At 34.7% G+C, this 72,089-nt stretch overlaps 5 protein-coding genes across 6 annotated transcripts; 2 read left to right on the top strand and 3 right to left on the bottom strand.

The window, feature by feature from the left end:
- Window positions 1–17,502: 17,502 nt before the first annotated feature.
- LOC145008553 (omega-3 fatty acid desaturase, endoplasmic reticulum-like) lies at window positions 17,503–21,406 on the top strand. Of its 2 annotated transcripts, XM_078967147.1 has the most exons (10): window positions 17,503–17,553; window positions 17,635–17,696; window positions 18,935–19,268; window positions 19,597–19,686; window positions 19,777–19,843; window positions 19,962–20,054; window positions 20,237–20,422; window positions 20,713–20,793; window positions 20,895–21,032; window positions 21,122–21,406. In XM_078967147.1, exons 3-10 carry the CDS (start codon window positions 18,952–18,954, stop codon window positions 21,299–21,301), a joined length of 1,152 nt encoding a protein of 383 aa, XP_078823273.1. In that variant the 5' UTR covers window positions 17,503–17,553; window positions 17,635–17,696; window positions 18,935–18,951; the 3' UTR covers window positions 21,302–21,406. The 2 variants fall into 2 exon arrangements, with proteins under 2 accessions (XP_078823273.1, XP_078823272.1); XM_078967146.1 differs by lacking the exons at window positions 17,503–17,553; window positions 17,635–17,696 and having other exon boundaries at window positions 18,925–19,268.
- Window positions 21,407–34,270: 12,864 nt separating this feature from the next.
- LOC145011789 (uncharacterized) lies at window positions 34,271–35,704 on the top strand. The gene is made up of 2 exons (XM_078970525.1): window positions 34,271–35,040; window positions 35,123–35,704. Exons 1-2 carry the CDS (start codon window positions 34,359–34,361, stop codon window positions 35,461–35,463), a joined length of 1,023 nt encoding a protein of 340 aa, XP_078826651.1. The 5' UTR covers window positions 34,271–34,358; the 3' UTR covers window positions 35,464–35,704.
- Window positions 35,705–35,975: 271 nt separating this feature from the next.
- Window positions 35,976–38,773, bottom strand: LOC145010752 (phosphoinositide phospholipase C 2-like). Its single transcript, XM_078969280.1, has 10 exons — window positions 38,723–38,773; window positions 38,274–38,546; window positions 37,990–38,189; window positions 37,776–37,911; window positions 37,511–37,675; window positions 37,193–37,440; window positions 36,939–37,056; window positions 36,719–36,853; window positions 36,563–36,649; window positions 35,976–36,494 (listed from the first exon to the last, which is right to left on the bottom strand). Exons 2-10 carry the CDS (start codon window positions 38,541–38,543, stop codon window positions 36,174–36,176), a joined length of 1,680 nt encoding a protein of 559 aa, XP_078825406.1. The 5' UTR covers window positions 38,544–38,546; window positions 38,723–38,773; the 3' UTR covers window positions 35,976–36,173.
- Window positions 38,774–39,588: 815 nt separating this feature from the next.
- LOC145008885 (phosphoinositide phospholipase C 4-like) lies at window positions 39,589–43,052 on the bottom strand. The gene is made up of 8 exons (XM_078967508.1): window positions 42,515–43,052; window positions 41,881–42,213; window positions 41,532–41,789; window positions 41,229–41,443; window positions 40,589–40,706; window positions 40,330–40,482; window positions 40,164–40,250; window positions 39,589–40,056 (listed from the first exon to the last, which is right to left on the bottom strand). The coding sequence occupies exons 1-8, from the start codon at window positions 42,836–42,838 to the stop codon at window positions 39,763–39,765; spliced, it is 1,782 nt and encodes a 593-aa protein (XP_078823634.1). The 5' UTR covers window positions 42,839–43,052; the 3' UTR covers window positions 39,589–39,762.
- Window positions 43,053–47,173: 4,121 nt separating this feature from the next.
- On the bottom strand, window positions 47,174–47,941 carry LOC145007974 (uncharacterized). The gene is made up of 2 exons (XM_078966585.1): window positions 47,626–47,941; window positions 47,174–47,525 (listed from the first exon to the last, which is right to left on the bottom strand). The coding sequence occupies exons 1-2, from the start codon at window positions 47,773–47,775 to the stop codon at window positions 47,235–47,237; spliced, it is 441 nt and encodes a 146-aa protein (XP_078822711.1). The 5' UTR covers window positions 47,776–47,941; the 3' UTR covers window positions 47,174–47,234.
- Window positions 47,942–72,089: the final 24,148 nt, after the last annotated feature.

The following is a 72,089-nucleotide window of genomic DNA, read 5'->3' as shown; positions in this document are numbered from 1 at the left end:
CTCTAACATGCATCCCTAACATCTCATAAATATCTCATAACACAAATAAGTAAGGGTATTTTGGGAAATCACCATTTAGGCTCTGGTTGATTGTGCACACTACTCCAACTCGTTTTTCTCTTTAAAACTCTTTCTTATTTTAGAAAAAAAAATTATTATTATTTTTGAAATATTTTTTTCTCAAATCCTCAGTTTGAGTCCAAACACACATAAGGTACATCTGAATCCCTCAAACCAAGGCTTTGATACCAACTTGTAACACCGTAAATTTTCAACCAAGTTGTTCATTTTAAAAATCACATAATTCTCATAAACAAAATCCACAATTCTCCAAAATGAAAATTTATCAAAACACATGTTCATAAATTGTTTAAAACACAATCAAGTATCCTCAAAACAACTCTCCATCTTGTGTGTACAATCAAGCTAACGCCTTCCCGCAATCCTAAGAAGTACATGAAACACATATCATATAACACGGTAAGCATGAATCTTAGTGAGCTCCCCAAAATACCACATGTACAAATAATAAGCCTCTCATGGCTATAACTAGGCATCGACCCTTCGGTCTCATGCGTCTCGGTGAGGACCCTTCAGTCTCAGGGCTCAGTATGACCCTCCGGTCATGTGTCTCAGTGAAGACCCTCCAGTCTCACAACTCGTGTGGGACCATCCAGTCCCGTATCTCAGTGAGGACCCTCTGGTCCGACGCACATAATAACAAAGCATATATCACAAAGACAAAATGCATATAACACATAACTCAAATAAGACCCTCCGGTCACTTAGTAGTACCACTTATTTATGTATAGTGAGAAGACTCACCTCGTAATCAAGCAAATAACCTCGTACATGAAATCACCAAACTAGCCACTACATAACACATATGATAATTATCTCTAATTAATACTTAAATCACGACTCTAAATAAACTAAGTTATTTTTCTCTCTAACTCTTGGGATGGGTAAAAGACCATTTTACCCTTATATGGTCCCCATAATCCCTATCTTGACCAAACCCTAAAGTCAATAGAAGTCAACACCCGAGTCAACAGTCCATGTTGATCCGACTCGTAGAGTGCATTTGTGTGACTCAGCGAGTCCCCTCGTTCCTTTAAAAATATCACGAAAACCCAACTTAACTCGTCGAGTTATCTCAATAACTCATCGGGTTACTCTTGTCCAGACTCATCGAGGGAAAACCATAGCCGACTCGTCGAGTCAGCTCACCGACTTAGTGAGTCCATTTAGTCTATTAGTCTATGTTCTCATTCAGACATTTTAAGGCATATCTATAACCCCAAACTCTAGATCTAGCCTCCCAAGGTTGAGATACCATGTAAAGCTATAATTTTTTTACGTTATGCATGGCACTTAGGGTTAGAAATTCCAAAACAAGTTCCATTTAGGGTTGAATGCACGAAATCTTGCCTCTAACTCAATAGAGCTCAGATTTTTAGGATCAAAAGTCCTCCTACAGTCCAGATCTGAGGTTTCAACCTCATGATATGCTCAAACAACTCATTGACAAAAGATGGATGGGAGAAAACCCTAAAAACTCTGGATCTACAGCCCCTCCTTGAAAAACCTCGCAAAGCTCTCCAAATCTCCTTCCAAAGGTGCAAAAAACCACTCAACTTAGTCTCTCTCTCTCTCTCAAATAAATCTTACCAATTAAGGCCTCACACAGGAGAGTTGGGTAGCTGGTGAGATGGAAAATGAGGAATTAAGGGGCTTTAAATAGGACCTAACCCTGGAGATTTAGGGTTTCCACTCACAGCGCCAACTCGCCGAGTTAGTCTCTCTGACTTGCCGAGTTGGTTGTAAAACCCATGCGACCAATTCGTCTCTACTCGACAAGTTAGGGCACCCACTCATCGAGTTGCTCAATCAAATCATAATTATATATATATATATATATATATATATATATAGTACCTGGGAGTCGGGATGTTATAAGAATGACGTAGGAACTGGAAGACGAGATGAGGGAGCATTACTCCGAATTGTTCGATGCGACAGACTTCAAGTATGAAATATGATTCAAGAGGGGGAGAATTGTAACATCCTAAAACCTAAGGTACTTAAATTCTTCATTTATTGCATTTTGAGGGTCCTCACGACGTGAGATCTTAAGGGTCACGTCTTGAGTGGCCATTGACCCATTGGATCGTATTATGGAGTCTCACGACGTGAGCACGAATTAATGACCCCAAACCCTAATTTTCGGGTATTTAAGGGAATGAGAGGCTATGGTTACCCATCCTCAGACTCTCTTACCCTCTAAGCCTCTGGAAACCCTAGATATCGTTTCCCTTTGAGAAACTTGGTGTTTTGCTTGTGGAAAGGAAGGGAAAGGAGAGAAAAAGAAGCATATTTGTGAAGGGATTGGAAAGGAATCATCATCTTCATTAGATCTCATCTTGTTGGACCCTTTGTAAGTGCCAAGACTCAAGCTTTATCTCATTTCATGGTTAGATCTAGGCTTTAGGTCCCATTTCTCTATGTTGTAGCTTGTTATAGTGAAGGAGATCCATAAAGTTATCAACTCTATGGATTCAAATGGTTTTTTGAGTCTTATATCATTCATACCTGGAAGTTGGTGTAGTATTAGAGGCTTGCATGTGAGTTTGAGACCATTCTTCTACTTTTATGTAACATCCTGACTCCTAGGTATTAATTCTAAGCTTATAAATTCACATTTTTAAGACCTACTCGAAGATTTGGTTGCCCCAACTCATCGTGTAGAAACTAATCAGGCTGCATGTTTTATGGAGCCAACTCGATGAGTTGGAGGACCCAACTCGACGAGTTGAGGCTGTGCATGAAAACCCTAATTTTTAGGGTTTGCACCCTATTTAAAGGACTTTAAGTCCTCCTTCCAGCCTCCCTTACCATCTTCACGTCCAGAGACAAACCTTAATCGAGCTAACCTCCCTTTGAGTGTGTGTGAGTCTAAAAGAGTGTGTGTTTGTTGCATTTCTTGAAGAGGCTTGAAGATTTAGAACCTTGGAACGAGAAGGAGCTTGTAGATCTAGCATCTACTTTGTTTTGGAATTCATTTGAAGGTAAAAATTCATTACCTTACTTATTTTATTATTGTATCCCTTCACTCAAGAGTTTATGGTCATTTCTAGCTTATTCTTGAGGCATTTTTGGTATTGAGCACGTCTTGAAGTGAGGAGTTCAGATCTGGACTCATCTAGGGCCGTATGGACATAAAGTTCTCAACTTTAGCAAACTTTGGACCTTATTTATGTCGTAAACCTCTTCCTAAGACTAGTTCTTGGTGTTTTATTCTCTTGAAGCCTTGCATGCATGTAAAGTTGCCAAATTTACATGATAACTAAACCATAGGATGATAGATCTATAGTTTGGAGCCTTGGTTTCGCTTAAAAGCGTCTGAATGAGAAATAGGCTGAAGAAACTCGATGAATTGCATAAGCCAACTCGACGAGTTGGTTAGGGTTTAGCCGCCTTCTGTATTCTAAGTAAACTCGGCGAGTGGGTGAGATGACTCGGCGAGTTGATGAGGGTTTTCCCGAGTTGTTCAGGTAACTGGGCGAGTCGACTCGAGTTTTTGGTTTTGTAGTTCTAAAGGAACTCGACGAGTTACTTAGGTAACTCAACGAGTTGGCCCTAGTTTTCGGTCTCCGAGTTCTGAAGGAACTCGATGAGTTGGGTCAACATGGACTGTTGACCTTGACTATTGACTTTGAATTTGACCAAGTTTGACTTCTGAGGGTATTTTGGTAATTTGAGATATTAATGGAATCAGTTAAATGATGGTTACAGGCAGTTGATTTTGGAGAAGAGAGTTGGAGTTTGATCTTCTTGATTTTAGCACCACTTATGAGGTGAGTTGTCCTCACTATACTAACAGGGTCGAAGGCACCAATGATGGCCCTTTTTTGATTGCTATCCTGGTTATTGCATGATGATATGCTTAGTGACATGTTAGGTCGGTATCATGGTATATAGGATGATGATATGTTAGTGACATGTTAGGTCAGTATCCTAGTATATAGGATGATGTTGGGTTTTGGTCATAAGACATCCTATGTGCTCATACAAACCCTAATGCTTGGATCTAGGTTTCTCTATTGTACATGCTTTGAATCCAAGACTATAAACCCTAATTCTATCATACATATAATCATATTAACATGAGAATAAGTTTATAGTGTTACCTTGATTGTTATGTAGCAATAACAATCCCAAATCTCCTTGTATTGACTTTGGAATGCTTAGAGTCACAAGTGTCACTCCTCTAATGGCTCACAAACACCATAAGCAAGAGGATGAAGAGGAGAGAGGATGGAGGCTGCCAAAAACGTGTAGAAACCCTTACAAGAAGCTTAGCCACGTTTTTGAGCCTTAAGGGGTCTTTATATAGTTGGGCTATTAGGGTTATCTAATAAGGAAACCCTAATTTGGATGCTTAAGCCCTAAGCAACCCATAGACTCCTTTTATTAAGCCCATGGACGATTTCCTTATGGGTTTCCCATTAGAATTCGTCCATCCCTTAATACAAGGCAATCCATGGCCCAAATTGCAATTATCTTATAATTACAATTCCAGTCCCTTAAGTTTAATTAATCTCTTTTAGTCATAAAACTAATTACCAATTAATTATTGACTAATATTAATTAAACAATATGATTTCTCCTTTAATATATTATTCCCATAATATATTAATAAATCATATTTAATCCTTACTCTCCATAATTCATCCTATCAAGTTGCTTTGGTGAAGGCAACCCAAAAGGACCATGCACCATCGGGTCAAGTACATACCAAAATAGTTATGGACTTAGACACTAATCCAATAGTCTCCCACTTGGATAAGTCTAACAACTATTCTGCGTATGACTTTAGATCCCGATCTGCAATCGTAGCTTTCCAAAGCCGCTGTCAACTCTGATCATATCAGATACGCGTGTCCTTAGATAAAGGATCATATATTCCTCCATTCTTGATATCGTCTGAGATATGATTTCTAATCATTCTCTTTGTACTACTTCTCGATTTCTGATTTATGACGACAGACTAATTGAACAAATCAAATTAGCCCTAGCCCGGCCAAGCATTTACGTATGTCATCACTAAACCATCGAGGGGCCCAAAGATATCGCTTTTATCCTACTTTGGATAAAAGGAACGGATAAACTTTGATACAATGCTTGCTTGCACTCATTAACCAAATCACACACAACAATATGTTTTATAACACCAAGTTACTGGTGCGTTTACATATTATCAATGTGCAACCGATTCGCAAGATACAACTCACACATCTCGGTTTCAAGAATATAAGATGTTATCGTCTCACTAATCACTCGAGATAGTGATCCAAGTGAGAATGGGTTTAATCCAATGCTCAAATCACATTCATAAGCACTCATGAACGTTGCAGCAAACATTTGCTTATGTCTAATACTTTTCTAGACAATCCACACACCAATTCATGACAGTCTTCATTCATATCTACTTCCAACATATGAACGATTGTGGCCCGTTTGAATAATTCGATTATTCTTAATAAACTCAATTATTCTGGAAGTCAAAACATGCAAGGTGAAACACAAGAATAATACTAATCCCATATGGCCTCAAACCTTTGAGTATAAACAAAACACGTTTTATTTATCACCATATCGATTACTCATTATTTGTCGTTTCGGGTAATCAACTTCTTACTTGAATTATTACACTTGTCCCATGCTCCTAGCATGCACACAATGTTTACCTATGGTTCTTACTTTTGTGAAATAGACAAATTGAACACATTTCCAATCATTCTCATTTTACAACTCCAAATCCATTTTCTTAAGTGCAAGAATATCAAATTCTCGCTACTTATAGAATATGCTAGATTCTAACACTTTATGCAACGATCCTTTCGTAATGTCACTGCACCAAAGTCACAAAGACTATTGCCAATGATATTACAAAGTCCTCTATCGGAGATTGTTACAAGACAATTCCTTAGATATGATGTCTCTCTCTCAAAGTACATTCCTTTGAACATCCTTTTGCATAAAAGTTTCTAATCTAGACATAGATTTTCAATATTTACTTCCCAATATGGACACGCTTCCATATTTTCCATATGACAACTAATTTCTTAATAGAATCTTATCTATTCGTAATGATGTCGATATTGTCCATCCAATATGGAAACATTTCCATAATTTCCAATGCTATACTTCCAACTACTCATAAGCAACCAATCCTCGTCGAACTTTGGATTGTCCTTTGATAGTTGTTTAATTATTTTAGTCAACACCAATTCTAGTCCCTTTTCCCTCTAAATGCACTAGACATTTGGAAAATCTTAGAATGGTCAACCATTAAATCATTTGCAATCGATCCTATACTCGAAGCGTATGGGACACGACGCATAATGTTTTATTTGCTATGTTCTCAAAATTCGAATTGTGAAGAGGAATGCCGTAATCATAATCGAAATTTTAAGAACACACTATGTACCTTTGACTAAATTTATTAACATTCCACAACCTAATCTTTTAGATTTGAAATGAAGCATAATAATCTCTCCCTTAATTATAGCAAAACAACTATACAACCCTTACGACTTTTCAAGGTATAACTCTTGTTTTTCTATAATTAATATTGCCAACTATGCAATACGTGCCTTAATAATCATAACATTTATGCTCCCACTATCATGATGATTATTATAAAACATAACACTTATGCTCCCACTAGCTTCGACATGTATTAATAAACATCTTAACTTTCAGAAAAACAATACTTATTGAATTTCTCAAGTTCATGTTTCTAATACTTAGTGCTTTGATAGTCTTTTATCAAGGCTTCTTGAACTTATACACTTTTGCCTTAGATAGTTCATATGTGTGTCTTAACAATTAAGACTAATTGCCAAACCTCACAATTCAAATTATGGAGAGGGATGCCGTAACCATGATTGAATTCGAGAATGCAATTTTACAAGCACTATCTTTTAAAATCTTTCTTGGTGAAAGCATTTCCTCACAGTCATTTTCATGAAGGAGGAAATCTTATGACACTTAGATTTAAACGGTGTATGTGTTCCTATCCATGTGAATTTGTTAAAACTAAAGTTTACGACAAATTCAAACTCATATGGATCGAACTTCCTTAATCTTGATTTCTTGCCTTATGGTAGCACAGCTGCCCACCACGTCTTCCAATTAGTTAAGTAGCTCACCTTTTCCTATCAATGTACTTTCCATTGATCAAGGTCCTTGCCTTTTATGCATTCAAATGAGAACTCATAGGACTCACATGCATAATTAACTCGATTGGATTGGCACAAAAACAAAATAATGTCTTCACGATAGGTTGTAAACCTCAACTCGTGTGCTAGTGATGATTGATAAGGTTTATTTGATTTGTTCTTGAAACCTTTCAAGACCATTAAGACTCCCACTGACTCCTTGACATATAAGATCCTCTTGTCAATAAACATTTGTTGACAACCAAATATTCAAGAGTTACTGTAGCTTTTATCAAAACATTTCATAAATTTGTCTTAGTTGGTCTCTGTCTTATCCACGACATCACAACTTTCCACAATTGATGAATGTTATAAACCTTCTTAATACTATTCACTCAATGTCACAATCTTGACTTTAAGACTTGTTTTGGAACGAAGTATGATTGACTTCTTGATTTGACCATTTCTTCAATCTTTGATTCCTCTTCTTGGACATACAATTGTACCAAGACTCACTTAGAGGATCAATTGAGATATGGTTCTTAATCATTAAGACCTATCATAAAGCATAAAAGTTACTCTCCCTTCTTCTTAGAATGGAGAAACTCTTATCTTTCTGCCTACTTGATTCTTCTTATTCGTTTTGCTATTGATCTAAACCCTTTAATCAATTCAAAATTACACTTAATCTTGTAAGTGTAATCATATTTACTAAGCCTTTAGTAAATCATGACGAATATCTTTGTTACTCTTATGGTGAACTTGATCAACACACAACTTTGTGTACTCGATCTCCTAGTCCTTCACTTGACACTTTGTCAATGAATTAGTCCAATTTCCAAATACAAAATTTCTCATTCATTGTGCATCCACGTTGCATGATTCCAGGTTTCTGTCCAATTGAAACTTGGGCGATGAGAAACTCTCCCTATTTGGTAAATTCTTGACATTTCCATAAATAACATAACTAAGAATCACATCCATTCGTTGTAGAAATATTCAAACATCAATTTTCATAACGATTTCATTGCAAGGAAATAAACAAATAAATAAGTCAAACAAAATTTATTTTATTTATAAAAGCAGCGGAAAAACATTTGTCCTTACAATGCAAAATCTATTGAAAACTATGTAAAAAGAAAATTTCTAACAACTCTATCATAACTATCTAAGCTCAAAATCCAATCTTCAAGTCCATGAGATCGAGATCCATCACTTGTGATTAGATTCATCTTGCTCTCTTATCAAGCTTCCTTTCTTTTCACCGATCCTTCAAAACATTCAAATGCAATCTTATCACATCATGTATTAAGAATCAATGAATAGGAACTTAATGGAGTTAGATAGTGGATTCTTACCTAAAGCGTAGTCATACTTTTGACTCTCCCATCTCTTAGATCTCTTAGGTAAATAGGGCAACTTCGTCTCCAATGCCCCTTCTCTTGGCAATAAAAGCAAATTGACTCCTTTGGAACAACACATGGAACTACTTCAGACATCGCCTTTCTCAAACTTTTCGATCATTGCATGTCTTTCATTGCCATTGTCTATATCCATAGAGGTCTTGAAGGCAGATTCACCAATCAACTTTGCTTTTCTATTGCGCCAAACCATTGCTGATTCAGCAGCAATAAGCATATAGGTGAGATCTATAAGGTCACGTCATAGCTCATCATATAGTACTCTCTTACGAACTCACTATACGAGTTAGGAAGTGACTGAAGAACCCAATCAACAGCCATCGCTTCACTGACAACGGATCCCATCATTCTTAATCTATTAATGTGTGACTTCATCCCTAAGACGTGTGCACACACCGACTTTCCTTCTTTATGTTCACTTGCCAAAAGGGCTTGAGTGATCTTGAACTTTTCAAGCCTTTGAACTTGTGGGTTAGGGAGAATAATTGGAGGAGGAGGAGGAAGTGAAGCATGATTTCTTGTTCCTCGATCGAATCGTGGAATATCATCTTCATGTGGAATGCTTGTTCCACGGGATTGAGAAGACCATAGTTGTCGAACTTTGACATCGGGAGAAAAACGAATTCAAGTTAGTTGATTGATTGAGTCCTTGGTAAATCACCCAAATGAAATTCCAAGGCTAGGACCCAACACAATATCCTACAACTCGGGAGAGGGATGCCGTAACCCAAATGCAGAACATTTGAAGGTAAGTGAATGACGATTCACTAATTTCCACCATGAAAAACGAAAAAGAATTTTAAGTTTTAAATCTATGAAAACTCCTAGATCCATTGAGATTCATTGAACATTTCAATGGCATGTTTAAATCTCGATATGCCCCTCTAGTTTGTGACTGGGATGCCGAGGATCACAAAGCGGGTGTGAATAACCATGCAAACTACATGGTGCCCTCACATGTTACAATCACCTATTCGATGTGCCGGTAAACCACACACGCTCCACCGAACTATGACAAACATTGAGTCACCCTTTGCTACCTTTGCTTAGAACCATTTAGTGTGCCGGTAAACCACACACGCTCCACTAACGTCTTCGCAAGGGCACAAAGTGTAATTTCATGGAATTGCATCAATTCACTTTTGCCTAAGTAACTAAGATTGGGAATTTGAAAAACATTTAGTTACTTTGTATTTCATTATACTTATAATGGAAGGTTTCGTCCTATCCTACCCGTTCGGCTAACGACTCTCCACTAGTCAAGAGTGCGGTGGGTAAGAGTGGATACCCATTCAATCGCCATTTTATAGGCAATTTCCTTAAACACCCCTTATAGACCAGCTTCGTGAATGAGGCCTACTAACGGTAAGACTGACTTTTAGTTATACATATATATAATGTTAGACTTTTAATGTTATATATAGTATAGGGTGTATTTTATAACTTTTAAAATACTGTGTGGTTAACTTTAACAATTACACCTTTAATTCTATTAAATAGTTAACCTAAACTTTTATGGATTTATTAAACCTCTTTTAATTATACTCCTTAATTAATTAATAAAACCATAAGGGTGTGATTTGAACTTTTCAAAACATTACTAGAGTTTTAGAATTTAACATTTTTAATTAAACCTTTTAATCAACTTTTAAATTCCAAAACTTGAGGGCAAGTTTTGAAACCATTTTCAAAACATTAGGGTTTTAACTATTTAAATTTCTAAACAACAAAACTTTTGGGGTTCAAATTTAAACTATAAAACCTAAAGGGATTAATTTGAAACTATTCCAAACTTTGTCAAGAATATTCTAGATCACATAATTCAGATAAGGCAATTAACTATAATTGGTGGTTATCTAATTTGATCTAGTTTAAATTCTTGCAAGATAATGATCAAATAATTTCCATAACTTCACATATATCAAATAAGGTAACAATTATCTAATTAGATGACCAAAATCTTTTATTTTGACAAGGATAATCATAAGGGATTAATAAAATTCGAATTTTATTAAGTTTAAACAATTATGGTAATTATCCTAAGTCATAATAGGTAAAAATCCCGAAAATCCGCCTGTCTGACGAGTTGACTCGTCGAGTCAGCCTTGGACTCGTCGAGTCTGCATGGACTCGGCAAGTTCAGCCATGGACTCGGCGAGTCCAGCCTCCAGAATCCAAAAAATCGAATTTTCCAGTTATATCAAGCATCAATACAATAGAAACCAATCTAGGCTTTGATACCACTGTTGGGTTTTGGTCATAAGACATCCTATGTGCTCATACAAACCCTAATGCTTGGATCTAGGTTTCTCTATTGTACATGCTTTGAATCCAAGACTATAAACCCTAATTCTATCATACATATAATCATATTAACATGAGAATAAGTTTATAGTGTTACCTTGATTGTTATGGTGCAATAACAATCCCAAATCTCCTTGTATTGACTTTGGAATGCTTAGAGTCACAAGTGTCACTCCTCTAATGGTTCACAAACACCATAAGCAAGAGGATGAAGAGGAGAGAGGATGGAGGCTGCCAAAAACGTGTAGAAACCCTTACAAGAAGCTTAGCCACGTTTTTGAGCCTTAAGGGGTCTTTATATAGTTGGGCTATTAGGGTTATCTAATAAGGAAACCCTAATTTGGATGCTTAAGCCCTAAGCAACCCATAGACTCCTTTTATTAAGCCCATGGACGATTTCCTTATGGGTTTCCCATTAGAATTCGTCCATCCCTTAATACAAGGCAATCCATGGTCCAAATTGCAATTATCTTATAATTACAATTCCAGTCCCTTAAGTTTAATTAATCTCTTTTAGTCATAAAACTAATTACCAATTAATTATTGACTAATATTAATTAAACAATATGATTTCTCCTTTAATATATTATTCCCATAATATATTAATAAATCATATTTAATCCTTACTCTCCATAATTCATCCTATCAAGTTGCTTTGGTGAACGCAACCCAAAAGGACCATGCACCATCGGGTCAAGTACATACCAAAATAGTTATGGACTTAGACACTAATCCAACAGATGATGCTATGTTAGTGACCTGTTAGGTCGGTATCCCGGTATATAGGATGATGCTATGATTAGTGATATGTTAGATAGGTTTGACTGTGTATGCATGCTAGCTATCATATGATATTTATGTGTTGATTATATATATGTGTGGTTGGGTTGGGGCGGACCTGCTTTGTGCTGAAGGCCAACAAACCCAGGGCGAACCGGATATATTGTAGACCCATTAAGGCATATCAGTCAGGACGAAGGCCTGAAGAACGGTCCAGACAGGCAGAAGGCCCGGGAGGGCGGATCAAACATGCTGAAGGTTTCGAGAGTGGGCCAGATAGACTGAAGGCTCGATGAGGGCGGTCTAGTCATACTGAAGGCTATATATGCATGCTGCTTACTTGTTATGGTTTGTATATCGTTGGTATTTTGGGGGAATTCACTAAGCTTCGGGCTTACAGTTTTGGATTTTGTTTCAAGTACTTCAAATGATCGTGGGAAGGCAAAGGCTTGATCTTGGACCTCCTCGTATTTTATGATTTTGATTTCTGGGACATTCTGATATGAAACTATTTTGAAAACATTTTGTAATTAAATGGTGTTTTTGAATGATTGAAAAAGTTTTAAATTTGCATGAATTTTATGGATGTTACATATTAACCCACAAGGATGGAGGGACATGTATGGTGCATGCATATTCATAAAGTAAGCATTTTTATGAACCATTAGGGTCCTCTTAAACTTCTAGAAGGGTTGGAATTAAGGGTTGAATGGATTAAGAATGTTAAAACATTGGTTTTGGCTTTAGACCGTTCTCACGACGTGAGACATAAGGTCTCACAACGTGAGCATGAGTCACCCGTAACCATTGAGTTGTCTGAGTCAGAAGCGAGTCCTGCAATCGAAATGGATGCCTCTCACGATGTGACCAAAGACTGGTCATGATGTGAGACGTTATTTTGGAATTTTTGGGCCTTAATAGGCCACTAGTTTTCTGACTTTGGGATTTCTAATGCTTGGGCCCATTTAGAGATTTAGGTGCCATTTAGGAATTTGGGCCTTCTTGGATTAGGCCCATGATTGGTTTTGGGCCCAATTAGGAAGTTGGCTTAGTGCTATTGGTTTTGGGCCTCAAATTTTGAGCCAAGGGAGGAAAGGGTAAAATGGACTTTTACCCTGGGGGATGGACATCAGACTAGGATTTCAGTTATGGGTTGTGGACCAATTATTAATTGGATATTATTTGATGGTTTTAGCGCGAGGATTTTCCCGGACCAACAGTCCAAGATTTTATTTGAGAGATTCAACAGCTTGAGGTGAGTTTCCTCACTGTTTTTGGCGGGTCGAAGGCACCAATGCCGACCCATGGTTTATTATGATTAGGATGCTAATTGTCTACGTGACTCTATATGTAGGATATATGATATGTATACCGAGCAGGGCCCGATTATAGGCGAGGGCTCATGACTATCTTGTATGTTATTTATCTTTGTGATTCTTGCATGTGTTTATGTGTTTGTATGTATACCGCTCGGGGCCCGATGCCAGGCGAGGCTTGATGAATGTGATGTGGTGGGGCCCATCTCATATTACTGAAAAATATGTTCCGAGCAAGGTTCGATGTCGGACGGGGCCCATTATGTGTTTGATATGTATGGTATGTGGTGTTTTGGGGAACTCACTAAACTTTATGCTTACGGTTTTTAGTTTATGTTTTAAGTACTTCCAGATCCAAATGGAAGAACTCGAGGTGATCGCATCGCACACATCACATTGTTTCGCGTTTTATTTGACTATGATGTATTTTGATGTTTTGGTTATACTTTGATTCTATTATGATTTTATAAAACACGTTTAGGCCGATAGTTTTATTATAATTAAAATGAAATTTTTGGTCTTAATTTTTGGGACGTTACACTGAATTTTAAGGTTTTTGGTATTCTTTAATTCTTATGGCTTCCTTTTACAATCATTTCACAATTTAAATCTATTGATAGTAATATTATATTCCCATGCAATTATCCTTTTATAATTATCTATTAATTATTTAAAATAATTATATAATTCTTTTAGGCATAACGAATTGCACCTAATTATTTATTAGCTCTTTATAAATGATTATTTAATTAATTTCTAACTAGTTGTGAGACTCATGTATTATATGAGTTAATTTAAACAAAAAAAATTAAATATAGATTCACTTTAGTAAATGAATGTTTTTTGTCACTTGTCACACTCTCATTTAATTTGCCAAATATCATTATGTGGTTATTTTGAAATAATTTTTTTTCACATGTCATTTTATAAGTTTTTATATTTTATTAAATTTCACCTAATATTTTAATATAGTAATTGTAATAAATATAGTAAATTTTTTTCTTAGAACAACAACATCATATAATAAACCAAACCTTTAGTAAGAAGCTAGAGAAAAATACACATTAAGGCCGGATTGGATTTTGTAGCTACATCAACCAATTAATCCGAGTCTTAGTGTTCCGAAAAGAAAACCAACGGAAATAAAGATCAATAACATAATCAAAAAGTCTATCTTTTCTAGATTTATTGTTACTAAAAACTAATGAATTACGAAAAGTCTAAAGCACCCATAAGACCACCATGAACACTGACTCAACAATGGAACGCTCCATCTGAGTCATTGGTCTAGAATCCACCCAATCCACCATGTCACAAACAGAAGAAAAACTAGGAAGGTCCAGGTGAAGCCAATGCCCAACCCGACTCCAAACCTGATCATCAACCGAACATTGCAACAACAAATGATTCACACTTTCTTGAGAATTATGACACACATGACACAATAAGGAATCTATCGCGACACCCCTTTCCACCAATTTAGATCTAAGTGGAATATAATCCAAAAGCACACGCCATAAAAATGTTAATCTTAATAGGGACAAAACGATTCCACCTAGTAGGCATACTACCCGTCGGAAGCGTCATATCATCAACCCAGTTCCTTGCTGATTTTACTGATAAATATACCCGACGGATCAAGCTCCTAAGACCACTTATCCGACACCTCCCATAGACGAATAGGATTTAAAATCTCCACAAGATCATCAAATTGGGTCAATTCGGCCCCTCCTCTAATCCCCCGAAGCCAATGGAAATTCCAACCCCCCGAACTCCAATAATCACTAACCCAGGCATCTTGATTAAGGGCCAAAGAAAAAAGTCTCCCGAACCGCTCCTTAGGAAGAATATCTGAGTACCAAACATCCTTCCAGAACCTCGTATGAGCCCCATCCCCTACTACTCTATGCATGAAATTGGAAGGAATACAACCATTCTCACGAAGATGATTAATGGATAACTATCTTTTGACATACACCCCCTCTGCTTCCTATTCTTGAGTCACCCAAGAACCCACCACCTTCCCCGTGACAAAATTTGACAAATTTAACCCAAGGAGCTCCCTTGTCATTAAAAAAAACTATCACTTCCATTTATAAAGATGGCCTAGGTTAAAAGCATCCAAACCACCCACCCTAAGACCTCCTTGAGAATAAGAATTTAAAATCAAATTCCAATTAACCCAATGAATATGATTTTGACCTTCATCAACATCCCAAAAAACCCGAGCCCTCAGGGCCTCTAGAGAGTGAGAATCTGTCGCAGGAAGACGAAACAGAGAGACAAAGTAAATACCTAAACTCCCTAGAATCGATTTAATAAGTATCAGACGACCTCCAATAGACAACAACTTGAACTTCCAAGAAGATAACCTCTTCTTAAAGCGGTCGATGATAGTCTGCCAACCTTTAATCCGAGCCATAGAATCTCCAACCGGAATCCCAAGATAAACAAAGGGAATAGTTCCAGCCGAGCACCCGGTAAACGAAGCTAAACTAGTAATCTCCATCGAGTTAACCCCTACCCCATAGAGATTTGATTTATTAAGATTGAGATTCAGACCTGACACCAAGTAAAAACACCTTAGAATACAAATTAAATTCTGAATATTAGAGGCATCCCACTCCCCTAGGAAAATCGCATCATTTGCATAAAACAAATGAGATATGAGGACCTCATCTGAACCTATCGGTGCCCCCTGAAACACCCCTTCAGCAACCGCATCCTCTAAAGCAATATGAAGCCCTTCCATAGCTATAATGAATAAAAAAAGGAGAGATGTGATCTCCTTGTCTAAGACCTCTAAAAAGTTGAAACTCATCAGTAGGGCTCCCATTAACTAACACCGAAGATCTAGCATTAGAGCACATGCCATGAATCCAGGCTCTCCATTTCTCACTAAAACCGAGTAACCCCATAACCGTATCCAAATACTCCCAGCTCACAGAATCATAAGCTTTTTCAAAATCAACTTTAAACCGCATAAGCTTTTTCTTCTTCTTTTTAAACCAACTCATTATTTATCTTATTTTCCATCATAACAAATGATTTAAATAAAGAAAAGAAACTTTAATTTTGAAAATTTTAAAATTAAAACGTAATTTTATTAGTGAAGGTAATATTCATTTATTATTATATTTATTGCAATTATTACATTAAAATATTATGTGTAATTTAATAAAATAGAAAAACTCATAAAATGATATGGTGAAAAAAATAATAATTTAAAATAACCACAAAATAACATTTGATAAATTGAATGAGAACATGACAAATGATAAATAAAAAAAACATTTATTTATTAAAAAGGATCAGGTCTTAATAAAGAATAAATTAACATAATTAATTTTTAATTATTTATTGATACTCAATAAATGTGAAACTAATTTCTTTTTTTATTCATTTGTTATTGCTTTGCTATTTAGGTCGTGAAATGTATAACTCATACAAGTAAACTGATTTGTGTTATTATGATCTTGTATAGTAGACATATCTCCAACACAATTCATGTTTATTAAAAAAAATTGGGCTGCACAATTTAATTAGACTATGCATGATTGAGTTTTACTCTAATTTACACATTCAACCACTCATTTATGCTCTATCTTTCACAATCCATCATATCATTCATTTTTCCAAAGTCACATATTTATGCTCTTAATGTTTATAAATTTGCATTTATCTTTTTTTAATTAATTTAATTTACTTTTAGTTTCCCTCTAGTTTCTCTCCAATTCACTCTTAATTTTATTTTGCTTATATATAGAAAATTGTATTTAAATGATCAATATTTACTTTTCCTATAAGGCCTTCAAAATCAACGGATTTTGATACTTTTGATACAAAGACAAATATGGATGAATAAGTTGACTAGTTGTAGCGTGTAAATAATCAACAACGTCGTTCTAAATGCTAGAACATGTTTTGTGCAGTGCTTATTCAATAACATAGCTATCAACATTTGATGCATGAGCCGATGAATCCAATCATCTAGTCATGGACAATATTCATTAAGAGAGGGCATTTCTTTTAAGGTGACACCCTTTGAATTTTAATATTATAAAAGATGTTATAGGACAAATCACAAATTAACATTCAAAATAAAAAAATCCCCGACATGAATTCAAGTGAAAGTATAAATTATTCTCACAAGAAGATCTTTTTTAATTTTAGCATCTATTACTCAACGACTCACTCACTTTTTGGTTAGGGTTTTTTTTTTTTTAAAGAATTTAGTTAATTATAAAATATAAATAATAAACCTTTAGAAAAGATCATCAATTTTCGCTTCTCACTAGTCATGTTTTACCTTTTCCAAAGTTTATAACCTCTCCTTGAAATTAGTTCGATCTCCGAAAAACAATTGTACCCCTTTAAATACATTTTTATCTCCTCTTTCCATCGTGAAGTTATAAATGTTGGCTTTCATCTGATTTCATTCGGTTTTGTTAATGTTTTTCTTATTTACATCTAATTTCAACATGCCTCTCTACGTCTTTCTCTAAGGTAAGGGTGTAAGTGATTGTTTTTCTTCATATTCTATTATAATCGCTCACTATTTTTTTTTTTTGGTTAAATTTTATTTAGGCATAACCATGTTGCTCTTTTAGCAACGTATTAGTTTCCACTTCAACAAGCTATAAAGCAAGGTAGTTTTCAACCTCTCTCTTTGTGTTTCTGATTACAGAAGAAAAAAAAAAAAAAGAACACTAATAACTTCTAAAGGTGATATTTTACAAAATAACTATTTTTTGTTTGTTTTTCTATATATAACCAACAATTTGATAAAGTCCATCGATGAATCACTATTTGCTACAAATCCTCTCCCTCCAGGCATTTATTGTTTTTATTTTTTACATTTTTTTTCCCGAAAATATTTTTCAACCTAAAACCTCATTTTGCAGTAACTTATTTTTGCTGTGAAATGATTTTTGAACATTTGCAAAACAAAAAACATAATTTCATTTTTTTTATATAAAAATTTATGATTTTAGCAATGTTATGAACAATTTTATTTGTAGTATATAAAGAACAATTTCATAGTACAACAAAAAATTTAGTTATTTAATAAATATTATTTTGGTGGGAGCAAACGAGAAGTAAAATTAGTAGCCAATAGTAATTTCACACAAGTATATTGCGAAATCGATGGTTATGTATTAAAAAAAACCTAAAAGTTGTGTATTTTGTAAAATATCACCTAAAAGTGACTAATTTGTATTTAATATTTTATTCCATTAGTCAAAATATATCCTAGTGTTATCTTGTATAATCAAACATTCATTGTAACTCTATAGTGAGAAGAAAACTGTGTTAGGGTTCACATCTTTCCTGAACATATTCAAACAATTTTATTTTAAAATGTTTTAATCCCTTCACAAAATATACCAAGAAATCAAAAACATTTTATAATTTTTTCTTTTCTTTTCGAGATATATGAATTATTTTGACGTTAATTATCACACAGAAAACTAATGTAGTGGTCATGTGATTAATGAGATTGACCAATACAATGATTTTGATAACATTTCGCCTTATTCTTTTCCATAAAAATCTGATCTTTTATGAAAAATTGCTTTCAATTGTAATAAAATTAGTATTCACTCTCATAAACATCAAGAAGATTAATCACGCTTTTGTAGGATCTCATTGCAATTACTACTTACCGTTTCCTTTATTAACGATATCAATATCACTAAATTTCTGATCAAGAAAGTTATGATGAATTTAATGATAGAATATATATATATATATATGTATATATATATATATATATATATATATATATATATATATATATATATATATATATATATATATATATATATACACCATCAACCCCCATTGAAATTTTTTTGTTTCCTAAAATACCCTCGAATGAACACAGAGCCCCAAAGCAAAGCAATGGCTGTAATATCTGGAAATGGGGGAAAGCTTCAAGAAGGGGCTGTTGTGAATGGAGGCGAGGGTGATGATGTTTGCTTTGACCCTTCTGCCCCTCCTCCTTTCAGGGTGGCTGAAATCAGAGCTTCCATTCCTAAGCATTGTTGGGTCAAGGATCCATGGAGATCAATGGCATATGTCATCAGGGATATTTTGGTCATTTCATCTTTGGTTGCCATGGCTGTCTACCTAAAGAACATTACTTTGGTTTTCTGGCCACTCTATTGGGTTTCTCAAGGCACAATGTTTTGGGCAATCTTTGTTCTTGGTCATGATTGGTACACCTTCTTTCCCTTTTTACCCCTTCTACTTTTTTAATATTTAAAACCGATTAATCCAACAATTTTGTTTTAATTATCAGTTAATATTATTATAATCACAAAAAAGTTCCTTAAAATGTGATGAGATGGGGAAGATGGAGAGAAGTTAAACATATATGTATATATATTTTTTTGTAAGTTGTAATCCAGATGACATAATTAATGTTTTAAATAGCATAACTATAATGTAATTGTTAAAAGACTTTCCTCAAGGTGCAAAAAGGGAAAATTATGAAAGTTAAGGGGCTAATTTTGTTAATTTTACTTTTTTTAACTTCTTCCACAGTGGGCATGGAAGCTTTTCGGACAGTGCTACCCTTAATAGCATTGTGGGCCATATTTTGCATTCTGCAATTCTTGTACCCTATCATGGCTGGTAAGTTCTAAAATTACATTGTTACCCTTCTCTTCGTATTGTTGTTGTACAATGTACAATCTTTAATGAATAATGTACAACTTTTTATAGGAGGATTAGTCATAGAACTCACCATCAGAATCACGGGCATGTTGAGAATGACGAGTCATGGGTTCCGGTAATTATTTTTCTTGTTTATAACAAGATATTATTATATATAATATATATTTATCATGAAAATATATATGTAGGATAAAACCGATTTAATATTTTACAAAAATATTATTAATTTTCAGATACCAGAGAAAACGTACAAGAGTTTAGATGCCAGTACAAAATTCTTCAGATTCAAAATCCCGTTTCCGATGTTCGCATATCCACTATACCTGGTGAGAACACGATGTTTTTCAAATTGAATATCTTTTCATCGTTGTCTTAGCAATAAAATGAACCTGAGTATCATTATGATTACCTCTTTTATGCTGAATGTAACAATATTGTTGACTTGTAGTATATAACTAAACTATTAAATGCATGTCATTTTTAAAAATTATTTTGGATATGTATGTAGTTGAAGAGGAGCCCAGGGAAGAGTGGGTCCCATTTCAACCCATATAGCGAAATATTTTCACCAAATGAGAGGCATTACATAGTGACATCTACGATATGTTGGGGAGTTATGGTTGGTTTGCTTTTCTACATCGCCAATCTCATTGGCCCAATGCTTTTGTTCAACCTCTATGGCATCCCTTATTTGGTAAGTTTTTTTTTTTTTTTGTTAAACAAATTCATCTTTCATTGCATTGGGATTGTTTTTCTTTAAGAGATTTTATGTAAATTTGAAGATGTTTATATATACGAAAGCATCTAGATACTTATTCAAAGTGCATGTAAGAATCTTACATCTTCTTTATACATAGTTATCCGGATTCTATTTAGACTCGTCATTGTATGTTGAACTTTTGAAGTACCATATAAAACTAAACTGTTTATAGTCAAATATTTTAGATAAATTGAAGTGTTCTTTTTCAATATTTTCGTTTACAGATCTTTGTGGCATGGTTGGATATAGTAACGTATTTGCATCACCATGGTTATGAGAAGAAACTTCCTTGGTATCGTGGCAAGGTATTGTTTTTGTAATTGTTAGTTATACTACATAAGTTGTATAGAATGAACAACTATGTATAACTTTGTTTTTTTTATGTGTTTAACGATATATATAATAGGAATGGAGTTATTTAAGAGGAGGGCTTACAACTGTAGATCGTGATTATGGATTATTTAACAACATTCATCATGATATTGGCACTCATGTCATCCATCACCTCTTCCCGCAAATCCCACATTATCATTTAATCGAAGCTGTAAGTATATATTTAATGTATATACATATATTATATAGGTTTCTTCCACAATTGACGTTATATATATATTAATTATATGTTTTATGCAGACAAAGGCAGCTAAGCCAGTGCTTGGGGAGTACTATCGAGAACCTAAAAAGTCTGGATTGATACCGATACATTTGATACAGAACTTGATGAGAAGCATTCAACAAGATCATTTTGTTAGTGACGTTGGTGATATAGTTTATTATCAAACGGATGATGAGTTGACTGGAAAAAGGAAATGATGAAAACCTTCATTTTTGTAAGTTTAAGTTTCTTCACGGCGTATTAGTGATTTATATAGTGTAGTCTTTTTTCTCTTTAGCAAACTTCTTAAAAATAAAATAAAATTTTGGAACAACATTTTGTTGTATGTTTTATATTAATCTTTAGTAGGTGATCACATTGCACAGTATAACAACATATTTCTTACCCATAATGAACTTGTAGTTTATATTCATTATAGTAATATATAGAACATGTTAATGGTTACAAGTTTCATGTTATATATTGATATTATCGATAAAAAATTGAAGTATATGATATTATGAATATACGAATTATTAGTATGTTACTACTATATGTAAAAAATATGTAAATTGTTATTATGGGTTTAATATTGCTATTATGATATTCTCTAGAAAAACGTAACTATATTGCTATTATAGATAAGAGAATATAAATATGTTGATGTAATAGATATAAGATAAAAATTAAAAGGATGTTTAGATTAACTTATTAGTTTATTTACAGTAGCAATAAACAATAAGCAATAAGTAAGAGGGAAGATGCTTATTAAAATTAATTTATTTAGCTATCATAATAAGTTGATTTTTAAGAATTTTATCTCAACACTTAAACTTAATTTATTATAGTGGGAATAAACAATAAACACCCATTTTTTTTCCTATTCAATCACCTCCTTAAAATGTCAAAAAAAAAAAAAAAAACACCATTAAATGAACATGTGTCCACATCTTCCACAAAATGACCACCAAATCTATGAAAAAAGCTTCACGAATTAGCAAGGTATATAGTTTTTTCACAGACAAAGCGATTTCGTTTGAATTGTGAAATTCATTAAATTGCAAAATACTTTTTAAGTCTAATCTTCTAAGCTCAAATATTATTGTCTTGTGAACTTTTTGTAATTTACAAAGTAATACAAAAAAAATATATCTGTTCTTTATATCATAACATTAAAACTTTTTTATCTTAAAATTCTCGAATCATTTATTTTCGAAATGTCGTATTTTGATGAAATTTTGATGAAGTGTTTGCTCTCTACATATAATTGACTTTAAAATTGCGGTTATGTTATTTTGTTTGAGTTTTAGTTAAAAGTTTTAGTTTTTCATTTTTAAAATATTAGATATAAAATTTTGAAGTTTATGTGATATTTCGGTATATTTACCATATAATTATTCATGCGCAACACATGAATATACTAGTAACTTTTATAATAGAAGTCATTCAAATAAATATTATTTAAAATATTTATTTTATCTTGAACTATATTCATTTGAAAGGAGCATATGTTGAAGTTTATTTATTACAATTGAAACTCACTTATGCTTTTCTTAATTAGTTGATTAAAAATTATTGTTAAATACCACAACTCAAAATGCCGATTCCCTTAATTGCATTAAAAAATATTTTAATATTAAAACCTTTCACCTTTTAACTAATTAAATCACTAAAACTCTAAAGTTTTTTTTTTTTTTTTTTTTAATTCATGATATTTAATTAGTACTTATAATGCATAATTGGCTGTTTATTATATATATATATATATATATATATATATATATATATATATATATATATATATGTGTGTGTGTGTGTGTGTGTGTGTGTTTTTGCGCATGCGCATGTAAATCATATTACTAGGGTGTAGAGAATAATATAGAGAGAAAAGATGATTTGAGAACGAGAAAGAGATAGACACGAAGATACCAATTTGAATAAGTAAGTCATTTATTAATAGTTTTTATTATGTTTATATATGCATTCTTAAAACGATAATGACTTTGAGTTCAATAAATGTATATTCTTTTTGGTGCATGAAAAAAAATGAAGATTTTGAATGTAAGTAAATATGAGCTTGATCATTTTGCATATGTATTTTTATTTCCTATATGTATTGTTTCTTGAGAAAAAATATATAAGCGTTGTTTTTATTATTATTTTTTAATTTTGTTTTATATATAAATAATTTATCTTAAACCGTATTTTGGATTTTTAATATATTAATTTTTTTATTATTATAGTTTGTTAATTTAAATATTTTCTTATATTTAAAATAATATGTTTTAATGTCATAATTTTAAAATACTGATATAATATATGTCACACCCCCAAACCAATGATGACTGACACGTCTGGGAGTGGAGGACTTCATATATTGTATCACAACAACGAGTATAATAGTGCTCAAAGTAAATATAACCATTATAAATATAATCGAGAAAGTTACACGGTTTTATAAGAGTACATGTTTCAAAATCGATTACAATATAATGACAAAATGTTTTGATTAACGCTGAAGCGTTCCATCCTCAAAGCTGGTAGTCACATGTTTTTATTGATTACCTGAGAATACAAGTAAATTTTGAAAGAGTGTCAACGATTACGTTGGTGAGTGCATAAGCTTTTGTATATAGAGTAGAAATCCTTTCTTTGTAAATGTAAGGTATACACAAGAAAAAATCAATATTTTCCTCATAAAATGTGTTGCAGTCTTAAGATCCAAAATATACAAGTATTTTACCATACTTATAATAGTGTATGCAGTTTTATAAAAATAAAACCCCTTTGAACATAAAGATCCCGGTAAACTATGTGTATTGTTATTTTCCAATGTGAGTTGTTATAACCATACTGTTTGACATAGTAGCCTGTGACGACATTCTTCAGGCATCAAAATGTTATGACATTTGTCGCCCCAAACCTACCGGTCTAGCTGTTGCATGCAGCTAAGGTGTGAGTTGTCAATCCCAATATAGATCTATATACAAGTATCACACTCTCCCTACAAGAGACTCTGGTTATAACTACATGATTTTAACCAATACTCTAAGAGTACAATGAAGTAGTTCCTCACAACTGGATTTAACAAGTTTACGTGTAGTGTAATTGAAAAACATTTTTGTAGTAGGAGTATAACTCATCCTTAGTAAGTTCGTAGAGTTGATGTAACATAAACTATACCTATTATAGCTTATCATGAATGTACGTAGTAATGAAAAAACCGTTTTTAGTGAAAATTGAACATTTTAATAGTGAATAGTAATATAGCAAAATCATAAACTATACTTATTATCAGTGTTGTAAAAATCCTGATTAATCTCCGATTAATCCCTAGGCGTTACTTGACTGATTAGAGAGCGCCTAGCGATTAATCCATTTATACAAAATGACTGAAACAATAGAACCCGATGAAATTTTAACACTTTGAAGAAGTTATATCTCAATAGAAACTATTTGAGGTATGATTAGTGTTGTATTTATCATATTAACCTATTTTGTTATGATATTAGTGGTATTTATGAACTTTTATATGATATTAAGCATATTTAATTTTTTAAAATCTAACAAATTAGCGATTAATGGTCCTTGATTAATCCACTGATTAATCTCCGTCTAGCCGATTAATCCCTTGACCCCAGTCCACCGACTAGCTAACGTCGAACGATTTTTACAACTTTGCTTATTATAGTTCATCATGTATGTTGTAATGACCAAAAATCCTTGTAATGAAAGAGTATTTTTGTTACTTAAGTGTAACTTAACAGAAAACGCAAGTAAATATGTAGTCATCCAATATAAACACTTTGTTCAACACATTACAAAGTGTTAATAATTTGTAAACTGTTTGTATCCAGTGTTACTTTTCTGTCACTGTTTTTTGTAAAAATCACAGAAAAATCATCGTGAGTCGAAATCTAGATCCATAAACTCTGGAAGTTCAAAAAATGTGCCTAGTATACTCAAATTTTTATTATGATTTTTAATGATTCCTAACTAGTGTCTAAATGACCATTTTCACTGACTGTTCCGAATTCTTTGCTATAGTGATAAACAATATTGTAAAAATCACCATAAATTGTAGAAAAATCGTATGAACATGTGCAAGTAGTCATTTTAAAGGTATAAAGATGAACTATATGCATATTGAACAATTTTGAAAGTTATAGAGTTTAAGATGGTTAAAACAGTTTGTGATTGAGTGATAACTTTTCTGTTGAAAGTTGTAATTTGAATTTAAGCATGTTTTGATATTGTAACTTGTGTTCTCCCCCACAAAACTAGATGAAAACGTGAAAAGAAGGGGATATGAACTCACCTTGAGTGATTTCCTGAGATGGATGGTTGAAGAAGAGGGGTTTCCAAGTCAAGAACACTTGGAGAATGCTTGAAGATTTGAAGATCCTGAGAACAAATATGACGATATTTGCATAAGAAATCCATGATTTTGAGTGAAGGTGTGTAGAATATTCAAAAGTGGAATGAAGAACTTACCAAATGTGGGGGAAGAGATCGTGACCTCCTGAAGTTCTTGGTTCTAGGGAGAAATAATCGAGAAAGAAAGAGAGAGAGAGAGAGAGAGAGAGAGAGTATTTGATTTTTGAATGTGATGAATGAAACTTTTGGGAAAAGGTGAAGAATATAAAGTCTTAAGTAGATTTTGTGGAAGTAAATCTGATGGAGTGTTGGAAAATGCATAAAAATGACAGTAATTTGATATGGTAAAGTGTGAATAGTGACATAAAGTGGGTATAGTGTTATATCTTCTTGGAAAAGTTAACCATCCCTTAGATAATTTATTGTACAAAAGATATTATCTATAGTAAATATTTACCCAAAATATGATTAAAATATGAATTTATGGGTTATTATATGCTAAAATATGAGTTTTGGTGAAAATCCCCCGTCAAAATCATCAAAAATGGGCTTAAAACGCGAAAGTGGTCATTAATCGGGACCAAGAGGCGAACATGCGAAGTTATGAGGGTCAGAACCGAAGGTTCGGTCCAAGAAGGCTCAGAACTGAAGATAGGTTCGGTCCGAGAAAGCTAGCAGGCGAAGTTCGTCGAGTGGGAACCGAGAGCGAGATGAACTGAAAGCAGGCGAAGCTTCGGTTCGAAGTGGTTGGGACCGAACCGAAATGATCCGGAAGCAGTTGGAACCGAGAGCGAAATGAACCGAAAGTGGGTTTCGAGCGAAGATGGATCCGAACCGAAGGTAGGTCTCGGACCGAAAGTTGATTTTTGGACCGAAAGTAGGTTTCAGTCTTTAAGTAGGTTCGGTTCTAAAGGGGCTTCGGTCCAACTTTGTTGATTTCAATATATATTCCTAATTCGAGTGGTTTTTTAAGTTAAGGGTCGGGACGCCCCGAGTGATTATAAAAAGTTAAGAGAGGTTTTTGAGAGAGATTTGGGCTAGAGAGAGATAGAGTGAGAGATATTGAGAGAGACTTTGCTTGTGACCTTTGTTAGTGTTTAGCCTCTTAATGCAAGGTTTGAAAACCCCGTTATGCCTTAAAATGAGTGTTTTACACCCCCGAGGGGTACTTAATACTTCTCTATAGTGTCATTACCTCACTCACCCTGGTTAGGGTTTAGATTTTCTGAACATTTGAAACTTCTGAGTGATCTTTGTATTATAATAGAGGGTTGCACATAAGAAGACTTAGAATATATCCTATCGTACACGCACTAAATGAGTTTATCGGTTTGACTTGACTAGAATTTGACGATTGTCACAATATAATTGATTTTCCGATCTAAACATTGTAAAATGAAAAACTTAAATCAAAATCTCAACTACACTAACAAGATAATACGAAGACTATTTTTTTAATAGTTTAACAGTTTAAATATAACGTTAAATGTCAAACGTAAATTATAATGTCAAATTAACTAAAAATATAATCCAAAACTATTTATTTTTATAGTTATGAACAATTTTCAAAGAAGTATCTTTTTTTTTTAAAGAGACAAAGTCTCACCAAACAAAGAATTAATGGTTTTAGTTTTTTTTTAACCGACAAATTTAATATAATCTTAATTTAACACCTAATTTCATCTATTTCCGCAACGAGACTTGAACATTTAATCTTAAAAGGAGAGAGCACCACCTGATATCGTTATCCTAAAAGTCATTTGGTTAATTTTCAAAAAAATATCTTAAAATAATAAAGAATAACAATAGTCAAAAGTAACTTTAAATTAAAAATAATATTATTATTTTAAAATAAAAATAATTTTTGATAGTTGAAATAATCATAATGATTGAAATTAAAAAGTTGGTAAATAATTTATTTTTAAATTAAATCAAATATGATATGTAATTTATTAATGTTCATTCTATAGATAAGTTTGTAGATAGAATCCACTCAGATGATTTTGTTAAATTATATGATTATCTGAAATTAATTAATCATACCAAGTGTTAAAAATATAAATCAATAGTTATATTCATTTTTTTCATCAAGATTATATAATTTTAATTAGTGACTATCTTATTATATAGCTCAAAATACTTATAATATATAATATCAACCTTACAATATTTAATATAATTTAATGTAAGTTTAATTTTTTCAAAATTACTAACAATCAATATAGTTATTTTTAATAATATATGAATCGATAGTTTCACTACATAACAATATCCTAGGAAACGCATATGCATTCAGTTGGTTTTACAATAAAAATTAAAACATAAAGCATTATTGTGAAACGCGCATTATTCAGTTAGTTTTACAAGTTTACAATAAAAATTAGAAAGAATTCTCCGATAACGTTTTAATATTTCACGTTAGTTTACGGTTTAATCTTAAATTAAGTTTTATTTACAAAAAAGACATATTACCGATTAAAACTTCATAATAACCCTTTTTAGGTGGTTTAGTAAATTTAGCCAGTATCCCGTCTTTTTTTTTCGTTAATTGGTCAAAATATTGAGATTTTTCTGAAAATTACGTTATTTTTTTTACCAATAACAAAAATATTGAGATTTTCTGAAGATTATTCTTTAACTAATGTATATTATTAACAAATCATATATAAACATAACATATCTTATTTTTTAACTAAGTACCCCTTATATATTGCTTGCTGACAACTTCAAATGTCTAAAATTCTCTTATTTATCGTTGTGGGGTATCATGGTGAGATGCATCATGTAGATGTTTCTCTAATGTTTTATGGATCGTTGTAGGGTGTCATGATGGTAATTGGAACTTTAGTCCATTCCTATAATTTCTCAGTCTCTCTCATATTTCCTTTCGAAAATCCCGTCTACCTCTTCATCTCTCTTTCTCTCCATACCTAGGGTTAAATCAATAATAAATCGCCTCCATCATCTACACACCACGATCTCTTCCATTGCACCTACATTTGTAACAGTCTTAGAGCCCTAATCGGACCATCGTATGTCTCTGATTCAAGGCATTTCCAAGGCCAGGTATCTCTTCTTCTTCTTCTTAAGCCGACAACGCTTCTTTCATTGACCTACACTCCACCACTCCAGATGAAAAGAACCCTAATCGTGCCTTCTTCTCTATCCATCATCTATGTTTTCGAAAAAATGACAGACCATCACTGCTATCATCATTATTCCAAAGCACAACCACTACCGCTGACCACTCTCGAACAATCAACGCAACCCAAGCACCGCCATTCCAGACCTACATCTAGATTCAAGAGGCGAAATTATTTTGCTTTTGTATGTTTCTCAGGTACGGTACTTTACTCGTTTAAATTGGCTAATATGGGATGAAGATAAGTTATGCACATAAAGTGCTCGATGAAATGCATGAATTCAGAAAACTGGATGTCAAATGCTTACTCGATTCTTTATCAATCTTTTCTGTGATTTACTTTTTCTGATATTCAATGAAAGAAAATCAAAGCTAATTTTTGATTTACTAATTATTATAAAAAATTTAAATTAAGTTTTTGAATTAATTTCAAGAAAATGGAAGGGACATTCTGGTCTTCAGTTTTCATGTATGTTTTTTGAATCACGGTATTAATATATGTTTTATTCATCTATGAATTTGACTATGTTAATTTATCAATAAAAATTTAGTTGTAATCTTATATGAATAAATATCAAATGTCTCATTTGTAGTTAATCATCAATGAATATAAGTATATTATAATTGCATTATAATATACCTTAATGATTTATGTTTTAAACATGTGTAATTTAGAGTTTGATGTTTCGAATAATGATAACCGTAAAGCATGGAAATTGATAGCATGATCAAGGGTGTCCATCTTCGTTTCTATATGTATGATAGCAACAAGAAAATTTGAAGAAAAAAAAAAACAATGTTGTTGGAATTCATTTATGATTCACATTATATTCATTTATGAATATAACTATTGAAAATATAGGAATTTAGATGTAATTTGTATTTTGGTAAATGTATGCATGCATGATTAGAGTTGTATTCATTTACGATTGTAATTAGAGGCGTATTTATTTGTAATGAAATGATGAATTCTTAAAAAAATGATATCAATTCATGAACAAAAACAAAAAACAAATCCAGTCATGATATTTTCAGTTATGAATATGACACTATTTGATAAATTAAATCATAAAATTAGTAAATTGTTATATATTTTCAGTCGATTGTATACTTAATAAATTAGTTTGAGATTTATTCATTTATTGACAAAAATCAGTAAAGCTAACACAAAATCATTTGAAATTGATTTTTTTTTTCATCTTTCATTAATGATATAAAGAAAATGGAAAAGAAAAATCTTTTTTTTTGGTAACAGTCAATTAGAATCCCAAAAATTTAGGAAAATATCATTTTATTTTATTTTTTATAATTTAATTAAAAGATAATTTTACATATATGCCCTTATATATTGATTGGTTCAGAACTGTTCTCGGATTCTCAACCTTTTAGATGATCTCATTTAATCATTTCCTTATATGTGACATCTCCAATTTCACGGCCAGAAAAGACCGGTTTTGTTTATGCTTTGTTTGAAAATCAGAGTAATATTTTTTTACATAAAAGTGTTGCGGAATTTGTTCCCAAAACAAGATATGATAAGAATTTATCAAACATTTCTTTAAAGAAATGTATCTTCATTAAATAACAAAATCTCGAGATGTCATGTTCCGTTACAAACAAAAAACATAAACAGTATAAAATAGACCTTACAACAGTTATTTATAACTACTGATCTGTAATCCAAAATCTCTCGTCAAGTTCACAAATTTATACTCTTGTGCCATTACCTGTAATACAAAGAAAACTGAGTGGATCAGGATTGAGAGCCTGGTGAACATATAGGGTTTTCGACCCACGATAATATAATTATTATATTTAATCATCAATCAATCAATCCAAATTACCCATCCTCATTATCTCCTTTATTTCTTAAGGATTTACTGTAAGAATCAACTATCCTTTATTCATTTATTCATAAGGATTGACCTAATGAATTGACACAAAGTCCACCACTGCCAAGGTCCTCAAATTAGAACCGGTAAACACTTAGTTCGACATAGTTAACGAACACCTGGTTCTAACACTCCTAGTGAGCACTTAATTCAAAACATCTGGTGAATACTTAGTTCTAAAACACTTAGTGAACACACCCAGTTCAACAACACCAAGTAAACACATCTAGTTCAAAAATACCCAACGAACACATAGAGTTCAAATACACCAAGTGAGCACATAGAGTTCAAAAATACCTAATGAACACAAAGTCCAAATTTTCTCTATGTATATGATCTTCTAATGAACACAGAGTCCAAAAGCACCTGGTGAACCCAATCACCTAATGAACACAGAGTACAAAAACACCTGGTGAACCCAATTACCTAATGAACATGGAGTACAAAAACAACTGCAGGCTACGAGCCTATTAACGTTCCAATGGACTATTTAGTATAGCATGTGGTCGTTGTCTCGGATGACTAGATCATCTTAAACATCGGTACCTACAATCATTACTTTTACAATTTCACCATATAAGAACAACCCTTATCCCACCCCGTCGATCTTCACAACGACGCGATCTAAAGTCTCGTATCTAAAATTTTCCTCTTTACCTGATCCCTACTCACGGATCGAAAACTAACCTCTTGATTTGATCCATACTCTCGGATCTAAAACTAACCTCCTGATCTGATCCATACACCCAGATCTAAAACAAGTTTATCTCTTTATCCTTTTATCTCATGGTCCAACCCATCTTTTATCACCTACCACAACCTCATCTACCCATGTTCTACCCAACATATTTGTAGATACAAAATACATACACAATTTAACTCATTAAAACTTATATAATTCATCCATTCCACAACCATCTCAAATAAACAACAATATATTATACACATAACACGTATTTCATAGCAAATACTTAATATTTATGTGTTAGAAGAAAGTGACTACACACTCACTTGTTAAGATGATGCTCGGACAGCACTACAACTCTTCAAGTAGAAATTCTCGGGTGAAACCGTAATGTTTTCTCAGAAACCGGACTTCTCGCGAGCATATTCTCGGCTCGAAAACTATATTTCTCAGGATCTTCGGGGCTTCGGGACTTGCTTCGGGTGTCGGGATTGATACCGGGGCTTCGGGGTATTTCTTGCATGCAAAACGATGCAAAAATGAGAGAGAAAGGAAGAAAAGTAGCAAAAAGATCGACAGCCCTCGACTTTTATTTATAGGGTGTTGAAACTGGGATTACGTTGGGCGTACTCGGTACGCTGGGCATACTAAGCTCTACGTTGGGCGTACGCTTCGGATCAGGTAGGAGACGTCATTGCTTACGAACCCATGCACTCGAGTATTGGGTCAGGTCGACGTGGCCCATTTCAGTTCATGCATATGGGTACGCTGGGCGTACTCTATTACACTTAGCGTACACCGACATACCAAACTTCAACATTGCGTAACTTTCGCATACGAGCTTCGTTTTCGACGTTCTTTATATCCACGCGTAGGTGATACTATGATCTCATTTAAGCTCCGTCGGCTAATTTTGAATTTATTTTTTATTATATTAATTTTAGTCGGCCGGGACAAGAAAACTCTGTTAGAAATTCATAACTTCTTCGTCTGACGTCCGTTTTCGTCTGTCTTTTTTCGTTGCACTACTATTAACGAGATCTTCGATTCTCGTTTAGATTGTTTCAGCTAAAAATCCCTCGATCTCAAATTCGAGTTTCGGGCTGCATACTGCTAAGCTGGAACTTAGAAAAATCATAACTTCCTCATACGAAGTCAGATTTGGGTGTTTTTTTTATGCACGCTCTTGGCTTATCGTATTCTACAACTTTCGTTTAGATCACTAGGGCTAAACATCGTTCTAACGTAAATTCACTATTTACGTCGCGCTGTGTCGTGCCGGTTCTGTCGCGAAACTTCGACAGGTCATAACTTTTTTGTTATAACTCGGTTTTCGGCGTTCTTTATATGTTCAGAAACCTCGTAACATATACTACAACTTAATTAAGATTACCCTTTCTAAATAATCTTCCATCAAAAAGTCATTTTTGACGCTTATCGTCTCTAAATTGATTAACCCTGATCTACGGGCGTTACACTATATATATATATATATATATATATATATATATATATATATATATATATATATATGGACAACTATTGTACGAACGTGTGGATAATGCTATTTTATGAGAATTACTAAGAGAATATGTTGTTTAGTAATGTGAATACGTTCAATCTCACAGAACTATTGTTATTTTAATGGATTCTCACTAATTCTAATTCATTTTTATTCTCAGGCATCATTTTTTATTTATTTTCATTCTTACAAAATACAACTCAATAAACATCCTGATAACATTCTGACAGAATGAGAATAATTAATAAAAATTTATAAACCTTATAGACGATTTAATTAGTGAAATGCGTAATAATTACAATAATTATATAAGATTAAACACATTCATATTATCAAACAACATATTTCTTTGTCATTGTCACAGAATAGCATTTTACACACGTCCGCACAATAGATATCAATTCACATTTGAACCTAGCTCTCTCTCTCTCTCTCTCTCTCTCTCTATATATATATATATATATATATATATATATATATATATACTAGCAGTGTACCCGCGCAAAGCGGCGGACGTGTAAATTCTTTCGGTGATATGTTTCCTCTACAAAAATGTTATTTTACAAAAGAAAGTACATGTCGAAGACAAAATAATCAAACTATGGTGTTATTTGGGAGATGAAGTCATTTTTTGTTCCTGGACGGTGGGCTTTATAGCAGAGGAGGGAACAAAGAGGTATATGCGATTGGAGGGATATTTGAATCAACATGCTAAATTTAAGGATATCTAAAAGGGTTCAAAATTTGAATGAATCCGGGATTTGAGGGAACCATATCAAATTGTTGAGAAATATAAGGAGATTTGATGATAAATATTTGAATTCAAAATGTGGTTAAAATTTAATATTATTTTATTAATGGTTACTTGTACTATCAGCTTCATTATTTGGACGTCTTAAAAAAATAATATTATTATAATCAATCTATTTTTAGAAATAGTTAGATTTCTTTTATAAGATAGTAAAGATATATATATATATATATATATATATATATATATATATATATATATATATATATATATATATATATATATAAAGAGAGAGAGAGGAGGGTACTTAGTCTACTTTTTTTATTTTTCTAAAAATTAACAACTATATATTTTTGTTTATAATAAAAGGATATGTTATGTGAATAGATGATTTTTTAATAATAATGTTCAAGAGTAATTTTCAAAAAAATCATAATATTTTGGTTATCGTTAAAAAAACATAATTATTTATTAAAAATCTTAATATTTTGACCAGTTAATAAAAAAAAATGATATTGGTTAAATCTGTGAAATCAATCTAGAAAGATTATTTCAAAATTTTAATGGGTAACCTATTTTTTTATAAACAAAATATAATTTAAGATTAAACCATAAACTAACTTAAAATATTAAAATTTTATTGAAAAATTTTCAAAATTAAAACATAAATTTTGCAAAGTGATAAGTGTTGATTAGATGGGGGACTGGAACTAAAACAGCAGAATATTGACACTTGGACGCGCGTGGGAAGCACCTCCAGTGTCTTTTTTTCTCAAATCCATGTCCCGCCACCACTTTACCCTGTTCCCTTTACTTTTACCCTTTCTGCTCACAAATTTCAAATCCTTAACGACAACCCACCTCAAAATTCCCATTGTTCCCACTCATCATCATCATCTAACCACCATGAAATTCCTTCATTCTCCTTCATCATCTTCTTCCACCTCCGAATTCCCCACCACCAGCTGTATCCCCGCCGCCCTCCGCCGCCTGCTCTGCTTCCACAGCCTTCCCGCACTCCCTTTTGATCATCACATCGAAGAATCCTTTGAAGATAATGAGCTCGATGAGCATTATTGTGCTAATAAGCTTGAAGGTAGTCCTGGGATTGTGGCAAAACTTATGGGGTTGGATTCGATCCCAATAGGGAATTCGATAAATCAATGGAGCAAATTGGGGTTGCAGAAAAGAAGCGATTATGTTCGTGAAGCACCGAGCTTTGTACAGCTTGAAAACGAGAAGTTCATCATTCTTAGCTTTGAAGGAGGTGGTAAAGACAAGGAATTGAAGTTAAAATCTCCAAAAACTCGTAAGTGTTTACCTGAATTCCAGGAGAAAACAAGGAACAGGAAGAATCAAGAAATGTCGATTTGTCAAAGTCCAGTGAATGGTGGAGAAGTTATGAAGTACTCATGTGAATTGTTGGATTTCGACCCGAATTCCAAGAAATCATGTGATACAGAGTGTGCTAAAAGAGAGAGATCAAAGAATAATAACCTTGAGAAAGTTGAAATTGAGTCCGACTCTGAAAATTCAAGCCCCGTTTCTGTTCTTGAATTCAAAGAAGATCAAGAATCTTCGCATTCAGGTAAGATCCCTGAAATAATAGTTTTTAGTAGTAAAGTTCACTTTTGGTGATTTTTAATGATCTGGGTATTAATAATTTGCAGTAAAAGAAGAATTAAAGTTCAAAATTCCGAATTCAAGGAGAAAATTGAGAGAGGAACTTGATCAGAATGCACCATCTCCATCTCCAAGAAGCAGCTGCAATTCAACGGATGAAGGTGTTGAATCAAGCAGGAAAGGTAAGATATGCATTGGATTAAAGAAGAATAATGTTATGATTGGGAAAATGTGGAAAGAAATTTGCAAAATAGCAGAAAGAGATATAATGGATTCGAGTATGGTGAAGAGAGAAAGATGGAAAGGTGAAGACTACGAAGAGATTGGTGTCAGTTTTGAGTTGCAAATTCTTGATCAACTAATACTTGAACTATTCACCATCACATGAAAGCTAATTTGATTTGTAAAATACTTACTAATTACTATCACACTTAATTGTTTTCTTTATGGATACATATAACTGTATAAGTTAACTTCTAAGAGCCTTCTGTAGACATATTCCTCTTGATTTGTAAACCATGTTAGATTTGAATTGACTCGAACGACTTTAAGATGCCCACCCTACAAAACTTCATGTACAAGGTACAATGTGTTTTTGTTGTACTACTTTGCATAACAAGAATTTGACGTTTCACTCATTTATATCATGTTATTTCCTTTTTATGTGTCTTATAGATATTATCTTAACTTGGAGACAAAATATCTATTCTAGTACAAATTAAATGTTTATGTTAAAAAATATATGCACACAATTTATCATAAAGATAAACAAAGAATATACAAGGAAACGATAATCATCCCCACATCACAATATGTTCAATGAAGCACAAAAAAGGTCTCTCAAAACTCCACAACACACCAAACATCTTAAATAATATATAGATTCTTGGACGACAAAGGTAAAGCATGTTAGAGTTTATAAAACAAATGCAACTACCACTAAGAAACGCTTGATAACTTGGTTCATTTATTCATGTACAAGTAGCCTACTTTGACTCTTTAAACGGATGGATATAATCAACTATCTTAAACATTATTTCAAATTCCCGGAATCTATAACCAAAGATCCTTTGAATCCAATTGAATGTAAGAAATAATCTAACTTATGGGAATCACAAGTTCAAAACGCATGAGAAGCTTTATGAACCTGTATTTTTCGCCTTTTTTGTTATACAAGGGGACACAACGTATGCCTGTTCTCAACTCTGAAACAGGTAAGCAAGTTTGGCCTCCAAACTCATTTTTCTTGGTGGTGTCATTATCTTTAACCACAATTCTTAACAATGCCAATTCCGGGACCTTAATCGGAAATTCAAACTCTTCATTCCAAAGTGGCCACCAATCATCCTCAATTGTCTTGGTTTTATGCATTCTTGGAGATTTATTATCATCTGCATCCTCATATCCATATACTCCCACCTACCAATGATTTTCATTTTCAAATCACCATATCTTCAAAGAATTGTAAGATAAACAAGATAACTCACTTTTGCATAGAAGTCAGGTGGAGAACAGTAATCGAAGTGAGCATGATGAAACTCCGAATGCCATCCTTCTCCCATGTAAATTTTTACCTTTTCAACAACATAAAGGGAGATGATTATTTAATTAATTAATATATGATCATGTGAATGAAAACTAACCTTCAAAATTTTCTTAACTTCATTGGGACGAAAGCTCAGGTCCCCATCACATAAAAACTTTGGTTTCTTCACATACCCACGCCCACCATTGGCTCTGAACATTCCTTGCATCAACCATAGATTCTTTCCATATCCCTGAAAAAATGGAGATTCTGTTTGTAAATATATATATACTGGAAAACTCATGAAAACATATATATATACATGCATACATGCATACCTGCATGTTGAAAGCAACCATTTGAGCTCCATGCTTCCAACCATGAAATGGACTGTAATTAGACGAATCAAGGCGCGTCCCTTTAGGGTACACCCTCAGAATATTCCTCTCAGTGAATCTAGAGCCATATCAAATACCAATCAAGAATAATAAATGAAGGATCTTTAACACTCATTTCACATTTTTCAGTTTATATGATTCAAGAAAGATTTGGATTTCACCTCAAAATCAAAACTTTTTTATTGTATTTGTACCTCACGATTTGTTGCCCGTGTTCTTGGCAAGCTTCTACAAGGGCCTGTTCACTTAAGCTAAGTCGTTTGTATTTATTTGGGTCAACATGTAAAGAATCAACCAAATTTCCTTTATGCTTTACAGCATGGATAAAGATCAAGTCCTTGTACTCAGGGACTTCACCCTGTAGATCTTCCTCAGGATGCCTACTTTCTTCATCTGAATCTTTGCTTTTCAAGCAGTCAAAAATGGTCCCGGATTTTATATTCTGTTGCAAAAAGAATATGTTTTATGTTACACCAATTATACAATACTAATAAATCAAGAAATCAAATTACATTAGTCGTTTTCTTATCATCTGCAGTCTCTGGCTCCAAAGACTCATTTGGTGGTTTTGTTGAGATGATGATCTTCTTCTTTAGTTCCTCAGGTGAGGGTAGTTTGGTCAATTTATGATCTTTCTCTGGCAGAAGCAGCATGTCCTGAAACGTGCTTTTCACCATCTACAATCAACAGTTTTGTAAGTTTTCTTTCAGTAATGAGGAAGAATGATCAAGATTCAAGAAACATAAACACAAACAGAAAGATTTTATTTTTACACACAAGCGCCACTTTATCGCGTAGTTTTTTGTTGAGATGATCTTCAAAAGTGATAACAACTGGATATTCGGAAGCATGGAAGGCGTAATCCTTGATAACTCTCAGACATTTCCTCAGTTTTACAGATGAGGTTAGAGTCCTTTGCAGAAAGAAGAATCGTGTTAGTGATATTACATTATTACCCTTCGAACATGAAGCAAAATAATCAACTTCATACCTTCCATGACAAACATTTACATCAGTATTTGTCGAATTTGGCCAAAGATCCAATTCAATACCTCTTACGCCTTTCTGTAGGGCCCTTATGATAGGTCTAACACTGCTGTCACTTGTAAACTGGTTACCAGTTAAATAAGTATTGTGACTTGTGTAAATATAATAATGAGAAAGTGGAGATTTCATGTCGTCAAGAATCGTCTGAAAGAATCAAAGATATGTTCTTGTGAGATTTCATGCTTCAGAACTCGTTTATTATAAGGGTAAAATTTACAGAAAAATTACTTGAAGAGGATAGTTGAGATCACTGTATAAATATTGCAAGAGATGCAGGCCTTTGTGTTGAAGATTGTGATGTTTTGCTCTGTTGAAAATGGCTTGGGCATCAGCATCAGTTTGTTCTTGATATTCTGTCAAGAAATCATGAAGATTTTGAACACTCATTATACCATCTTCTGAGTAGTTTGAAATCACTTGTTTAAGATCTTCTGGAAGTGCATCCCCTTTTGGCCTGAAATGCCTCAAGAAGCAACCGAATACCTCAAAAGATTGCATTATCTACAGAAGATGGAAAGAGAGGTGAATTATTATATATATGTGTGTGGAACAGAAGATGTGAAAGTGATTGCTTCCAATGATTGAAAAGGAATGGGGTATCAAAAAGGGGAAATGAAAACTTTAAAGATTCTAGCTTCATTAATATTGCCCCATGTGAAAGTGAGAATTATTCTTACCAGCTAATATTCCAAATTCCATTATTTTGCTTCTCTTTCTATCCCAGGAATATCTTCTGCATAAGATACATGTTTTCCATCATCACTCGCATATTTATGTGAGATTATTGCAAAAAAATGAATAGCCTTTTATTTCATACACATATGATTAACAAACAAATAAGAGTTACATATGTAAATCAACATAAAAGTGAAAAATACACACGATATAGTACTTGAAAACATGAATTTACATAAATTAACAACAGATACAATGTTGACTACAATCCAAAATACATACTTGAATGATGATCAACACTTGATGAAGATTCCAAATCAGATAGAGGACACAACATTCAATTTAAGTGTAGGAACATAAATCGGCCAATCAAGAATAATTTGTAGTATTCCACTATAAGAACAATTAGCATTGTTAAGAACAAATATATCGCCCCTAAAATATCAACAACAAAAAAGTATCTAAAAGAAACGTCATATGAGTGAGTATACTTGTGTGTTTGTAATTGATGGGAATGTTTCCATTTTTCAACAAGTATCTTATTGTCTTACTTATAGAGTTATATCTTTGCCTTGTTTGTATTGAATTGTCATTGTAAATATGATTCTTTGCTCTTGTTAGAGAAGCCATACCATGGCAATGTATGCAAATGATTTTCTTGGTTGGTTTATAACATCTAAACTCATCCCAATAGATATTGCCCAAATGCCTTAGTCAATACTTTATTCAATTCATCAATCAACCAATATGAGGACTTATAAGGTCTTTGGTGTTTCCTCAATGTTTCTATGTGGGACAAGTTCCAACATATATATATATATATATATATATATATATATATATATATATATATATAGAGAGAGAGAGAGAGAGAGAGAGAGGTTTTATTTGAAAACTAAAAGATTACAACTCTTTCCTACAACAAACAACACAATCTCATTGCAAGAAAATTTAGAGCAAGTCAAACTCAACTCTAAGAATGAATGATGAGCTAGTCTAAGTGCATAATATACACTAGAAAACAAGACATATGATACCTAATTTACATGAATTCGAAGCGCACGAGTAACCTTGCAGATGTGTATTGATCTCCTTTACGATTACAAAGAGGAATTGCACGAATACCTGGCCTCAATTCAGAAACAGGCAGACAAATTTGGCCAGCAAAATCATCTTTTTCTGACATGTTGTAATCATGTACTTCAATTCGAACAAAAGCTAATTCAGGAACTGATAATGGAAATGTAAACTCTTCATTCCAAACAGGTGTCCAGTTGTCCTCCTTCATCTTTGTCTTTTTCATTTTTTTATCAACTGGTGCTCCAGCTATACCCACCTGTTTCATTAATCCACCATTTCATATATTTAGTTACAATTTCATCTAAACATATCTTTTTAATAGTAAAGCTTTGATTGTTAAGTTAAGAGAGTAAAGATAATTACCCTGGTGTAGAAATCTGGTGGGGAGTATTTATCGAAATGAGTTTTTTTAAAATCAAAACGCCATCCATCTCCCATATAGATTTTCACCTGTTGATCAACATAATCACAATGTGAGAAGAGTTATTCCATGTTTTGTATGTTTAGCTAAAAGGGTCTTAATTTTAACCTTTAAAGATGTTTTGGGTGGAAGCTTTGCTTTACGATTAAACACCTCATTCGTGGGCCCTTGTCTCATTAAAAAATCTGGTTTTTTCACATATCCACAACCTCCATTAGCTCTAAACATTCCATGCATTAACCACAGTGATCTACCATATCCCTGAATTAAAAATCAGAGTTAACACACTAGTTGCTAATAATAACATGGTAAGGGACATAATATCAAAGAATTTGTTGTTTTAAGAAACTGTGTCCTAAGTCCTAACCTGCATATTAAATGCAACCATTTGAGCTCCATGTAGCCAACCGATTAGTGGCTTGTAATTGGTGGAGGTTATACGAGTTCCTTTGGGATAAATCCTAAGAATATTCTTTTGGCTGAACCTGGAAACCAAATATTCACAATACATATAATTAGTATAGATATGATCATAAAATTCGTATTAATTATTAATCTGTAACACCCTAAACCCTAAGTTATAGACTATCCCAATATTCGTTGTATCAAACTTTTCACTTTATATCTGTTTGGAATGAGTTGTTATAAACTTTCTCTCTTAAATTCCTTCTCACTCAACAACAACAACAGCAATAGGGAATACCCAAGTTCCATAACAATGGGGTGAGGGAGTTATAGGCAGCCTCTACCTGAGGGTAGGGAGACTGCTTCCATAGATGACCTTCAGCATCAGAAGCAAAAAAAATTAAAATGCAAGACCACACTATATCTCCTGCATATGAGACACCAGCCCATAATGAAAAAAATAAACAGTGGTGTGTGTGTGTGTGTAACTAAAGAAAAAACAGATACATGCAATAAAGCTTAGAATAGTGAGGAGCAATGGTAAACTGGTGAATACTATTTGGATACTAGCAATATAAGTTTTTTATCTAAATAATTTATACCTTACTACATCATGTCTATGATTTTCTACAGCTTTTTCAAGTGCTTGTTCAGCCAAACTTAGGCGCCTAACTTTGTCCTTTTCAACTTTCAATGCATCCTTCAATCCACCTTTTGGTTTGCCAGCATGAATTGCAATTAGCCTCTTGTAAATAGGAGATAAAGGTGATATTTTTCCCTCAGTGTCAACATCATGGTCACTCCTATCACTTCCTGACTGCAATATATAAACATATAGATTCATTTAGCAAACACCCACATGGTAAAATTGATTAATAAGACTCAGTTATCATTGTGGGCCAAACCTTAAAACATTTTTCTTCATATGATACATTTCTTGAAGGCTCTTCGCTCCAAGAATCATCATCATCAGAAGAGGAAGAAGAAGAAGAAACGTGGCTCTTTCTTGAGCTACCATGTTTGTCATCTTCAGCTTCAAGGTACTCTTTTGGGGGTTTGGTTGAGATCAAGATCCGATACTTTAAGCTCTCAGGTGTTGGGAATTCTTCCAATTTTTCTGATTCAGGGAAATATAGCATTGGCCCAAATGTTTCAGTGACCATCTGCAATAACAGAAAACAGGGATATGAACAATATGAGCATCATGGTAATGTGACTAGATGATTACATTTCACAGAATAGAAAAATATTCACCTGAGCTACTTTTGCTTGAAGATCAGGTGTAAGGTGGTCTTCGAGTGTTATGATGACTGGATAGGGAGAAGCCACGAAAGCATACTCTTTGATTGCTTTCAAGCACCTCAAGAGTTCTACAGGGCTCGTCAGGGTCCTTCCATGAAGAACATGCACATGCTTTTTTGATGAGTTTGGCCATAGATCAAGTTCTATGACTCTTACACCTCGTTTGAGTGCTTTGATGATTGGAACTTCACTGCATTTGCTGCTTAACTGGTTCCCAGTCAAGTAAGAGTTGTGGCCGGTGTATATGAAGTAATGGGATAAGGGAGCAGTCATATCTTGGTGAACCTAAAATTGAAATCCATGGTTTTTTGTTAGAAACGATGGAATGTGTTATGAGTTTACTTTCTCTACAGTTTCAGCCAAGAAAATGCGAATTGTTGGATGAAATTAGTGCCAAGAACATATGAATCGCCCTTGATTGACCCAGAAAAGGCCAACACTGGTTATGGATTTAAGCTAAAAATCGAAGTTCCGATCTGGTTTTTTAGATCAAACTTAGTACTCACACGAATCAAAACGTGTATGGACTTGTTAAAATCCCTACTAACAAAATAACATAATCAACAGTTAACCAAATCGAAGATACCTGTGATCGAATTGGTGGATTAAGGTCGACGCTGAAGAGGAAGTGATGAAAATCCTCTAGAGAAAGAGCTTTCCTATTAATAAACTTGGCAAGATGATGCCGCTTGTGAAGTATCTGCTCTACTATACGCTCAGCTTCAGAAATCGAAGAATCGTGTTCATTGTCACCCTGGTAATCCTCCAAAAACCGCCGGAGCTGATCTGCCGTCATGCGGATCCCATCGTCGGAGTACTTCTTGAATGCTTCTTTGACATCAGTCGGCGGCTCTGCTTCCGATATCTTGAACTTCCTAGTAAAACACCAGCATACCCTGTAATTTCCCATTACCCTTCCACTCTCTGTAAGATTCTCTTCAGCTTTTTAGGGTAACAGAACACAAATGTGGGTAATGGGAAATTCGGAATTTGTGCGAGCGCGTATATATAGAACATCCCGACTTTAAGCGATGGTGAAGCACACGCTTCTCTTTGTAGTAGATTCTTCACAGATGGAGCGATGAGAGAGAATACGTGTGTGTGAAATGTCGATCCTTCTTATTGATTTCGTGTCGTTGATTGGCATATGAACACACACACCACTGACAAAGCATCAGTCAATCGGAATTATTAAAGTATTCCCTTCCCGCCTTATTTAAATATTATCCGTCCAACAAATAATATGACTGATTCATGTTGCAAATCAGATTAATGATTATCATAGTTTTGTAATGGGAAAATGACTTATGAAGGTAAGTAACTATTTCGATTGTCCACATATAGGTAATATTCTTTTTTTTGTTCTTATTAATGGAACAAACTTGTTAGTTTTGTTCATATTAAGGTAATATAACCGGCTATTACCTGTTTTTGCTTATGTGGCAGCCATCTGGCACATGAGTTGAATACGTTGCACCTATACGTTCTATACGTTCAATTACGTGGATTCTTACGTGGCCATTACTCCCCTCTCTCATTTAATTAGGGCTCTATACGTTCAATTTCAACATAATCACCGATTGTAGATTCGATCCACCTAGATTCGATTCACCAAATTCATCATAATCACGTGTTGAAGTCGACTGTAAGATGGCGTCCCAATCACCTACAGGTATGTATTTAACTATAGATGTTCATTACAGTGGAGTATTTGCCCGAAATCCGTTGAAATACTTAGACCTCGAAAAGATAACAGTGCGTGATGTCGATTTTGGAGGGTTTTCCTACAAAGAGTTTCTTTTGTGGCTTAGGAATTTAACAAATGGACGTTGTGATAATGTGTACTACTGTAGTAGAAAGGAAACCTTAGGTGAGGGTATTATAAGAATCGACAATGATGCTGATTATTGGGAGTTTGTTGAAGCTACTTATACTCCTGAAGCTGAGTTGGATGTCTACATTGACCAACAAAATGATCCAATCCTTGATTGGGCTGAAAATGAGGTGTTATCAGATGGTAATGGGTATGATAGTGAAGAAGAGGATGAGAATGTAGAAGAGGATGATAGTGAAGAAGATGATAACTTGGATGGTATTATGGCATATGAGCATGAAGAGGATGAAGAAGTCCATACCTTTAACAAAACTGTTGGTGACGATTTTTTAAACAAACTTTCAGGTAAGCTTAGTGATGATGATGAACCTAATGATGGAAAAGATGAGAAGGTTGTATTCCCTGTCCATGATGAGAACCAAGCATGGGATAAGATGATGCCAATTCTAGGTATGAAGTTTGCAACCCCAATGCAATTGAAGCTATGTCTAACCAATTATGCAGTGAAGAATGGGTATGACTTGTGGTATGAAAAAAGTGATCATAACAGGTTACTGGTGAAGTGTTGTAAAGGTAAGAAGAACAAGAATAATAAAGGTTGTCCCTTTAGGTTGTGGGCAACCTGGATGAGCAATGAAAGGTCATTCCAGATTAAATCTTTAATTGATAACCACAATTGCTCAAGAGTCTTCAAGTTTGGGTCCATTGTTACCTATAAATGGATAGGTAATCATTTCATGAATCAGATTCTCCAGAAACCAAAAATGAGTGTGAGGAAATTGAAGGCTAAAGTTAGCAAGACATTTAATTTGATTGCAAGTGTGGGACAGTGCAGAAATGCAAGGAGGTATGCATTTAAGGAGATAGAGGGTACTTTAAAGGAACACTATGCTAAAACTTGGAGCTATGGAGAAGAGCTAAGGAGGACTAACCCTGGATCAACAGTGAAGATGGATGTAGATGCCATGCCTGATGGAGCCACTTACTTCTCAAAGTTCTATGTATGTTTAAAAGGTGTGAAGGATGGATGGATTAAAGGTTGTAGAAGGGTAATTGGACTAGATGGCTGCTTCTTAAAAGGTGTTTGCAGAGGTCAGTTGCTTGCTGCAGTAGGCAGGGATGCAAACAACCATATCTACCCTCTTGCTTGGGCTGTGGTTGCAGTTGAGAGTAAGGAAACATGGAAGTGGTTTGTTGACCTTCTCCTTGATGACATTGGAATGGGAAATGGACATGGGTTGACATTAATATCAGACCAGCATAAAGTAATGATTTTATATGGTCTCTTTATTTAATACTTAATTTATATGAAGTTTATGTTTTGTTTGTAATGCTGACAGGGATTACTTGAGGCTGTCAAGGAAAGGGTACCTGCAGCAGAGCATAGACAATGTGCAAGACACATATGTGCTAATTTCATGAAAAAATTCAAGGGTCAACAGTTCAGTACACTTTTTTGGAGAGCTGCTGCTTCTACTACCCAGGCTAAATTTGAGCAACACATGAATGAAATCAAGAAGATAGAACCACTAGCATATGATCATCTAATGGAGAAGGACCCTAAAACTTGGAGTAAAGCATTCTTTCAAACTGATAGGGCATGTGATGCATATGAAAATGGTGTTTCTGAGAGTTTTAACTCAATCATTGCAGCTGCCAGGAAGAGACCTCTAATCACTATGTTAGAGGAAATTAGAATTTATGTGATGGAGAGACTGTGTATACAAAAAAGTAAGGGAAGTTCTTGGGGAGACTTAAACATATGTCCTACCATCAGACTGAAATTGTCCAAGATTCAGACACTTCAAAGGTTAGTGATTGAATATTCAATTGTGTATACTTACAACAATTTGAAGTGAGACTTTTAAGTGTATGTTTGACATTCAATTCTGTATACTTACATTTAAGTGTATGTGGACAGATTTTGGAGAGTTGTACCATCTGGTTATCAACAATTTGAAGTGAGACTTTTACAAGATGCATATGCTGTAGACCTTGGTAAGAAAACATGTGGATGTAGAGGGTGGCAATTAACTGGTTACCCTTGTGTACATGCATATGCTGCAATTTCAAACCTCAATAGGGATCCAGAGGACTATGTATCACCATGGTTGACCACAAGAATGTTTTGTAATGCCTACTTGTACACCATTAAGCCACTAAATGGTAGTGATATGTGGCCTGATGTGGATTACATCAAGCCATTGCCTCCCAAAATGAGAAGAATGCCAGGAAGACCATCAACAAAAAGGAAAAGGGATCAGATTGAGAATGAACTAAAGGGCAATAAGCATACAGTCTCAAAAAGGGGAATTGTTATGAGATGCAGCATATGCAGAGAATCAGGGCATAATAAAGCAAAATGTCCTCAAAAACCAATTGGGGAATCCTCAAATCCAAAGTCAAAGTTAAAAAATAAAAAAGCCAACAAAAAAGGTATTTCTCCTCATTTACCTTTTGATTACAATAAAACAGCTTCTAATTCTAACATTTGAGTTATTTCATAACAGGTAAAGTGAAGGTTGAATTGCATCAAGAAGTTGATTTGGAAAGTGATAGTGATAGTAAAGTTCAAAGGGAGCCTGATAGTGAGGTGGAGTCTTATGAAGTTGATTTGGAAAGTGATAGTGACAGTGAAGTTCAAAGGGAGCCTGATAGTGAGGTGGAGTCTTATGAAGTTGATTATGAAGAGGGTAATCATACATATGAAGATGTAGACCAACTTGAGGTTGAAGCTGAAGAACAGGTTGAAGTTGGAGGGGTTGAAGAACAGGTTGAACTTGAAGAACATGTTGAAGCACTTGTTGAAGTTGAAGTTGAAGAAGGTGAATACCAGGCTGGAGATGTAGATCAAGTTGAACAGGTTGAAGTTGAAGTAATTCAAGATCCAGTTGGACAAGATGACCAAGGACAGGCTGCAGTCCAAGATCCAGTGGAAGAGGAGCATATGATGGAAGTACCAGCATTTCAGGTTCTACAGGGAAAGAGAAGAAGGAAACCTTCAGAAAGAATCACAAAAATCCAAATAAGAAAGAAGTGGGAGGGAAAAGAGGGGAGTAGTTGTGATAAACCAATGGAATTGGATTAGAATTTGATAATTTGTTGTTTTTTTGGCATCATTGACTGGGAATCTTTTGTCTAGTAATATGTGTACCTTTTGGCAGTAATGCATCTGTAACTGTGTTTAATTCCACTGTTTTGTAAACAATGTTTCCTGGAATCCAATGTTACATTCCCATGTTAGATTATATTATATTACATTCCAATGTTTCAATGTATACCATTCCAGTGTTTAATTACTTTTCATTCCATTCCAGTGTTTAATTACTTTTCATTCTAAACATGTAACAAAAACTTCAGAAGCAAAAACATGTAACAAAAACATCCATTCATAACATACATAAAGTACATCATTTTAATACCAGTCATGTTTTAATCATAAACTACATCATTAACCCTAATACATCATGAACTACAATGAAATCCACATTTTCACATACAATACAAATAACAAAATCAGTGCCAATTTGTGAGTAAACAACTCCCACTTGACTTTGTCCAATTCCTGTCTATTAACAAAATTGGTGTTCTTTTCTTCTTCGATCTTCATTCTACATATGCTGATTTCATTCTCCAAAGTGCAAATTTTCAAGGTTAAATTACAGCTTTCTTCTGGTTTCCTCCAGTAAGGCTTTCTTCCATCTATCCTCCCTTCATCCTCATCCAGCCATTGCCAGAATTTACAGCTTGGACTTTTTCCATTCTTGAAGAAAAATTAAAAAAATGTTAGGTTAAAGGATGAAAAAGAAGAAAGGGTATTCAACAAGATGGAGAAGAAGAAAGTTGGAACGTATTCAGCTTACCATCGAGTTTTGACAAACTCTAAATTTTCTTCCAGGATTGTCAGGGGTTCTTGAAGTCTTCACACGAGATGGTAAGTTGCAATCACATGGATGATCAGCTTGAAAATCATCTGGTCGTTTTGAAGAATAAGATGAGGAAGAAGAAGCCATCGTAGATCTAGGGTTCAAAATCGGGTGTAATTGAATGACTTCTAATACTGTAAACGAAGATGATATAAGCACAAAGCCATGTAGGTGCAACGTATTCAACTCATGTGCCAGATGGCTGCCACATAAGCAAAAACAGGTAATAGCCAGTTATATTACCTTAATATGAACAAAACTAACAAGTTTGTTCCATTAATAAGAACAAAAAAAAGAATATTACCTATATGTGGACAATCGAAATAGTTACTTACCTTCATAAGTCATTTTCCCGTTTTGTAATGTTTGGTAGTTAGAAAATTCATTTTCGATTTTTATTTGGGATAATAATTTGAAAGCGTAACGAATTTTTGACTTTTTTTATATTTAGCCATTAAATTTTGTTTCGTTATCTATTTGTCATTGAACTATTGAAATTGTTCACATTTTACCCTTATGACCGGCTGTTACCGGTCATAACGGTAAAATGTGAACAGTTTCAATAGTATAGTGACTAATAGATAACGGAAAAAAGTTTAATAACTAAATATGAATAAAATCGAAATTTCGTTTCCTTCTAAAAAGTTCAATGACTAAATGTGAATAAACTTCCTTTTGTATTATGTTTTAGCAAATTATTTATTTTTGTTAAATTGTAGCAACATTTGTTGATGAAGAAATCTATAATAAAAAAAAAAAAAAAACAAAACCCTGAAAATATATTTTAAAAAAAACAAAAAACCGAAACCGAAATAAAAAACCAATGGTTTGACATTTTCCAAAATAAAAAATCAAAATTTTCAATCTGATTTTGGTTTTACAAAAAAATGAACCATTCTCACTGATGTAAATTATAACTATTGGTTTGGCATGCGGAATTTGTGACATCCCATGAATACATAGTTACAACATCGTCTGAACTCGTAATTCATAGTAACGGGTTAGAGTATCATCGCATGAATACGTAGTTACAACATCGCCTGAACTCGTAATTTATCACCTACAGGTTATGGGCATGCTGGTGTTTCCACTGGGTTGTCTAGAATAGTCCGTGGTCGCCATCTATACTCTGGTAGATGACTACATCGCCACATTGCCGATTAAGGTTATGGTATCTCCTTTCATCCTACATCACCTATTCATCATCATCATCTATTTACCTAATTATCATCACCTTTCTATCATCACCTATCTCTCATCATTTTATTTCATCACACACCAACTATTTCATCTACCAATGTTTCATCCGCAACATATTTGTGGATATAAAATAAATATACCGTTTAAATCTTTTAAAACATGTATAAAATCGTTCATCCAACATAGACAACAAATATTCAAATAATATGCACACATAGCACGTAATTTATATAAAATACTTCATATCTATGTGTAAGATGAAAGTAACTATATATACCATAAAAATCCCATAAATGCTTCCTAAATTCAAACCCCAAGGTTTACTTTTCTAAAACTTCATATTCTTGGCTCTCTGGACCTAGAAGGGTCCAGATTCCGAACATCAAACCCCAAGGTTTACTATAATAAAGCTTCATATTCTCGGCTCTCTAGACCTAGAAGGGTCTAGATCTATAACACAAACTTGCAAGAGGGGTTTGACGCATTCAAAACCCCAAAGATGAAGTGATTCAAGCCCTAACCCCAAAATGGAATCTACATAATAGGGAAGGAAAAGGGTTCATTTTTGTACCTCAGAATGAAGCTCCTTGCTTGAATAACTCAAAACAATAACCTTCCTTGGTCCCTCTTGCTGGAACTCTTCTCCTTTCTTGCAAGATTACACCAAAAAGCTCAAGATAGCTCTTTCTCTCACTCTACACACTCAAGCTCGCAAGGGTTCTCACTTATGGGAAAGGTAGTCGCAATTGAAGGCCATAATTGCCTTTAAATATGGCTCGAGCCCAAAGATTTAGGGTTTCTGCCAACAGTGCGGACTCGTCAAGTCGCCTCACCGACTCGTCGCGTCCATTCATTAATCCGAGTCATCAGTCGCGACCTTACTCGACGATTTGAGGCGTCAACTCGACGGTTTGAGGCGTCAACTCGTCGAATCTCTCTTCTTAACTTGTAACAGCCCGAAATCCAGGTAAGCTTTATGACCCTTTTATTTTGGAGAGTTGGCAAATTAGTCCCTTAAAGTTGTATGGTGGATTAGTGAGTACGCTAGGCATACTGAGGTGTACGCCGCGCGTACTCACGCGCTTAAATTGAATGTGGACTCGCCCGGGTATGCTAGGCGTACCCAGGGGTTACGCTGGGTGTAGCGAGCCCAGATGCAAACCCTAATTTTTGGCTTTTGCACTATAAAAGGAACATGTAGTCCTTTGCCCTAGCCACCATATCCCCTTGAGTGAGTCCTTAGAGAGTTGAGATCCGTGCTTTAGCTTGTGTGTGTGTTTTGAGCTTGAAGTTATCTTTTCAAGGTGAAGAAGGAGAAGAAGGAGCCATTGTTGGAGCTAGAAGTTGAAGAACAAGTGTAGATCCAAGTTCTAAAGTGGTTGGAGATCTCTTCTGAGGTAAAAAGCTCAAAGCTTTTCTTGTTCTTCATAACTTTTGCTTTTTGGACCATTTCTAGGGTTTTTGGTTCAAAGTTGGAGACTTTGTGTGCAAAGAGTCTCCATGAGCTTAGATATGACCTTTTATAGTGTATATTGTGTTGAGGATTCATAAAAATCTAGTCTTGGATGTGGATCTTGTGTCATGCATGAGTTATAGTCTCATTATGGAAAGAGGAAAGGTGTTTTGAGCACAAAGTGACCTTTACAGCCATGCAAAGGCTTAAAGGTTTCAACTTTATGGATTAAGTCACATTAGAGGAGTCAGATCTAAATTCTGGATGCAAGTCTTAACCGATTAAGACCTGAATGAGATGGATAAGGAAACTGGGTATTACGCTGGGCGTAATCCCAGTACGCGCGGCGTAAGGGGCCGCGTACCCCGATTATGTGAAGGCTCCGGGTACGCCCAACGTACACGTTTGGTACGCGCAGCGTAACCCGGAGGGTTGACTTTTGTTGACTTTTAGGGTTTGGTCAACTTTAGTGTAATTGAGCCAAGTAAGGGGTAAAATGATCTTTTACCTTCCTGAGAGTGATTAGAGGGAATGGTTTAGCCTAGGGAAATGTGTTGATGTTGAGTGTTATTTCATATGATTAGGCGGAGGCTAGATCTTATCCCACGGAGTCCGAGATTTCTGAGATTTACGAGTTACCGAGCTACACGAGGTGAGTCTTCTCACTATACGTTACCTAGAGTGGTATTTATGTGGACTGGAGGGTCTTATGTGTTATGTAAAAGGAACATGTAGTCCTTTGCCCTAGCCACCATATCCCCTTGAGTGAGTCCTTAGAGAGCTGAGATTCGTGCTTTAGCTTGTGTGTGTCTTTTGAGCTTGAAGTTATCTTTTCAAGGTTAAGAAGGAGAAGAAGGAGCCATTGTTGGAGCTAGAAGTTGAAGAACAAGTGTAGATCCGAGTTCTACAGTGGTTGGAGATCCCTTCTAAGGTAAAAAGCTCAAAGCTTTCCTTCTAGGGTTTTTGGTTCAAAGTTGGAGACTTTGTGTGCAAAGAGTCTCCATGAGCTTAGATCTGACCTTTTCTAGTGTATATTGTGTTGAGGATTCATAAAAATCCAGTCTTGGATGTGGATCTTGTGTCATGCATGAGTTATAGTCTCATTATGGAAAGAGGAAAGGTGTTTTGAGCACAAAGTGACCTTTACAGCCATGCAAAGGCTTAAAGGTTTCAACTTTATGGATTAAGTCACATTAGAGGAGTCAGATCTGAATTTTGGATGCAAGTCTTAACCGATTAAGACCTGAATGAGATGGATAAGGAAACTGGGTATTACGTTGGGCGTAATCCCAGTACGCGCAACATAAGGGGCCGCGTACCCCGATTCTGTGAAGGTTACGGGTACGCCCAACGTACTCGTTTGGTACGCGCAGTGTAACCCGGAGGGTTGACTTTTGTTGACTTTTAGGGTTTGGTCAACTTTAGTGTAATTGAGCCAAGTAAGGGGTAAAATGGTCTTTTACCTTCCCGAGAGTTATTAGAGGGAATGGTTTAGCCTAGGTAAATGTGTTGATGTTGAGTGTTATTTCATATGATTTGGCGGAGGCTAGATCTTATCCCACAGAGTCCGAGAATTCTGAGATTTACGAGTTACCGAGCTACACGAGGTGAGTCTTCTCACTATACGTTACCTAGAGTGGTTTTTATGTGGACCGGAGGGTCTTATGTGATATTTGCATGTTATATGATTGCATAGACCGGACCGGAAGGTCCAACGATACAGACCGGACCAGAGGGTCCAACGATTCAGACCATGCCGAAGGGACCAACGAGCTACGGGACTGGAGGGTCCCGCTGAGACACATCGACCAGAGGGTCGTACCGTAGCCTCAAGTGGCGTATGTGTTGTATATGGTATTTTGGGGAACTCACTAAGCAATTATGCTTACAGTTGTGTTATGTGTTTCAGGTACTAGCGATGACCGTGGAAGGCGTCGGCGTGACCCGTACACACTAGAGAAGGGATTTGATTTTGTGATCTTGGGATATGTTATGTTTTGATAACTATTGTTGGAATACTTGTGAGAATATTTTTTATAAATTTGGTTGTTGAAAAATGAAAATTTTGTTTTGAAAATTACGTTGTTACATAACTCAAAAGAAAAATACTTAAATTATGATACCTGGAAATCCGGATGTTACATTTTGTTTTTTTCTTTCATAGATTTCTTCATCAACAAATATTGCTACAATTAAACAAAAATAAATAATTTGCTAAAACATAATACAATAGGAAGTTTGTTCACATTTAGCCATTGAACTTTTTAGAGGGAAACGAAATTTCGATTTTGTTCACATTTAGTCACTAATTTTTTTTCGTTATCTGTTTGCCACTAAACTATTGAAACTGTTCACATTTTACCCTTATGACCGGTAACAGCCGGTCATAAGGGTAAAATGTGAACAGTTTCAATAGTTCAATGACAAATAGATAACGAAAAAAAAAAAGTTTAGTGAGTAAATGTGAACAAAGTCGAAAGTTTGTTACCCTTTCAAATGGAATCTACAAAATAAGGGATATTGTCATATATATATATATATATATATATATATATATATATATATATATATATATATATATATATATTGCATTATAAAGACATGAAGTCTATTTTAACTTATTTATTTGGGACGTAGACTTGTTTTAACCGGTTTTCATTGTAATATCTATGTGGGATTACGGAGGTGAGAGGTCACTTCTATTGTCTGACGTGCCTTTGTACTCGACACATATTCAAATGCTTTAGTAAAAGTCATTGCTTCTTAGATTAACCTGGAGCTTTCAAGAAAAATCAAAAAAAAACTTTTACACCCTCAAAAATACACACACAATAACAGCCAAATCGAGTTATAGGGTTAACTTGGAATTATTTATTTATTTATAATTAATGAAATGTTAAATTCTCATTTTGAAGAGGATGAGTCTTTAAACGAAAATAACTGGAATCGCAAGATAAAAGACTTCGGAGAATGCATGATGACATTGTCATCTGTTAATATGCTCCTTACTCCTTCTTTGTGAATATTACTCTTTTGTCGCATGTTAATCTACTCAAATGCATTGTCATTTAAATTTTAAGGAAATTTTGAAATGCAAATCTCATGGTTTTCAATTTCGTTGAGTGATTGAGATAATAGAGTTCGTTCGTACGGGTTCAAAGGTTCCTTTTAAAGATATGGGTTTCGATTTAGGTTTAAATCTAGGTATCGATTTGGAACCTGTTCTAAGGGTTCAAATGTTCTTTTTAAATATGATGTTTCGATTTCGATTTGGGTTCAATTTCAAAATTCGATTATTGATTTTCTTTTGATTACTAGTTCATCTTATTTAAAGGCTCCTTCCAGATTTTCTTGATTCCAAGAAACACTAGCATTCCAACAAAAAAGAGCAATTATTTAATACCTGGTCTGACAATCAACCTGTTGTTTTGATTAGATTATGCGAGGGGTGACAGCCAAAATTGAGTTTTAGGGTTAATGTTTTGAAGGTTCGATTTCTTGAAGGTCCAACATGTGTTCCTCTGTAGATCTCAAAAACATGTTGTATGGTTCTGATCAGAACCTGGAGAAGTTAAGCACTCGAACTTAATGGGTTAACTTGGTGCTTTCAAGAACATTCAAAAAAAATTTACACCCGCCGATTAAAACTTGAACTTGAGATGGATTTTAGAGATGAAGTTTGATTCACAGGCCCAAAGCGACAATTCATATGTTCTTTGGATTCTAAAGGGAAACATTATTTAGGTCTGTAAGTCAAAAACAAAGTTGGTGAAGTGTCAAATATTCAGATAGGTGGCAAGTGAAGTGACCTTATTTTAATGACTTGTCAAATGGTACCTACCGAGTAGGAAAGGGTTCACCGAGTGACCCTTTCACATTTTTCATAATGGCATTTTAAAACCTTAAAATATGAATTCGTTCCCTTATAATGCAAAAAAATATCACGAATGACCATTTAAACCAAAACCGATAAGTTCATTGAACTAAATTGACAATAACCCTCAAAATAATTATACATTTATACTTTAAAATAGGACAAAATTACACAAATGGTCCTTGTGGTTGGGTTAACTAATGTATGCACATTCAAGATTCACCATGGGGGCATGTTCACAAAATACCCAGGAAGACGTTACGTGGGTGCCAATATTGACTATGTTGATTATGTGGACATATATGTGTTTTCAGTACATGAGTTAGATGATATGCTAAAGGAGATAGGTTATATTAATGGTGAGCCTATCTACTACCACTTCTTGATTCGATAGATTGAAATCGATTATGGGTTACTTCATCTAAGTAACGACTCAAACGCACTTCTATTAAGTAAGAATGTCTGTAAGTACAAAGAGATTATGGTGTATACTGAACATGGAACTACTAGAGTCCATACTTACTTTATGTCTCCAAATAAGGTCATATTGGAAGAGATAAACGAGCCTATTTCTCCTGAACTCAATCGGAAAAAGTTTACCAGTATAGAGGTAGGATCATGCATTAGAAAATTGGATTTGAATGAGAAATCTAACTTTTCAAGGACCATTGTAACTTTTGGACATTTTTTTGGAGATGTAATGAAAGATGTTGGTGTTCAAGTTGCAGGTGAGAAGTTTAACAAAGTCCAAGATGTTGGTGTTCAAGCTATAGGTGAGAAGCATGGTATACTCATTGATACTCTATTAGATGACTTTGATCCTTAGGGGCAACAACTAGTTGATGGGTTTTGAGCATAACAACAATTTCTATGTGTGCATGTAACCTTAATGCTTTGGATCTAGGTTTTCTCTAATTGAACATGCAAACTTGAACACTAAAGGAGAAACCCTAGGATGTAAGTATAATTTTCGAAATCTATATAAATTGGGGTTTGGTTACATACCTTGATTGTTATATTGTAATAACAATGATTCTCTTGTAGATCTTGAAGCTTGAGAACGTAGTGTCATAAGCGTAACACCTCTAATGGCTCACAAACACACAATGCAATAAAATAATATGAGAGAGGAGGAAGGAGATCAAATTTTTGGTTTCTTCTTCTTCTAAAGAGTGGCCAAATTTCTTAGGGTTTAGGACTATTTATATAGTGCACTAAAGATGCTATGGATAACCCTAATATGAATAAAATAACATTATCTCAACTATGGTAATTATCCACCTTTTTTGATTATCCATATATGATAAGATATTCTAGAAATTCTAGAATAATCTTATATATAATCAATTTTCATCCACCACCTTCCCTAGGAAGGTTCTAGACCATTTTGCTCAACTATTGAACAATTGCACTTTCATTTATTCCAATTTATTAATCAAATTAATCAAATTAATAAATTCTTTTTCTTTCTTAATTAATCATCCTATCTAGTTGCAAGTGTGAAGGCAACCCAAAAGGACCATGCCACTATCAATTCAAGTACATACCAATTATAATTATGGGCTTAAACACCTAATCCAACACTAGTACAGTAGGCGTTCGTGGCATCCGCTAACCAATCATCTATAAATCCAGCTCCAGAGCTCGAACCCGAACCATCACCACACTATAGCTACTACCAGAGCCTCCTCGGGTGATCACCATATTGAAAATAAACCATATTAAACCATCAGAACATTCTCAAATAATCCCACATTCTACAAGCTTCTTGGTATCATCGTGACTTTCCTTGACTCGAGCATGGGTCGTCTGTTTCCAGTAGTACGGGCCATTCTACCTTCCATTTTTATCCATACTTTCCTCAATGTAACATCCCCCTCTGGCACGTATCACAATATTGTCTGCTTTGGGCCACTCGGCACGAGGACTTCCCAGGGGGTCACCCATCCTGGTACTACTCCCGCCTGAGCACGCTTAACTGCAGAGTTCTTATGGGATCTGCTGCCCTCACGGCTTTAAAACGCGTTGTGATAGGGAAGGTATCCACACCCCTTATAAGGAATGCTTAGTTCTCCTTCCCAGCCGATGTGGGATCAGATCTAACCCACTTTCACCCCCCATTATAGGGTTCGACGTCCCCATCGAACACATCGACCCGTGCCCTGGCTCTGATACCATTTGTAACATCCCCCTCTGGCACGTATCACAATATTGTCCGCTTTGGGCCACTCGACACGAGGACTTCCCAGGGAGTCACCCATCCTGGTACTACTCCTGCCCGAGCACGCTTAACTGCAGAGTTCTTATGGGATCTGCTGCCCTCACGGCTTTAAAACGCGTTGTGATAGGGAAGGTATCCACACCCCTTATAAGGAATGCTTAGTTCTTGTGACATCCCCAAAATCACGGCCAGAAAAGACCGATTTTGTTTATGCTTTATAAAAATCAGAGTACTTCATTTTATAAAAAGGTTGCGGAATTTGTTCCCAGAAAAACATGGTAAATACGTTATTAAAACATTTTCGAAGAAACGTATTTATTTCATTTTAAAATGTTTGGGATGTCATCGTTAATAACGAAACATAAGCATAAACAGAACTTACAATGATTTACACTAGTGATCTACATCTCTTTTAAATCTCTTAGTGTAATGTCACTTCACTTCGTCACCTGTGATATACATAAACTGAGTGGGTCAGGTTGGGAAACCTGGTGAGTACATAGGGTTTTCAACCCACAATAATATAATTACTATGTTCAATCAAACAATCAACCCAATTATCCATCCCCATTATCTTCTTTACTCTTTAAGGATTTAACCTAAGAGTCATCTATCCTGCATTCGTTTATTCCGAAGTCCCTTACCTCCAGGGTTATAGGACTGACACTAAATCCATAGCTGCCAATGTTCGTTCATAAAGCACTATTTCCATAGCTGCTATGGTCTATTCATAAGGTACTAAATCCATAGCTACCAGTCTTTATCTAATAGGTACTAAGTCCATAGCTACCAATGTTCAACAGGTACTAAGTCCATAGCTACCAATTCCCAACAGGTACTAAATCCATAGCTACCAACGTTTAACAGGTACTAAGTCCATAGCTACCGGTGTTTGTCCCATAGGCACTAAGTCTATAGCTGCCAATGTATCATCTTCTATCTCTCATCATTCATCTACCCATCTCATACCTAACATATTCGTATATATAAAATACGCATACAGCTTAAATTCTTTAAAACATGTATAAAACGTTCATCCAGCATAGACAGCAAGTATTCAGATAATATGCACACATAGCACGTAGTTTATATAAAATACTTCATATCTATATGTAAGATGAAAGGGACTATGCACTCACCTGAGAAGGTGGTGACTCGGTACTCGGACAGCGCTTCGTTTACTTTAAAATAATTTCATTTGATGAAACCTAATATTATCACCACTAGATTTTAGTCTAATATTACCGTCACTAATTATTAGTCTTATTATTATTATTATATAAGCGTTTAAACAATACTTTCCAACTACTATGTACAGACAGGGGCCAGACATAAAACACCGGAGGGCAGGACCATTTTGGCGTATAGCACTTCTGAAATCCAACAACCCTATGCGGCCCTTTAAACCAGATTCCCCGTACCGCGAGTAGTTAAAAGATATTATAACGACACTTATATAAGTCATAATAATAGCTCAAATATTTATTATAAATTTATAATAACAATACTAATTTTAAATATAAACTATATTTAAAATAGGGTAAGCATAACTTACTTTCAAGGGGATTTTAGCTAGGAGTCGGGCTCTGCAGGGGCAAAACTTCGTCGCTGAATCTTTCTAAGAAAGATTCGTGCATCACTTCGGCGCTCACCTTACTATACTAAAACTACAGAAAGAGAAGTCGAATCACGAGGGACCGAAATGCTCAGGGGATAAGGAGAGAAAGACTCTTGAATCAAGAGAATGGTGCAAGAAATATGAGAGCCCAAGGCTCTTATTTATACTAACTGAATTTTCAAAAACTACCCTCCATAATTACTTAATGACCTTTTAGTTATATAAACAACTAAACACCCCTCTATAATACTATTTTAAATGGATTTAATGATATTTGTACTAAACTAATGTCGAAAGAACTCAACATTAGTCTTATAATGACCGCATCATCGATACCTTTCTAATGATATATACATATGTATATATATGTGTACGTATACATGATTTATACTTTATTTTAATACGTAAATATGCTATTATAATTTGTAACTCGTTCATACGAACTCCATTTTTGACGTTCTTTATATCCACGCGTAGGTGGAGATGTACTCTACAACTTTCGTTTAGACTCCGTCGGCTAATTTTAACTTTATTTTTAAAGTTATATTTTTAACAGGCCGGGACAGGATTGGTCCGTTAAAATCTCATAACTTCTTTATCCGATGTCCATTTTCGTCTGTCTTTTTATCGTTATGATACTAATAACGAGATCTTCGATTCTTGTTTAGGTTGTGTCGGCTAAAAATCAATCGATCTAAAATTCGAATTTCGGGCTGTACACCGCTAATCCGAAACTTCGAAAAATCATAACATCTTCATACGAAGTCAGATTTGGGCGTTCTTTTTATCGATGTTCTTAGTTTAACATATTCTACGACTTTCGTTTAGAGCGCTAAGGCTAAATCTCTCTCTATCATAAATTTACTATTTACGCTTCCCGGTGCCGTGCCGGTTCCGACGTGAAACTTCGACGGGTCATAATTTCTTCGTTATAACTCGGATTTCGGCGTTCTTTATATGTACGGAAACCTTGTGACATATTCTACAAGTTGGTTAAGATTATTTAATCTAAATAATCTTTTTGTTGAAAAGTCGTTTTCGACCCCTATTGCCTTTAAATTGACTAGCCCGGATCTGCGGGCGTTACAGTTCTCCTTCCCAGCCGATGTGGGATCAGATCTAACCCACTTAACTGTGACATCCCCAAAATCTTGGCCAGAAAAAACCGATTTTATTTATGCTTTTTAAAATAATTTTCTGGGTAAATCCTTTTAATTTTAAAAGAGATGTGGAATTTGTTCCAAAAAGCAAAACATGATAAAATATATATTTATCAAACATTTCATAAAGAAATATGATTTCATTTCATAATCAAAAGTCGGGATGTCATGTTCCGATACAAATCATAAAGCATAAACGATAACATTACAAGTCATTCAACAAATATATACATATACAGACTTGTAAACAAAACAACTTGATGATTCGCCCATCTTAAGCTCTTGCGCCACTTCCTGTAATACGAATAAACTGAGTGGATCAGGCTTGGGAGCCTGGTGAGCATATAGGGTTTTCAACCCACAATAAATAATTATATTTAATTCAACAATCAACAATAAACCCGATTACCCATTCCCGTTATCCTCACTTTACGTCCCTAAAAATAACATCTATTATAAGGAACCTAATTCAGGATTTTCATCGGGACGGACATTACTACAGAGGGGCTTCCACAACAATGAGTGTCCTAAAGGCAACCATGTGGGGGATAGAGTACACTGGTGAACATGTCGTTCACAACACCTACAGGTAATGAGCCTGCTAGTGTTTCACAAGACAGTCTAGAATAGTCTGTGGTCGTCATCCATACTCTGCTGAATGATTAGAATAACACCAAAAACACCGAGGCCTCTCATATGTTTATTACACACCAATTATCTACCCATGTTCTACCCAACATGTTAGTAGATAAAAATATACATTTTTATACATTGTTTAAAAACCTGTATAGCATGCTTTAATCGACACATATTCCACATAACAGATGAGGCATACACACATACCACGTATTTCATAGAGAATACATCAGATCTATAAGATAGAAGAGAGTGAATATACATTCACAAATATAACAACAAAATATATACACATAACACGTATTTTATATAAAATACTTCATAATATTGCGTTGGAATGAAAATAACTACACACTCACCTGATCAAAAGATGATCGGGCAGCACTAGGGCTTGCAGAAGAGGTGTTTCTTCATAGATCTGGAAGATCTTCACAAAAATGGGCTCCTCGCGGGCAGAGCTTCGGCTCGGGAATAACGCTCTTCCTGATCCTCGGGGCTTCGGATCTTACTTCGGGGCTCGGGAATATTACCGGGGCTTCGGGGTACAAATGGCACGCAAATCGAGGTAAAAGATTAGAGAGAATGAAGAAATTGTAAAAGAAACAAAGCTGCTTTCGTACCCCCCTTATATAGGCTGAGCCTCGGGGTTACGCTGGGCGTAACTCTGGGGTTACGCGGGGCGTAAGCCTCGTTTGTCGTCAGCGCTTACGTCATCGGTCTTCTACATCATTGCATACGACTCCGAGTACTCGAGTGGTACGCTGGGCGTACACCAGTACGTTTGGCGTACTCCGGGCGGGTCCGGTGACTCCCCTCCGGATAATATCAAAATTTTGAATTTAAATTTAATTATTAAATATTTAATAAACTTCGAAAATTCATATCTTTCTCATACGAACTCCGTTTTCGATGTTCTTTATATCCACGCGTAGGTGAGACCACGCTCTACAACTTTTGTTTAGACTCCGTCGGCTAATTTTGAGTTTATTTTTAAAATTTATTTTTAGGAGGTCGGGACAGAAAATTTCGTTATAAATTCATAACTTCTTCGTCCGACATCCGTTCTCGCCTAACTTTTCATCGTTTCGCTACTAACAATGAGATCTTCAGTTCTCGTTTAGATTGCTTCGGCTAAAAACCACTCGATCTCAAATCGAGTATTCGGGTTGCATACTATCACGTCGGAACTTCGAAAAATCATAACTTCCTCATACGAAGTCCGATTTGAGTGTTCTTTTTATGCACGCTCTCGGTTTAATAAACTCTACGACTTTCGTTTAGATTACTAAGGCTAAATATCGCTCAAACGTAAATTTCACTTTTTACGTCGTTTAGCGTTGCCGGTTCTGTCGCGAAACTTCGACAGGTCATAACTTATTTGTTATAACTCGGATTTTGGCATTCTTTATATATTCGGAAACCTAATTTCAACTACTACAACATTATCCAAAGATATCAAGTTTATTTTACACTTAAATTTTGATGCTTATTTTATTCTTAATTAATCATATCACATAATTAAGCAATTAAACACGAAACACATAATATTCAAATAACACGTTCTTATTATTTCGAATTGGGTTACAAAGGTTAACCTAGACTATTACATTGCTAAAAATGGAAAGCCCGAAAACACGGGCATTACACTCAAGGATCGTCTCGAATGCTCCAAGTCACTCCCTTATCAATCTAAATAACCCTCAACAAAATAAGGCTCTTGGCACCGAATCACCTCCTAGGTTTTCCTAGGGTACCACCACACCACTCTCCGCCATCACCAGCAAAAGGAACTCCCCCTAACACCCTCTAAATAGCTCACTAATACAATTACATATCATCGACACCAAATAATTCTTCAAATGAAAGGTCTCACACTACAATGGTTGGTCTCAAATAAGAGGTACGCAATAGAGTTAAAACCGAACCTTCTAAAATTATCTAGTCTCAACAATATGTAACTTAGCATATTTGTCACAACTAGAAATTTTAGCTAGGAAATTCTGTAGTCCTGTAAGCATCATCAGTTGTGATCGTGGTTTTAAAAAGCGCGCCATGGCACGAGGCGTGTTGTAGTCGTTACGAAAACATCCAAGGCGGGTTTGTTAAGCGTGACATCCAAATAACATGTCAAGGTGCGCCTTATTGCGTTATGGCGCGAGTTTTTTTCAAGGCACAAGTTTTTTTTTTTGATTTTTTTTCTTTTGTTTTTTTATCGGGCTTAAAATAAATGAGTTTTTGTTAACTTTTTTCTATTAGATATTAATATAACCCTTCTAAAAACTTAATATATTTGATAAAATTCAATAATTATATGATTTATACCTTTTTATGTATATAGTAGTCAAGCCTTGAAAAATATCATGGCTCGTCAAGGCTTGCCATGGCTTAACTTTTACCTTGCCGCCAAGTCATGCCTTACGTTATGTAGAACCTTGGTTGTGATACATGTAATTCTTACTAATATCAAACATTATGCTAAATCAATGACAACAAATTCAATAAAGGTTCATCTAGTAAAAGTTCAAAGCTTTATACAAAACGTTTCAAATAGTCAACTAGGAATTTGAAAACCCTAAGAATCCCAGTTCAAGTTCATCATGGACTAGGATTTTCTTATTGGGCATAATGGACCCATAAGAATCCAATTTGACTATGTTGGGCTTAAAAACCTTAAATGGGATCTAAATGGACCTACATCTTTAAAACTTAATATTTTGGGCCATGTGTTATTTTCTTGGTTTATGTTGTGAATATGTGGTAAAACTTGACAAATCTCAAAAACTTTAGCCAAAATGGATAAGATTCATGAACTAAAACATACTAGTCATCATACTACAAAGATAAAAGTGTTTTATATGCTTATGATGTGAAAAACAAAACAAAAATCATGTATAAGGATCATTTTGTCAAATAAAGTAAAGTTTGGGAAAAATGTGGCATTTTCGGTTTATAAGGATCAAAAAGGCCATGTTTGCATAAAATTATGTTTTTATGATAATAACCCTTTTTAAAGGACCAAAGATGTAAATTTTAAGATAATGGGCTTAAAAATTGGGCCTTGCGGTTTTTGGGCCCAAAATGCAAAAATTGTGAGTTTTTAGGGGTTAAAATGTTGATTCATCAAAACATGAGCCAAAAACAGGGGATGAATAAGAATAAAGGCTAAAAATGACACCTATTTCTAAATTGGGCCAAAAATGTAAAGTTTTCAGAAATTGGGCCAAAAATGTAAATTTTTACAAAATAAGGGTTGGAAATGTCAATAAACGTATTTTGGACCGAAATTGTAAAACAAATTTATAATTGTGCCGAAAATGCTAAGTTTGATGGTCTAATGGGCTAAAAATATTATTTTCACCAAAAATGTCATTTTAATTAGATAAGGGTTAAAAATAAATTTTTCGGTGAAAAAGGGGCTGAAATAGTCAAATAAATATTTTGGGTCAAATATGTCAATTATTGAACAACTGGACCAATGATATATAATTTTATAACATAAGAGTTTTAAAATGGTATTTTTATATATAAACTAAAATATACCGTTATAAATCAAACATTGGATATTTTATAACATCACAAGTTAATGTTTCATCTAGAAACACTGTACCACATCAAATATACAAAAATAGAACAATGGTACGAATGTTGGGCCTAGTACTTGTTATACATGCTTATTGGGCCTTCGTGATCCATTTGCATGTTTATTGGGCCCAATATATTCATTTCATGTCTATTGGGCCTTATTGACCCAACTACATGCTCAATGGACCTAAATTAGTTTTACATGTTATTGGGCCTTAGTGGCCATTCACATGCTGATTCAGCTTAGAGAGATTCATCATATGCATAACGGGATTTAACGTGTTCATTTGTATACTATCAAGCTTGAAAATAACTTACATGTCTAATGGGCCACAGCTATCCTTTTTCATGTTTGTTGGGCCGTGTCTTTTCACATTCAAGTATCATCTGGTGTTTGTAAATCAAAATACATTTAACATTAAGCATATTCATTTGGCAATCATCGGGATCTAGTGAGAATTGTCGGTTGACACCATTGAGTGTTTGGCCGTAGCCTGTAGTTATAATCAGAGTCTCCTAGAGGGAGAGCGAGAGTTTGTGTATAAATCTATACGGGGGTGACTCCCCCACACCTGAGCTGTTCACTACAGTTAGACTCGGCTAGTCTAGGGTGACAAAACCTTGATCAAAACCGACGTTTGGAAAAATGCCAAGACAGGAGAATTAGTCATTATCATGCATGTTTATAACGACTCACATAGAGATCAATTACCATCGATACAATACGGGAATCAAAGTGCTTAAATCATAATAATACGAAAACAATTCATACGGTAATACAAGGACTACGATACTTTTATAAATCAGAAAATATCGGATTTTATGGGGAAATACTATTATTCATTACCTTCTACTTACAACAGATACAATACAAGGAAAATTTTGAATTGCTTACTTATACATGTTTTTACAATGGAAATCACACACACATCTTACTTTATCATTACATCATTTTCGTACAATTTACAGAAAATATCGGATTTTATGGGTTATACAAACAATACCAAATCTTTTAGTCAAACATTCTTATGAACTCACCAACATTATATATGTTGAAAAATTTCAAAATAACTTGTATTCTCAGGTAATCGTTAAGTTGAAGAATCTTCAAGAGTATTTTGGGGATTTCTTTTATGCAAATGTCAATCATCATACAATTTATGTTTTGGAATGTGTACTGTAAAACAATGTACTTGATGTGAACAATATCAGTTGTACTATGTAATGCTTGGTGATGATTGTATTATGTTTCATGTATACTCATTGTGATAATATTTCAATTTATAGTCACACGATCCCTCAGACGTTTCCGCCGTCTGGTTCGAGGGTGTGACAATATTCGCTTACTAGTTAGCTGATGTTAATGGGAACTCCTAAAAGCACAAATCAAGCAACATTCGAGCATCAAGTAATTGGAATCAAAGCATAACCTAAACTGGCCATCCTATCATTGACCGATCAGTACTGACATACATGTCTACAAGCTCATACAACATGCATATAAGGGCATCTCTCCTAGTGTAACGCCCACAGATCCGGACTAGTCAATTTAAAGGCAATAAGTGTTAAAAATGACCTTTTATATAAGATAATTTAGAATAAATAATTTTAACCAAGTTATAGTATATGTCACAAGGGTTCTGTACATATAAAGAACACTAAATTCTGAGTTATAAAGAAGAAGTTATGACCCGTTGAAGTTTTACAGCTAAACCGGCACGACACCGCGTAACGTAAAAAGTGAATTCTTGACAAGTTACTTTTTATCCTTAGGGATCTAAATGAAATTCGTAGTATATGTTAAACCAAGAATGTACATAAAAAAGAACGTCCAAATCTGACTTCGTATGAGGAAGTTATGATTTTTCTAAGATTTAGCATATCAGTATACAACCCGAAAATTGAATTTTAGATCGATCAATTTTTAGCCGACAAAACGTAAATGAGAATTTAATATCTCATTAATAGGAGTTCAACGATATAAAAATCGGACGTCGGATGATAAAGTTATGGATTTTTAACGGATTTAACTATCTAAGTCTGTTAAAATATAACTTTAAAAATAAAGTCAAAATTAGCTGATGGATTCTGAACAAAAGTTGTAGATCCCGTCGATACCTATGTGTGGATATAAAGAAATTCAAAAACAGAGCTCGTATGCAAAAGTTACGGATTTTATAAGATACTTAGTTTTTGGTGTAACTAGCGAGTGACACGTAGCACGATCTAAGCCACTGCTTCCTCGCCATGCCTTGCCACCAGATGGTGACACCTAGCGACATTATGCCCAATGTAATTCTGGAGTACGCCCATCATATGGACATTCCTCAACCTATAAATAGAGGCAAAAATCACTTCATTTCTTCACACCTTCTAGCCCATTCTCTCCCAAACACCCCCAAACCCTCTAAGCCTTTCCCCAACACCTCATTGGTGTAAGAAGCAAGTCCTGGAGCGCCAAAAAGCTCTGAGTAGAAGAGATCTCGACTCATAAGTTCTTCCAGCTCAAAGTATCCAAACCTCAGAGAGGTCTAGACAACCAAGATCTCATTTTTGTGAATCTAAACCTCCAAATACTCATGAAGGGATATTTATTATGCTCTGGAGTTCATCAAACTCATAAAGATTCAAGCTTGGGACATAAAACCCTAGAAATGGACCCAAAACCAAAATTATCACAACAATGAGGAAGTTTTGAACTTAATACCTCTGGAGGATGTACCAACTAGATTAGAACTCATATCCAGAAGCTAGAAGCACAAGCTTTCCTTCCTTCAAGACTCCTTCTTCACCACAAGCTCCGTAAGAACACTCAAATGAGCCACAAACCCTCACACAAGCTAGAGAAATAGGATTAGGGTTTGAGAAGGCTTGGATACTGGAAATGGTAGCTGGAAATGAGGCCACCATGCTACTTAAATAGGGACACCCCAAAATATTAGGGTTTCTTTCTGGACCTAGTATGCCCAATGTATTAGGTGGCGTTCATGATCATGCTAAGCGCATAAGTACACTACGCGTACTCAAGTGTACGCCCAACGTACCCAATTGCCGCCCATTTCTCAAAAAAGACTAATCTTGCCAAAACTTCAAACTATCATATCTTATTCGTTAGAAGTCTGTTTCCAACAAATCTTATATCCATGGAAAGGTGGCGAGAAGCCCTACGCTTCGAGCAACTCATCACAGCCTCAAAACTCCACGAACAAAAGCCCAAAATTCATAAAAATCGAGCCAACACCTTTTCCAATACTCTTGGACTCTAAAACACAACCTGGTATCTTTTATCACACAAGCTACCTTATCCATATCCAAAGTTGACCTAGACTTTCTCACTTAAAACCTCTAAACCTTCTCATACCCAGATTATGACCCATGAGCCTTAAATCACAAAACGATTTGGAACCTGATGTTACAATATATATATGTTATACCATTGTGTGGTTTAAATCTATATGTACTCATTAGGTTTCCCAACCTGACCCACTTAATTTATTTGTATCACAGGTATCGATACGAAGACACATTACACTGAGATATTAAAGGAGATGTAAATCATTAGTGTAAATGAATGTAAGGTCTATTTATGCTTATGTTCCTGTATTGACAATGACATCCCAAAGCTTTAATATAAACAAAATATATTTCTTCGGAAATGCTTTAATAATATATTTATCATTTTTTTTCTGGGAACAAATTTCGCAATATTATTCTTTAAAATGGATATGATGATTTTTAAATAAGCACAAATAAATTTTTTAAAATGATCGTTAATTATTCTATCATGCAATCCTAAGTAGATCCTTAGCCCTAATGTAACGCCCGTAGATCCGGGCTAGTCAATTTAGAGGTAATAGGGGTCGAAAATGACTTTCCGACAAAAGATTATTTAGAATAAATAATCTTAACCAAGTTGTAGAATATGTCACAATGTTTCTGTACATATAAAGAGCATCGAAATCAGAGTTATAGCGAAGAAGTTATGACCCGTCGAAGTTTCGCGACGGAACCGACACGACACCGGGAAGCGTAAATAGTGATTTTACGATGGAAGACTTTTTAGCTATAGTGATCTTAACGAAAGTCGTATAATATGTTAAACCGAGAAAATCCATAAAAAGAAAACCCAAATCTGACTTCGTATGAAGAAGTTATGATTTTTCTAAGATTCGGCTTAGCAGTGCACGACCCGAAACTCGAATTTTAGTTTGAGCGGTTTTTGGCTTACATGACTTAAATGAGAGTTGAAGATCTCATTAATAGGAACTTAACAGTAAAAAGTTAGATGAAAACAGAGTCCGTATGAAGGAGTTACGAATTCTTCGCGGTCATTTAACAGTCTAAACGCCTCGTACTGTTAAATATAAGATCGATCGAGAATTAGCCGACGGAGTCAAAATGAAAGTTGTAGATATTATTTTTACCTACATGTGGATATAAATAACGTCAAAAACAGAGGTCGTATGTGAAAGTTACGGATTTTAGAAGTCGGAAGTGTGCTGTGCGAAAATGGGTGATGTGACACAATCTTGGCCATTGCTTTCTCCCCAAGTCTTGCCACTAGATGGTGACATGTGGCACCAAGTTTAGCCATTTTCAACCTATAAATAGAACCTCTTCCACCCTCATTTTCTTCACACCTTTCTCATTCTTTGTTTTCTTTACTCTCTCTCTAGAACCTCTCTCTAGCCCCGAAACCCCCTGAAAAGCCTAGGGAACCTCCCTAGCACAAGGCGGAAGCCCCTGAGTGCTCGAAGACTCCGAGAAGAAGAGCCTTTCCGCATGGGAATGCTACTGCAAGCAAAGCCTGGTTTTCTATAAAACCCGCTGTAAGTGAGCTACGCCTACGCTATTTTTAATATAGTTTTTATTTAATTATATTAACGTTATTAAGAACATATAATAAATAATTGGACTATTATTATGGGTTATATAAGTATTATTTAACGGTTATATAATAGTAATAATAGCTAGACTATTAATTATTCTCGGTGAATAATAGACTAAGCTCTAGTGGTAATAATACCAGGTTTCGTCGAAGGAAATTATTTTTTTCAAGAAGTGAAGCGCTGTCTGAGTTCGGAATCACCACATTTTCAAGTGGGTGAATAGTTATTTTCATCTTACAAATAGATATGAAGTATTTTATATCAACTACGTGCTATGTGTGCATATTATCTGTATACTTGCTGTCTATGTTGGATGAACGTTTTTATACATGTTTTAGATGATTTAAATTATATACGTATTTTATATACACGAATATGTTGGGTATGATATGGGTAGATGAATGATGAGAGATAAAAGATGATGTGAGTAAACATTGGCAACTATAGACTTACTGCCTAACTAATAAACATCGACAACTATGGACTTAGTGCCTATTGGACAAATACAGGTTACTATGGATTTAGTACCTGTTAAGGAATTGGTAGCTATGGACTTAGTACCTATTAGATAAACACTGGTAGATATGGATTTAGTACCTGATGAATAGACTATAGTAGCTATGGAATTAGTGCTTTATGAACGAACATTGACAACTATGGATTTAGTGCCAATCCTATAACCCTGGAAGTAAGGGACTTCGGAATAAACGAATGCAGAATAGATGACTCTTAGGATAAATCCTTAAGAGTAAAGATGATAATGGGGATGGGTAATTGATTTGATCGTTTAAACATAATAATTATATTATTGTGGGTTGAAAACCCTATGTACTCACCAGGTTTCCCAACCTGACCCACTCAGTTTATTTAAATCACAGGTGTTGATATGAAGTCACATTACACTGAGAGATTAAAGAGATGTAAATCACTAGTGTAAATAAATGTAAGTTCTGTTTATACTTATGTTCCTGTATTGACGATGACATCCCAAACGTTTTAAAATGAATAAAATACGTTTCTTCGAAAATGTTTTAATAACATATTTATCGTGTTTTTCTGGGAACGAATTCCACAACATTTTTATTAAAAGAAGAACTCTGATTTTTATAAAGAATAAACAAAATCGGTCTTTTCTGGCCGTGAAAATGGGGATGTCACACTTAATCTAGCGTGCGATTCATAGATTCACACTTCAAAGCATGACACATAACATGTATGTGCATTTTGGGAAAACTTACTTAAGCGCGATTGATTACATGCACCACACCTCTTTCTTTTATTAGAAAACTCTTTTTATAAAAAGTTTCTTTTTATGAAAATCTACCAAATCCTCAATTTGAGTTCATACATACCCTAGAGTATGCACAAATCTTTCAAACCAAGGCTCCGATACAAACTTGTAAACTCCCAAAATTTAAGACCAAAAATTTCATTTTCATAATAATAAAATCATCAATTAAACATGTTTATAAAACCATAAAGGAAAATCAAAGTATGTCAATAAATCATCCCAAATACATAAGAGTCAATTAAGGCGGAAATCATGGTGTGTTCGATGTGATCATCCCGCTCTTCCTTTTGATTTGAAAGTACCTTAAACATAAACTAAAAACCGTAAGCACAAAGCTTAATGAGTTCCCCAAAATACCGTATACCATACATAGCTGCCAGCTCTAGGCTGTGTCGGGTCTATTTCACCCCAGGTCTATTTCACCCCCTGAGTCTATTTCAACTCATGCGTCGGCCCAAGCCGTACCGGGTCCATTTCACCCCTAAGTCTATTTCATCCCCGAGTCTATTTCAACTCATATGTCAACACAAGGCTATACCAGTTCTATTTCACTCTACATACATATAGCAAACAGGTCCACATAAATATAACACATATAACATGGATCACAAAGACTACAAGCACATAACGTATCCTAGTGTCATATAGTATAGTGAGCAAACTCACCTCAATCTGCTGACAGTCAAGCAAATGATCAGGCTGCTGAATCGGTAAGTCCCCGCACTAACCAATAAAATAAAACCCCAATTAAAAATTAGGCCATAAACTATAATTGGGAATCTTGTTCATCTGTCTAACATCCAGGGTAAAAGACCATTTTACCCTTTCCTCACTTGGCCCAATATCCGAGGCCCAACCCAATGGCACTAAAAACCCAATAGTGGCCTAATTTACTAAAGGTTACCTTAAAGCCCAATATGGGACCAAATCTAAAAGGACCAAAGTCTAATAATGGCCCAAAGTCAAAAGGCTAATAGCCCAACAAGGCCCAAAACCCTAATAATCCAAAGGTGGCCCAAACCACAAGAACCCATGACTAGGCCCAATACATTGCGTGTACCAGGAGTACCCCCAACATACTAGGTGGCTTGGTTGACCGCAAAATTGAATGCATACACTTGTGTACGCCGAACGTACGCACCCCTTTAAGCACTTAATGCTCACAATCAAACGTCCAAACTTTAGATCTAAGTCTTGCGGAACGTCTTAATCCATAAAGTCACTAAGTTGGATCCTTTGTGTGGTTCAAATGAACTTAAAACCTATATTTAGCATTCTAATTTCACTAAATGGACATAAACACACACATGGTGGGATGAGGAGGTGGAAGAGGAAGACCACTAATACCCGACATCTAAAAGAAGAAAAAAAGTTTAGTTAGTTGATTTTAATCCATAAATAATTACCCAATTTATTTTAAGGCTAGGATCCATATTTTAATTCAATTTATAAGGAAGGATATTGTACTCATATCAGAAATTTGTTTTAGGTAGGCAATGAACGTTACCAATTTCAGTTACTATGAAACTCTTAGATCCTTTGAGATTCATTGAAACTATTCAATGACATGTTAATCTTGGATTTGCACATCCTCTTTTTGTGTCTGGGATGCCGAGGTATCACAAATAAGATGCTGAACTAACCATGCAATAAAGTGTGACCCTTGATTATGTTATGGTCCTCAAATTAACGTTTCGGTTAACCAGACACGTTTCGTCAACAAGACCACGACCATAAGCGTCACCTCACTTTCTTATTATATCTCAAATTGATGTGTCGGTAAACTACACACGCTCCATAAATAGACTATAAGGACCAAATGTACATTATTCATGGATTAGAAACCATTCACATTTTTCTAAAATAACTTTTTTTAGTACTTTTATTTGTTATACTTTTAACGATACATCATCTTATCGAACCCTTTCGGATAACGACAATCCACCACATAAAGAAGTGGTGAGTGAAAAGTACACTCATTCAGCAGTAATTTTATAGGTAGTTTCCTTATATGTAACATCTGGGATTTTTCCAGGTATTATGAGCAGTTATCTTAATAATTATGGAAATTGTTTGGTTGGGCTTGGGCCTTTGGGCCTTACTAGTGGGCTGAGTTAAATGCGTACACTGCACGTACATTGCTATGTATGCCCAGCGTACTCGTGAGAAGGAACCGCAGAGGCCATGCACGTACGCCCATCATATGTGTACAACTTCTTAAGCCCTAAGATTTAGGGTTTACTCCCTATATAAAGAACATAACCCCTGTTGGTTCAACCTCCCTTCACCCTTAACCAGCCACCACGAAAACCCTAGCTCATTTTGTGTGCTTTGGTGTTCTAGAAGCCATTTGAGAGTGTTTGTGTGTTGTGTTAGTGAGAAGAGAAGAAAGAAGCTTGAAGAAAAAGCAAGGATCCACCAAGAGCTTGTAGATCCAGAGGATTGGCATCATTTCTGACTCTTTTGAGGTATCAAGT

This window comes from Lactuca saligna, chromosome 8, assembly GCF_052625555.1.
Source record: "Lactuca saligna cultivar CGN05327 chromosome 8, ASM5262555v1, whole genome shotgun sequence".
In the NCBI taxonomy this organism is placed as follows: Eukaryota; Viridiplantae; Streptophyta; class Magnoliopsida; order Asterales; family Asteraceae; genus Lactuca; species Lactuca saligna.
This window is presented reverse-complemented; position numbering and strand designations above follow the sequence as displayed.

Bases quoted from the DNA above. Each gene is read 5' to 3' on its own strand.
- LOC145008553 (XM_078967146.1), top strand. From the start codon at position 18,925: ATGAACACAGAGCCCCAAAGCAAAGCAATGGCTGTAATATCTGGAAAT. The intron at 20,055-20,236 runs GTGAGAACACGA...ATATGTATGTAG, and splicing joins TCGCATATCCACTATACCTG to TTGAAGAGGAGCCCAGGGAA. The intron at 20,794-20,894 runs GTATTGTTTTTG...TATATATAATAG, and splicing joins TTCCTTGGTATCGTGGCAAG to GAATGGAGTTATTTAAGAGG.
- LOC145011789 (XM_078970525.1), top strand. From the start codon at position 34,359: ATGAAATTCCTTCATTCTCCTTCATCATCTTCTTCCACCTCCGAATTC. The intron at 35,041-35,122 runs GTAAGATCCCTG...AATAATTTGCAG, and splicing joins TCAAGAATCTTCGCATTCAG to TAAAAGAAGAATTAAAGTTC.
- LOC145010752 (XM_078969280.1), bottom strand. From the start codon at position 38,543: ATGCAATCTTTTGAGGTATTCGGTTGCTTCTTGAGGCATTTCAGGCCA. The intron at 37,676-37,775 runs GTGTGTAAAAAT...TGTTGATTGTAG, and splicing joins TACGCGATAAAGTGGCGCTT to ATGGTGAAAAGCACGTTTCA. The intron at 36,495-36,562 runs GTGAGTTATCTT...AATCATTGGTAG, and splicing joins CACCTGACTTCTATGCAAAA to GTGGGAGTATATGGATATGA.
- LOC145008885 (XM_078967508.1), bottom strand. From the start codon at position 42,838: ATGGGAAATTACAGGGTATGCTGGTGTTTTACTAGGAAGTTCAAGATA. The intron at 41,790-41,880 runs GTGAATATTTTT...CTGTTATTGCAG, and splicing joins TTCAAGCAAAAGTAGCTCAG to ATGGTCACTGAAACATTTGG. The intron at 40,483-40,588 runs GTTAGGACTTAG...TTTTTAATTCAG, and splicing joins TGGTTGCATTTAATATGCAG to GGATATGGTAGATCACTGTG.
- LOC145007974 (XM_078966585.1), bottom strand. From the start codon at position 47,775: ATGGCTTCTTCTTCCTCATCTTATTCTTCAAAACGACCAGATGATTTT. The intron at 47,526-47,625 runs GTAAGCTGAATA...TTTTTCTTCAAG, and splicing joins GAGTTTGTCAAAACTCGATG to AATGGAAAAAGTCCAAGCTG.